The sequence below is a fragment of the Emys orbicularis genome, chromosome 7 (assembly GCF_028017835.1).
Source record: "Emys orbicularis isolate rEmyOrb1 chromosome 7, rEmyOrb1.hap1, whole genome shotgun sequence".
Lineage (NCBI taxonomy): Eukaryota > Metazoa > Chordata > Testudines > Emydidae > Emys > Emys orbicularis.
In genome coordinates this window covers 75,161,185-75,232,477 of record NC_088689.1, presented here as the reverse complement: position 1 = coordinate 75,232,477, position 71,293 = coordinate 75,161,185, and the positions used below count along the sequence as shown (strand labels likewise).

The window sequence follows — 71,293 nt, the reverse complement described above, 5'->3', positions numbered from 1 at the left end:
AACCAGCACCACAAATATCTTCTTTAGAGATTTCACTTGCTTTTGGCAGTTACTAAAAGCTCAATCTTGCAAGGAGCTAAGTGCCCTTAGCTACCAGGAGTTGACACTACTCAACTCAGCACCTCCCAGGATAAAGCCCCAAGTGTCTGTATGCACGTGGCTGAATCTCCAAAACAAATAGTCCGTTTTGGTTGGTTCTAGTGGTGTGAGAAGGCAAAGGCTCCCTCTTCTGGAAGAGACGTGCCACTGGCTGCTCTAGCACTTCAGGAAAATTGAAATTAAACTCAGTGCCTGAAGCCAGTCAGTTTCAGCTGGTTTTTATTCTTCTTCCATTCAACTTCTGGTTCTTTTCCTGCCAGGGGCTTGCACCCAGAGTCCATTCATGCTGGACACAGAAACCCAGTCTTGGTCCTTTGCCAAGCAAGTGATCACATAGCAGGAGTCCTCTTTCTAGCTGACATGTTAGTTTAGGTGGGCTTTTAAAAACGCATTTGTATTGATTTTTACTTAACTAATAAAATATGGCACTGAAAAGGGTATTACAGCTCATGAGTCAGAACTTGGACAGAATATACTGCGGGCATGCATGCTGCTCCTGATGGCTGCTCCATTTCTCTCACCACAAGATGGGCAAGTGATGCTTAGATTGTATCTATAGATGCATCCCCATATTTGTGTCAAACACTCCTGGAGTTCCCCAAGCCATAGAGGTGATAATTTCTTCAGGCTGTCTCTTAAATCTGTTATTCAGAAGGTGTTTTCCCTGGTTCCAATGAGTTATGCACCTCTTAGCAGCTGAAAGGGCTTGTTTAGCTTTTTCTTTTTAATATCTATTTGTCAAGATCCAAACTAGACAGGCTACTGAACACAGTTTGTGGGGCATGCACACTCTAAGCATTCATCCAATTTTACTGTCAGCTACACTACTCCATGAGATTTGGATCTTTCTGTATTCCCATTTTACATGGTAGAAAGGGCTGTTTTGCACAGGCGCTGGCATGGGGCTCATGTATTCTGTGCCTCCTCTTAGGTGCTGTGTACATTCTGTACATAAAACTTAACCATATTTGTTTGCATCTGGTCTAGCTGCTGCTGCTGGGTCAAACTGTAGACAGGCAGAATTCCCAGAGAAGTCAATGGAAGTTTTGTCAGCAGTGGGTTTGGCACTTGCTTGTGTTTGTTGATGCAGCTCCCCGTAGCAAACATTTTGTTAATTAAAAGTTTTCACAGAATCCAGTAGCAGATAAACTGCAGCTGGATTTTTCTGCTCACTTGAAACGGCTTCTGATTTCACCGTGGCTTAAAGCTAAAGGCCGAGGAGTTGATTATTCAAACCCCTGCATCTTACTACATTTGTATAATTACACACTCAAGGCTACGTTAATGCAATGCTGAGACTTTGTACAAAAATCAGAACAATCACAGTTAACTTTCCCAGAGTAGCTTTTCTGCATTTGTGTCAGAAGGCAATCAGCAGCATCCCGCATCTGCGGGAACCCTGAGGGATGGGATGGGTCATGAAGGAAGGTGTTGGCACTCAACTTCTTTCTAGTGCATCCTCTTTCTCTTGCAATAGATTAGCAGATTAGCACCCCCCCCCCCATTATGTCCCCTCCCACCATGTGGGGGACAGATACTACCTCCCCCCATCTGCTTTCTCTCATTCGGTCTTTTTTTCTCTTCTTTTTTTGTCCCTGTCAGGTTTTGTGGCTGCCCTTCTCTGTTCCCCACAGGCTAGAAGGCTACATGCTGCTGGGGGTGGCTGCATCCTTTGGTGGCTCCGTGGAGCCAGGTCACGCCTGCTCCTGCAGTTTAGCTCTGTAGCATAGGAATTGAGGAGAGAAGCTGGAGTCTTACCCTGCAACACTGTATATATGGGCTGCTTCTGTGGTCAGCTAGAATAGGGACTATTGGGATATTGAGGATAGAGGGCTGGTGATTTTTCAAGGACCACTGACTGCTTTAGACACAGTCTCAGCTGCAGAGCTGCACTGGGGAGGGACAGCTGGGGTGGGGTGGGGGGGGGAGGGAGAGGTCAAGCAACTGTCTCCATCCCCATTATTCTTCTATGACCCCTAATCCCCGACATAGGCTGAGGCCCTCCAGGTGCCTGCCCCATTTGGAGAGCAGTGGTGAACGGGGCTGCAGCCTGCAGTAGTCCGAGTGAAAGGAGAGAATGCCAGCGCGGAGGACGGAAGCAGAGGTGGAGGCATGCCAGGGGTGTGCACGAGAAATGCTGCAGCAGGGTTGACAGGGAGTTTGCAGGCATAGAAAACACTGGAGGAGATGCCAAGGTTACAGTTAAGGCAAATGGGAAGTAGGAATGGAGGAAGGAGAGAAAGTCCCTGAGCACAGGCTCAATCCTGCTCCCACAGGTGACAGTAGGAGCAAGCGTAGGCCCTGAGGCTTTAAGGAGAGGTCATGAGGGAAGAGGGTTAGAACTGCCGGTTGTACCAATGCAAATCAGGGTTTACAAACCGAGGGCTGGTCCTGACAGCTACCGAGCATCTCCTGCCCCCAAGTCCCCGCAAGTCCTGCAGCGGGACCAGAAGGCCTGCAGCCCCATCACAAGAACAGCTAAGCACCGTGTGAGATCTGGTCCCAAATCAAATCAGCTGATATTCTGTGTCCTTAACAACGTAGGTCATCATAAAGCAGGGTTGCAATGGCTAGGCTGGTGGTGGCGGCTAAAATTGGATACTACAAGTTTGGTGTCACCAGCCAGGCTACTTAAGATACCTAGCACAGAGTCATCTAGTGGAGAGAAGTGATCATTACATGGAAGAGCCACTACAGAACTGAAAGTGGGTGAAAACTATCAATGAATATTAACAGCAAAAGTTAACTGTCATGCAATGTGCAATGTTAAGGTTGAGCCATTTGGCTCGGCAGTCTTCCCCCAGAAACATTTTAAAGCAATATGAGCTTTTGTTCCATCTAGAAAGTACAGATTTAGACGACAAACCATCGGGACACCTCTGTAGGGACAACTTTGTCCTGCAGGGATGGACAGAGCTCTAGTGTCCAGCCACCAATGAGGAGGCTCAGAGATCTCAGCCATGATATGCTGGCATGTTAAATGGACACCCCTGCTATATGTAAGAGGATATTAAGCAAACCTTCCCCTCCAGTCTGCAGCGGAATTAAGGCCACATCCAGTTATTTACAGTCTTTAATCCTAAAGGGCTTAATTACAGAGCTAATGGAGACAATGTGCTTTCCTCTTAAGGAGCAACCAATCTAAATTACCCTCACCTCACCTCCTGGAGACAGCTTTGTTTTCAGCCAAGGTGTTTGAGAGGTATATTAAATAAGCTACACTCCTCCCAGCTCATGTCTCCTCCCGCTCTGGGCATTGTGCCTCCTGTCACACTTTTCTCTATGCCTGCAACACTCTCCCTGTGATAATCTGGCAAATGCCCTCCCTCTTCTGATCCCTCCCTCTAACTCACCTCCTTCACAGAGTGTCCCAGAACCATCCCCTCTGTGGAACTGTCCCTGGATCCTGTCTTGTGCAGGCTGAGCTCCTTGGGGAAGGGATTGAGACTGTGCACGCTAATATACATTTCATAGCAATGAAATAGTAGTAGTGTTACTAATCTTCAGGTCCCCAACAGGCAAGACTCCCAAGTCAATGGAGATCTGCTCAAGAAAGGACAGAGTAAAAGCTGGGTTCTCCATATTCTCCTGCATTTCCACGAGTTGAAGGTAGTCACAAAGCAAACTTTAGATTGAATACCTAAACAGTCTGAGTCTCAAGGACATTTATCAGAATGTGGACTTATCTCAAAGTACAATGGTGAAAGCCCCGCTACTGAATCATTTAAGAGTGAACTGGAAAAATCTCCCTGAACAGACTGAGGAAAATCCTTCACTGAACAAGATAACAGATAACGCCTTTTCCAACTCTAATTTCTATGAGCCCAGTGAAGACATTCCTAATGTCACACACACATACAAAGACCCTGCAGAGGGCAAAAGAGGAAGATAAAGTGTAAGTACCCCCAGGCTCTTAATGTAATCTAACATAATCCAATGACTCTGGGCTGTGTTAGACAGGTCAGACTAGATGATCACCGTGGTGCCTCCTGACCTTGGAATCTAGGATCAATCTCACCTGGTGCCACAGGCAGAGAGTGGGAACCAGAACAGGACAAAGGTGTTGTTCTGCCCCACAGGGACACAGCCAGCACAGTGCCCATTGGCCAGACGCACTGAGTCCAGGATCGGGGTGGCAGAGTCACAGCCCGAGAGACTGCGAGGGAGAACTGGCTGTCTGGAGTGCACTGCGCTGGCACTGGAAGGCAGGTGACAGCACTTAAGTCTGGAAATGAGGGGTCCACAGCTGGCGTGAGGTGTATATGGTGTACAGAGCCGTTGCCAGTCTCGCCATCCAGGGTCATACCAAACTCAGTGCAGAAAGGGAGCAGGACCATAGGCTATATGGGGACTGGAATATCTCCAAGGGCACTGGGAGTCACCATTTGGTAGGTGCCGTGCCAGGATGAGGTAGGGTGTTTTACAGCAATGGAGCTTTTGCCCAGAAGAGTTAATATTCTAGATAAGACCAACGTGTGAAGCGACAATTAATGCCCGAAGAGGCAGGGACAAAGCGACAGGTACTGTCACAATGGTCACGTGAATTGTATTAGCACCTGAACTTCACACGGTATGTGTGTGTGTGTGATGTAGCGTTTTCAAACTGGGAAGTGAGTAGATGCCTGGGGAAGCCAGGTAGAAAGAAGTATGGCAGCCAGGCAGAGGGAGGTCAGGGGAGGATGCGAGGCACCCAAGCCTCAGGTATGCAGTGGGGAACATGTTGGAGTTTGAGCTTCCACAAGGTGCTAGAGGGTGGGAAGAGGAGGAGATGTTGACATGGTGGGGTGGAGTAATGTTAACAGCAAGGTCAGGACATGTGCGGAACAGTGCTAATGGTGTGGCTCTGCCCCCTCTAGAGCCTATAGGCAGGTCTGTAAGTCCATCACTGCCTCTGAGCTCACAGATCTGGCTCTTTAGTTCCAGTAGTAGACGTACATGGTTTTAGATAGAAACCAATGCTGTCCACAGTCAATGCCCTTGGACGGGGCTGTCTGGGGACTGAATTTGGGGTCCCTAGCTGCTCCCACAATAGGCAAAGACCTATCTGAAGTCCAGCTGGCCAGAGGCTGCAAGGGATGTGGTTATTAGAGTCACTGGCTTTAGCATGCTCAGACTCACCAGTGTTGCCATAGTAACCAAGATTCACCCTGTCACTGGGGGTGTAGCAACAGCTTGGCCCTTCCCACTCCTCTCGGGAAACACAGGGCAGCCTGTCCTGGCTCTGGTGGCCGCACAGATACTGAGGCTTTTGGAGCATCCAGGACTGGCATGAGAGCAGAGATGAAGAGGAACTGGCCTGGCCCCCCTTGGGTCAGTGGCCTCCTAGGTCCCATCTGTGGAAGGGGAAGGCATCCCAGTGTCTGTGGCAGGCGATTCTTTGGTTTAGGATCTTAAACCAGCTTGATCAGCCAAGACACCCTCATCAGCCCCGACTAGCCAGAGCGGGGTGTGAAGCTGTTAAGCACTCCCCCCACTCAGACAAGGCTGAGAGCTAACAGGCTGTGGAGGGACAAGGATGTCTCTGAAGATCTCTGTTTGCTGTCAGCAGGGAGGGGTGAGGGGGACTGCTGTGACACAAGGGCCACTCCCTCCCTCCATGCCGGCAGCCCCAGAGGGGAAGTTAGCCTCAGGGTAGGGTGACCAGATGTCCTGTTTTTAAAGGGACAGTCCCATTTTGGGGGACTTTTTCTTATATAGGCGCCTATTACCCCCCACCCCCGTCCTGTTTTTTCCACAGTTGCTATCTGGTAACCCTACCCCAGAAGCATGCTTGCCCAGGGGCCTGCTTTATTCTAGCTAGGGGTGAAGTGTCCTCATCACAGAGCAATGGGAAAGGGGCTACTTTCCCGGGAGCAGGGGCAATACCTAGCCAGCTAACTTGGCCAGGTACTGAGCACCATCTGATGAGAGCCCTGCACCCAGCAGCATCTGTCCCTTCAATCCCAACCCCCAGCAGCTAAGAACTGTTCTGGGTCTGAGAGACCCGTAAACAGTGAGACCATTACACGAGTGTGGTAAGGGCTTTGGGCTCTCCCGCAACCCTCACTCACCCATTCAAAGCCACAACAGCCAGTACAGGAGGCCCCAGGCACTCCCAAGCCACCTGGGTGGTGTGTGACGGATGCTCCACAGGGAGTGCAACAGCCCTTTGGCCCCTGGGAGGGGAGCAAGGAGAGCTTAACCACGAGATCTTGCATGATCTAAAAAATAAAAAGGAGTCATATTAAAAAAAATGGAAACTAGGACAGATTACAAAGGATTAATATAGGCAAACAACACAGGGGCAAGATTAGAAAGGCAGAGGCACAAAATGAGCTCAAACTGGCTACGGGAATAAAGGGAAACAAGGACTTTTTATCAATACTTTAGAAGCAAGAGGAAGACCAAGGAGAGGGTAGGCCCACTGCTCAGTGAGGAGGGAGATACAGTAACAGGAAACTTGGAAATGGCAGAGATGCTTAATGACTTCTTTGTTTCAGTCTTCACCGAGAAGTATGAAGGAATGACTAACTAAGGGCTGGTCTACACTGGGGGGGCGGGATCGATCTAAGATACGCAACTTCAGCTGAAGTCGAAGTATCTAAGATCGAATTACCTGGGGTCCACACGGCGTGGGATCGACAGCCGCGGCTCCCCCATCGACTGCGCTACCGCCGCTCGCTCTGGTGGAGTTCCGGAGTCGATGGTGAGCGCGTTCGGGGATCGATATATCGTGTCTTAACGAGACGTGATATATCAATCCCGGATAAATCGATTGCTACCCGCTGTGACAAAGTTCCTCCTCTATCTTGGGGGGTCCTGCGCTTATTGGCAGATTTTCTTCCTTCAGAGATTCACCATGTGGGTTGGGGAACAGCCCAGAGACCTTCCCCTCTGTGGGAAGAACCCACAGTCCAGGTCAATTGGGAGGTTTGGGGGGGAACCCAGGCCCGCCCTCTACTCCGGGTTCCAGCCCAGGGCCCTGTGGACTGCAGCTGTCTATAGTGCCTCCTGTAACAGCTGCATGACAGCTACAACTCCCTGGGCTACTTCCCCATGGCCTCCTCCAAACACCTTCCTTATTCTCACCACAGGACCTTCCTTCTGGTGTCTGATAATGCTTGTGCTCCTCAGTCCTCCAGCAGCACACCCTCTCACTCTCTGCTCCTTGCGCCTCTTGCTCCCAGCTCCTCACACTCGCACCACAAACTGAAGTGAGCTCCTTTTAAAACCCAGGTGCCCTGATTAGCCTGCCTGCCTGCCTTAACTGGTTCTAGCAGGTTCCTGATTACTCTAGTGCAGCCCCTGCTCTGGTCACCCAGGGAACAGAAAACTACTCATCCAGTGACCAGTATATTTGCCCTCTACCAGACTCCTGTACCCCACTGGTCTGGGTCTGTCACATATCCCTCCCCCCTGCTCAACGCCAAGGGGTTGGGCAGCTTGGGACGCCAGACAGTGCACACGTGACAAGCCATCGGCGTTGCCATGACGGCTCCCTGCTCTGTGTTGCACACGGAACTGGAAAGGTTGGAGGGATAAGAACCATCTGGTCACCCTTGTGTTCTTCTCCTTGTTCCGCTGCATCCATTGAAGAGGGGCATGGTCGGTCACGAGGACAAATCTGCGCCCGAGCAGGTAGTAGCGCAATGTTTCCATGGCCCATTTTACAGTGAGGCATTCTCTCTCCACCACTGCATATTTTTGTTCCCTTGGAAGGAGTTTCCGACTGAGGTATAGAATTGGGTGTTCCTCCTCCCCGACCATCTGTGATAGAACGGCCCCCAACCCTACTTCCGATGCATCCATCTGCAGGATAAACTCCTTGGTGAAATCAGGGGCTATCAGTACAGGGTTACTGCAGAAGGCAGTCCGTAGGTCTGTGAATGCTTCCTCTGCTGCGTCAGACCATCTCACCAGATCAGGTCCACGGGCTTTCACTAGGTCTGTCAGGGGGCTTGCCCTTGTGGCAAAGTGGGGGATAAATCGTCGGTAATACCCCACCACACCTAGGAACGCCCGGACTTGTTTCTTGCGACTTGGTCGGGGCCAATTTTGGATGGCCTGTAACTTGTTCACTTGGGGTTTTACCAGACCTTTTCCCACAATGTAGCCAAGATATTTGGCCTCCATAAACCCTACAGCGCACTTGGCAGGGTTTGCTGTAAGGCCAGCTCGCCTGAAGGTATCGAGGACTGCCTCCACCTTCTCCAGGTGGGTTTCCCAGTCTGGGGTATGAATGACCACATCGTCCAAGTAGGCAGCAGCATAACTGTTATGCGGGCGTAATAGTTTGTCCATGAGGCGCTGGAAGGTAGCTGGGGCCCCATGTAGTCCAAAAGGGAGAACAGTATATTGAAAAAGACCCTCTGGTGTAGAGAACGCAGTCTTTTCCTTTGCGTCTTCTGCAAGGGGAATCTGCCAGTAGCCCTTTGTCAAGTCTAGGGTAGTCAAGTACCGGGCATTACCCAGACGGTCCACTAGCTCATCTATGCGAGGTATGGGGTACGCGTCGAACTGGGATACTTCGTTTAGTTGCTGGAAGTCGTTGCAAAATCTTGTGGTGCCATCAGGTTTGGGCACCAGCACGATTGGGCTGGACCACTGACTGTGGGATTCTTTGATGATCCCCAACTCCAGCTTTTTTTTTTTACTTCTGCTTTTATTTCCTCCCTTTTTGCCGCTGGCACCCGATAGGGCCTCATTGTTACTCTGGCCTCAGGCTTCGTGACGATGTGGTGATATGTCTCGGTTGTTCGACCCGGTTTTGTTGAGAACCCATCTTGGTTCCGGAAGATCATCTCAGACACCTCATTCTTCTGGTCTGGTGTTAAATCGGGAGACACACTCACCTGTTTGGAAGGCTTGTTTTCCTGCGTTAGGTCTTTTTGGACCGTTGTGCATGTCTCTTGTGCATGCCAGGGTTTCAGAAGGTTAATGTGATAAATCTGTTCTTGTTTTCTGCGTCCTGGCTGCCGCACCTTGTAGGTTACTTCCCCCATGGGTTCAACCACCTCATAGGCCCCTGCCATTGGGCCAGAAGCTTGCTTTCTGCCGTGGGTACCAACACCATAACCCGATCCCCTGGTTGGAACTGTTGCACTTTTGCCTGGCGATTGTAATGGGTTCGCTGGGCCTCCTGTGCCTTCTCCAAATGTTCCCGTACAATAGGGGTAACCCGGGCTATCCAGTCTCGCATCTGCATTACATGCTCTATTATATTTCTCCCCTCATTGGGTTCCTCTTCCCAGATCTCTTTGAGGATATCTAGTATGCCCCGGGGGTGACGCCCGTATAATAACTCGAAGGGGGAAAACCCAGTTGAGGCCTGAGGTACCTCCCGGATAGCGAACATAAGGTAGGGTAGTAGGGTGTCCCAATCCTTCCCGTTCCGACTTACCACCTTCCTTATCATAGCCTTGAGGGTTCGGTTAAACCTTTCTACCAACCCATCAGTCTGTGGATGGTAGACCGAAGTTCTCAGGGTATGTATATGGAGCAACGTACAGAGGTCCTTCATTAGCTTCGACATAAATGGGGTTCCTTGATCGGTTAATATCTCCTTCGGTAGCCCCATTCGGGCAAAGATCCCCACCAGCTCTTTGGCTATAGTTTTAGAGGCCGTGTTCCGCAGGGGGACGGCTTCTGGGTAGCGAGTAGCATAGTCCAAAACAACAAGTATATATTGGTGGCCCCGAGCTATCTTCTCCAGGGGTCCCACTAGGTCCATGGCTATTCGCTCGAAGGGGACCTCTATGATGGGAAGGGGTACTAAAGGTGCCCTCAAGTGGGGATGGGGACTGTGCAGCTGACACTCCGGGCAGGAGGCACAGTACCTCCGCACTTCATGTACTCCGGGCCAGAAGAACCGTCGTAGGACTCGTGCCAGGGTCTTCTCTACCCCCAAATGCCCCCCAAAAAGATGACTATGAGCAAGACTTAATACAGCGTTCTGGTGTTTTTGAGGTACTAGGATCTGCTGTACCTTCTGCCCCTGTACTGGTGCAACCCGTTATAAGAGATCCTTTTTCATTATGAAGTAGGGTCCTGGTCCCTGGGTTTTCCCTTCCACGGGGACCCCATCTATTTCAGTCACCTCCTTCCTAATGTTGTCATACCTTGGGTCTTCTGCCTGGTCCCGTCCAAAATTTCCTCTCCCAGGGCTAATCTGCCCAAGATCTAGGGGCCCAGTCTCTGTTGCCTCTACTGGTTCAGAAGCATTAGGGTGAGGGTCAGACCCAGGTGCTTCTCCCTCCTGCGTGGCCTCCTTTTCAGCTGCGCGGGTCCGCCTACCTACAAAAGCGACCCTCTGGCTTTGGGTCAGTATTCGGGTTCCCAAGGCCTTAGCTGCCCTTCTTTCCCTTTTTGTCTTTGTACCCTGTCTGGGAGTGGAGAACAAATCTGGGGATATTTCAGAGAAGATTGGGGGTTGACAGTCTGCTGTGGATGCCTCACCAATTTTAGGGTCCCCATCTTTCTCCAATCCCCCTACTGGGAGTAAGTTTCCAAACCCTGGGAAGTCCCTCCCTATGAGCACCGGGTATGGGAGTTTAGGGACTACACCTGCTGCTACCTCAGTAGTGTTCCCTTGGATCTCGATTTTTACTGGGATGGTGGGGTAGTAACTAACTGTCCCATGGACACATGTTATCCCCGTACGTTTAGCCTGCAGCAGCTGACTACGCTTCACGAGCTTCCCTGAGATAAGCGTGATAGCACTCCCCGAATCAACCAGTGCCGTGGTCGCTACCCCATTTAGTTTCACTGGTCTGGTATACATATGTGGGGTTAGTGAGACCCCCACAAGGTGGATTAGGGAGCATGGATCTGCCCAGTTCCCCAGGTTGCACTGCATAGGCTCCTCAGCATTGGGACACTGTGCAGCTATGTGTCCCCACTCCCCGCAGGCATAACATCTGTATGGAGCCCTAGGCGTTCCCCGGTCTCTTAGTTTGGGCAGTCTAACATCACGATCCTCTTCTCCCTCTGTGCTCCGACTCTTTGTGGCCTCTGATGGGCCTTCAGCCTCTCTCTTTTTCCACCTGGGCCCTCCTGGTAGCCCAGTCACCCGAACTTTAGGGCTTGGTGCTGCTAGTTTAACCCGGGGTGCCTCTTCCTTAACTGGTCGGGTCAGCTCCCTCGCTGTCCTTCGCCTCTCTACCACGGTGACAACCTCGTCATAGGTGGAGGGTTCGTTCTGGCTTACCCAAACACGAAGGTCTTGTGGTAGTCCCCTCATGTATCGGTCGATGACCAGAACCGCTAGCATCTTTTCTGGACTCCGGGACTCTGTTTGCAACCACTTTCGTGCGAGATGGATGAGGTCATACAATTGGGACCGCAGGGTTTTGTCTTCCTGATACCTCCAACCGTGATACTGCTGGGCCCGCACTGCTGTCGTTACCCCAGATCTGGCCAGGATCTCTGCTTTCAGCTGGGGGTAGTCTGCCGCAGCCTCTTCAAGCAGATCATGGTAGGCCTTCTGGGCCTCCCCACACAGGAATGGGGCAAGGATGCCAGACCACTGATCTCGAGGCCAGGCCTCCCGTAGGGCTGTCCTCTCAAAGGCCAGAAGGTATGCCTCTACATCATCCTCCCGTGTCATTTTCTGCAGCCAATAGCTGGCCCGTATGAGCCGTGTCCCATCATGGCCGCGATTCAGCTCTGTAAGGGACTTTACCTGGTTTACCAGTTCCCGCAACATAGCTTGGTCTTGAGCAGCCTGGTCCATCAGCAGGCGATTAGTCTCTTGCTGCAGCCGCACTGCTTCCTGTTGGGCAGCTGCCTGGACACGGGTAGCCTCCTGCTGGGCCGCCGTAGCTTGTATCAGTGCCCGCACTACGTCATCCATTGTGGTGAAAAAAAAAAAATAAACCCTCTTTTTTTTTTTTTTTTTTTTTTTTAAAATCACCCTCCTTCTTCCGCTGTGCTGTGCGCCCCAAGATCCCACTCTGACACCAGTGTGACAAAGTTCCTCCTCTATCTTGGTAGGTCCTGCGCTTATTGGCGGATTTTCTTGTTTCAGAGATTCACCATGTGGGTTGGGGAACAGCCCAGAGACCTTCCCCTCTGGAAGAACCCACAGTCCAGGTCAATTGGGAGGTTTGGGGGGAACCCGGGCCCGCCCTCTACTCCGGGTTCCAGCCCAGGGCCCTGTGGACTGCAGCTGTCTATAGTGCCTCCTGTAACAGCTGCATGATAGCTATAACTCCCTGGGCTATTTCCCCATGGCCTCCTCCAAACACCTTCCTTTTTCTCACCACAGGACCTTCCTTCTGGTGTCTGATAACACTTGTGCTCCTCAGTCCTCCAGCAGCACACCCTCTCACTCTCTGCTCCTTGCGCCTCTTGCTCCCAGCTCCTCACACTCGCACCACAAACTGAAGTGAGCTCCTTTTAAAACCCAGGTGCCCTGATTAGCCTGCCTTAATTGATTCTAGCAGCTTCTTCTTAATTGGCTCCAGGTGTCCTAATTAGCCTGCCTGCCTTAACTGGTTCTAGCAGGTTCCTGATTACTCTAGTGCAGCTCCTGCTCTGGTCACTCAGGGAACAGAAAACTACTCATCCAGTGACCAGTATATTTGCCCTCTACCAGACTCCTGTACCCCACTGGTCTGGGTCTGTCACACCGCCGATATGGCAGGTAGTGAAGACGTACCCTCAGTGAATGCTAATGGGAAGGGGGTAGGTTTAGAAGATAAAACAAAAAAAGAACAAGTTAAAAATCACTTAGAAAAGTTAGATGCCTGCAAGTCACCAGGGCCTCATGAAATGCATCCTAGAATACTCAAGGAGCTAATAGAGGAGGTATCTGAGCCTCTAGCTATTATCTTTGGAAAATCATGGGAGACGGGAGAGATTCCAGAAGACTGGAAAAGGGCAAATATAGTGCCCATCTATAAAAAGGGAAATAAAAACGACCCAGGAAATTACAGACCAGTTAGTTTAACTTCTGTGCCAGGGAAGATAAAGGAGCAAGTAATTAAGGAAATCATCTGCAAACACTTGGAAGGTGGTAAGGTGATAGGGAATAGCCAGCATGGATTTGTAAAGAACAAATCATGTCAAACCAATCTGATAGCTTTCTTTGATAGGATAATGAGTCTTGTGGATAAGGGAGAAGCGGTGGATGTGGTATACTTAGACTTTAGTAAGGCATTTGATACAGTCTCGCATGATACTTATCGATAAACTAGGCAAATACAACTTAGATGGGGCTACTATAAGGTGGGTGCATAACTGGCTGGATAACCGTACTCAGAGAGTAGTTATTAATGGTTCCCAATCCTGCTGGAAAGGTATAACAAGTGGGGTTCCGCAGGGGTCTGTTTTGGGACTGGCTCTGCTCAATATCTTCATCAACGACTTAGATATTGGCATAGAAAGTACGCTTATTAAGTTTGCAGATGATACCAAGCTGGGAGGGATTGCAACTGCTTTAGAGGATAGGGTCATAATTCAAAATGATCTGGACAAATTGAAGAAATGGTCTGAGGTAAACAGGATGAAGTTTAACAAAGACAAATGCAAAGTGCTCCACTTAGGAAGGAACAATCAGTTTCACACATACAGAATGGGAAGAGACTGTCTAGGAAGGCATATGGCAGAAAGGGATCTAGGGGTTATAGTGGACCACAAGCTAAATATGAGTCAACAGTGTGATGCTGTTGCAAAAAAAGCAAACATGATTCTGGGATGCATTAACAGGAGTTTTGTGAGCAAGACACGAGAAGTCATTCTTCCGCTCTCCTCTGCGCTGGTTAGGTCTCAACTGGAGTATTGTGTCCAGTTCTGGGCACCGCATTTCAAGAAAGATGTGGAGAAATTGGAGAGGGTCCAGAGAAGAGCAACAAGAATGATTAAAGGTCTTGAGAACATGACCTATGAAGGAAGGCTGAAAGAATTGGGTTTGTTTAGTTTGGAAAAGAGAAGACTGAGAGGGGACATGATAGCAGTTTTCAGGTATCTAAAAGGGTGTCATAAGGAGGAGGGAGAAAACTTGTTCACCTTAGCCTCTAAGGATAGAACAAGAAGCAATGGGCTTAAACTGCAGCAAGGGAGGGAGGTTTAGGTTGGACATTAGGAAAAAGTTCCTAACTGTCAGGGTGGTTAAACACTGGAATAAATTGCCTAGGGAGGTTGTGGAATCTCCATCTCTTGAGATATTTAAGAGTAGGTTAGATAAATGTCTATCTGGGATGGTCTAGACAGTATTTGGTCCTGCCATGAGGGCAGGGGACTAGTCTCGATGACCTCTCGAGGTCCCTTCCAGCCCTAGAATCTATGAATCTACGAATCTATAACAATGCTGCCTCTGTTAAGTGTTGCATTTTGCCTTTACAGATGCAACCTTGAGATCTCAGCCGTCCGTGTTATCACTGGCCAAGAGGCTGCAAAGAATCAGGAAGAGGCCACGTAGAAGCAAAGAGGACATGCTGCATGAAGTCATGCAACAGTACCTTAATGAAAATCAAAAAGTGCAGGAGTGGCGGGAGAGTGAAAGGAGGGTCCGCCAGCAGAATGCGGATCGCCGGCACCAAAGCACAGAGCATGGAGCGGCTGATAAGCATCACGGAGTGCCAAACGGACTCGATCCAGGCGCTCGTAGCCATGCAGGCGGAGCACTATCGCGCCCGCACCCCCCTGCAGCCCTTGTCCCAAAACTCTTTTCCTTGTGCCCCCATGTCACCTCCAACCCACTTTCCCCAACATCCAGGTTCTTATCGCCACCCGCTGCCACCTGTAGCTTCACCAACCAGTCCTGAAAACTATGACCCTTACCCACTGCACTCAATCCCCATCACCATGCAGTATAGCCAGCCTGAAGTGCAGCATTCATTGCACAGCACTCCAAACAGGAAGGCTGAGTATGATAACAGGACATACGCAAATCTGTGATTGTACCATTCCCTACCCCACCCCCTTGCCCTGTTTCCCAAGCAGTTGTGTTTCTTTTCAATAAATGCATTTTCTTTTCAATAAATGGATTTTTTTGCTTTGAAAACATTCTTTATTATTGCATAACATAAAAGATACCTTAGTCCATGAAAGCAACAGGCACTGCAAGTCAGTTTATCATACGTAGCAAACACAGATTACTACTCACATTGGAACCACTAAACTTCACTCCCATGCAGGGCACCAAACATTACTGGTGGCTTTCAGCCTCAAATTGCTCCCTCAAGGCATCCCTAATCCTTGCAGCCCCGCGCTGGACCCCTCTAATAGCCCTGCTCTCTGGCTGTTCAAATTCAGCCTCCAGGTGTTGAACCTCCGAGTTCCATGCCTGAGTGAATCTTTCACCCTTCCCTTCACAAATGTTATGGAGGGTACAGCACGCAGATATAAACGCGGGGATGCTGTTATCGGCCAGGTCCAGCTTCCCATACAGAGAGCGCCAGCGGCCCTTTAAACGGCCAAAAGCACACTCCACAGTCATTCTGCACCGACTCAGTCTGTTGAACCGCTCCTTGCTGCTGTCAAGGCTCCCTGTGTAGGGTTTCATGAGCCATGGCATTAAAGGGTAAGCGGGGTCTCCAAAGATCACAATGGGCATTTCGACTTCCCCTATGGTGATCTTCTGGTCTGGGAAAAAAGTCCCGGCTTGCAGCTTCCCAAACAGGCCAGTGTTCCGAAAGATGCGTGCATCGTGCACCTTTCTGGGCCAGCCAGTTAAGGTCAATGAAACGCCCACGGTGATCCAGAAGCACCTGGAGAACCATAGAGAAATAGCCCTTCTGATTAACGTACTCGGAGGCTAGGTGGGCTGGTGCGAGAATTGGAATATGCGTCCCATCTATTGCCCCTCTGCAGTTAGGGAAACCCATTTGTGCAAAGCCAGTCACAAAGCGGGGGAAGGATAGCTCAGTGGTTTGAGCATTGGCCTGCTAAACCCAGGGTTGTAAGTTCAATCCTTGAGGGGGCCAGTTAGGGATCTGGGGTAAAAATCCTTCTGGGGATTGGTCCTGCTTTGAGCAGGGGGTTGGACTAGATGACCTCCTGAGGTCCCTTCCAACCCTCATGTTCTATGATTCATGTTACCCAGAGTCACGGTTCTTCTGAGTAGGATGCAATTAATGGCCTTGCAAACTTGCATCAATACGATTCCAATGGTCGATTTCCCAACTCCAAACTGGTTAGCGACCGATTGGTAGCTGTCTGGAGTTTCCAGATTGCAATAGCCACCCGCTTCTCCACTGTCAGGGCAGCTTTCAATCTCGTGTCCTTGCGCCGTAGGGTGGGGGCGAGCCCCTCACACAGTCCCATGAAAGTGGCTTTTCTCATGCAAAAGTTCTGCAGCCACTGCTCGTCATCCCAGACTTGCATGACGATGTGATCCCACCACTCAGTGTTTGTTTCCTGAGCCCAAAAGTGCCGTTCCATGGTTGTGAGCATGTCCGTGAATGCCACAAGCAATCTCATATCGTATGCGTTACTCGGAGTCCTCGCTGTCACTTTGGATCTTAAGGAATAACTCGACTGCCAAACGTGATGTGCTGGTGAGACTCGTCAGCATATTCCTCAGCAGTTCGGTCTCCATTCCCACAGACCAAAAGGAAAGACAGAGCGCGCAGTACAAAAAAAACACGTTGAAAGATTGCACCAATTGTGGACGGAAGCAGAGGGATTGCTGGGATGCGAATCGATGCATCACGGGGCGTTGGGACAGGACCCAGAATGCCCCACACTCCCTGCCCCCTTCCCACAAGCCACAGCACCAGAATGGGAAGAGGTGCTCTGTGGGATAGCTGCCCACAATGCGCTGCTCCCAATGCCGCTGCAAGTGCCACAAATGTGGACATGCCAGTGCACTTGCAGCTGTCAGTGTGGACAGACTGCAGCGCTTTCCCTACTGTGCTCTACGAAGGCTGGTTTAACTCAAAGCGCTCTATATTTGCAAGTGTAGCCATGCCCTAAGAGGTCCAGTCTCAGGAGGTGATGAAGCCATGTGGCTTACCCCGGAGGAAGTGTGAAAGCCCTTGGGGGTCTGGCACACAGCAGAGGTTCCTCCTAGAGACTGTTCCAAGGGTGGGGCTGTAGCACTGACCCTGTGGATCTGTGACGGAGGGCAATAACCTGGATTAGACTGAAGCATCTCGGTCTCTTGAGGGCTGAGCTATTGTGTGCCACAGGCAGGAAATAGGTAGGACCAAAGGGCACCCATTCCCAACACCCCTGCAATGGAGCACTTCATCCCACATTGTGCCACCTGCCTGCAAGGAAGGCACTCTGGGCAGCAACATCCCCTCCACTAACTCATTGAAGCTCCATCGGCACACACATATTAGGTCTCTGGTCCCTTTAGGGGGAAGCAAGCTGCTGGAAGGGAGGAGTAGGACAATCCTTTTTGGCTCACCCCTCTGGTAGCCTACTGCTAGACGCACACGCACACTCACTCTGCTGTCCTCACTTACCCCATGCAATCAGCTCAACGGAACCCCCCAGGCCAGCTCTGAGGCAGGGCGAACTACAGGTGTCTCTGGCCACACGCCAGCAGGCATGGGGCCTCTAAGAAATCTGCTGCCTCAGCTCCCAAGGGGCACCCACACTGCTACACCCATGAGCTGCTTAGCTGCAAGTGACTCCCTAGAGCAACACACCTTTATGCGCTGAAAACCACCAGGATTGGGCCAAACCCAGGTGCAGACACTTGATGGAGTGAAGTGAGTCCCCTCCCCTGCATTCCATTATTCCCCTCGTCACCCCACCCCCCAACGCTCAGCTGGCGACTGGGGAAGTTAAGCCGATTGCGCCGTCCCATCCCTTTCACTACAGCTGGCATCGGGGGAGAGAGACCCTTCACTCTGATGAACACAGGAGGCTCCTATGATTCATGCCCCCCCTCCAATTCCATTCATTTCCCTAGGTCCCATCTGAGTTTGGGGACTTTGGCTCAGCTCCTCCAAGGTACTGAGGGGCCCAGCTCCCATTGGCACCAATGGTTAGCTGCCTGAATACCTTGGAGGGTCTGGGCCTTTTCTCCTTCCACAATGAGGCCTGTGCAGTGTCGTTGTCCCCGTCCCCCCCACCCTTGTACCGGCTGTTGGTTGCCATCCTGTCATGGAGTCCTCCCCCACCATGTTCCTTCCTCGGCCCTGCGCCTTGGCCGTACGGTGTGTCTGGGCTGACAAGCTGCCCTGCTGCAGCCCGTGCTGGAACTTGTTCTGCAGGGCATTAAATCCTGCCTGTTTCACCAGGACTAAACTCAGACACAAAATTAGGAATGGCAAAGGGCTGGAACCTGCCCTGAGCTCCAGGCAGGCAGACCCCGGCACAGGATCAGGGTCTAAAACTAGTCACTTGTCAGTGAACATGCTGAGCTGGCAGCCTCTATCTGTGGTAATTATAGCTAGGGGTCCCCCCTTTACGATAGTACCTCAATCCCTCACACATTAACAGATTATCCTCACAACGCCAGTGCTATTACCCCATTGTACAAAGGAGGCACTGCAGCACAGAGAGACTCAGTGACTTCTCAGGGTCAGACAAGAAGTTTGTAGTGAAGCAAGAACTGAACCCAGATCTCTGGTTAGTGTTTCACCTACTGGCCCGTCCTTTCTCTGGTCTCAGACTGATTTACCTGGCTAAGACAAACACACGGGAGACAGATGGACAGAACCGGGGGCGGGTATTGCATTTCTGTCTCACCCACATAACCCAGCCCTTGGGGCCCTCCTCTTTAGCCTGTTGTTATGCAGATTAGTCATTAAATGTTCGGAGCTGCCACTGTGAATCACTGAGAATACAGACTGAGTTTGACCCAAAGAAGGAAAGACAAACAGGACACTCAGGGAAAAGGAGCCTGTGATAAATGAAGGGGGTGTGGGTAGCACCCTTTTGTGGACACCCAGCCAGCCAGTTAGCTATAGAATCCCTCTTGGTAGTTGTTCTCTACTTGCTTTACCTGTCAAGGGTTAATAAGTCCACAGGTAAAAGGAAAAGAGTGGGCACCTGACCAAAAGAGCCAATGGGAGGGCTAGAACTGTTTAAAATTGGGGAAAAAAACTTTCCCTTTGTCTGTTGTTGTTCTCGGAGAACGAGGACAGAACTGAGACGGGGCTGAGGCTATGCTGTAAAAAGCTTTTTCTCAGGTATGGAAATCATCAGATCATACCTAAAACTCCTCATTTGAAATCCCAGATATGTAAGTAGATCAGAAAATGTCTAGAAAGATGCGATTAGGTTTATCGCTGTTTATTTCTTATTGGCTTGTGGACTTTTGTTTTGCTTGTAACCTTTAAGCTGAACCTCAAGAGAGCTATCTTGATGCTTAATTGTTGTAATTTTTTTTTAAAAGATCTAGCAAAAAGCCTAAATTCCAGATGTATTTTCTTTCTTTTTGTTTTTACTAAAATTTACCTTTTTTAAGAACAGGATTGGTTTTTTTGTGTCCTAAGAGGTTTGTGCACATGTTGTTTAATTAGCTGGTGGCAACAGCTGATTTCCTTTGTTTTCTTTCTCAGCTCTTCCCCGGGGGGGATGGGGGGGGGTGAAAGGGCTTGAGGGTACCCCACAGGAAGGAATTCCCAAGTGCTCCTTCCTGGGTTAAGAATCATAGAATATGAGGGTTGGAAGGGACCTCAGGAGGTCATCTAGTCCAACCCCCTGCTCAAAGCAGGACCAATCCCCAGACAGATTTTTACCCCAGTTCCCTAAATGGCCCCCTCAAGGATTGACTCACAACCCTGGGTTTAGCAGGCCAATGCTCAAACCACTGAGCTATCCCTCAAAAGGTTTTTGTTTCTTTACTTGAGTGGTGGCATCATCTACCCATCCAAGGTCCAAGAGAAGCTATGACGTTGGGAGTTTAATACCAGCCTGGAGTGACCAGTATTAATTTTTAGAATCCTTGTGGGCCCCACCTTCTGCACTCAAAGTGCCAGAGTGGGGAATCAGCCTTGACAGAGCCCCTGATCCTCTTCTGTGCAAGTGGAAACCTGCACAGTATGCCTGGCTGACTACAAGGACAGCTCCTGCCTGGAGCAGAAGTCCTTTTGCTAAGTGAGGAAAGAGCACTCACAGCCATCCTGTGGGGTGAGAGGGCCCCAAGTCAAACCCTAGAGAAAGCCTGGCACCCGAGAAGCGTCCGTCTCTAAACCCTTCCTGCTGTGCTTGCTGGTGGACCTGGGGCCCAGGGAGGGAAGGGTGAAGGGTCTGGAGGTGTTAGGCAGCCAGGCCCAGCTGCTTAGGCCCCAGGCAGGAAGGGGCAGCTGGGGCCACAGGGCTGGAGGAGCGGGAGCTGCAGTGCAGAGTGAAGAGAGCTGTTCGGCTTGGGGCTGGGTTTGTACCACAGAAGGACAGAACTTCATCTGGGGCCGGGTTTGCTGCCGACAGGAGTGGCGAGGAGGAGCCCTGCTTGTGTCTGGGGATTTCTGTTGTGAATGTTCATATTTCTACAGCTGTGACTCTCCACCTTTCCAGATTGCTGTCCCCCTTTCAGGAGGCTGATTTGTCTTGCGTACCCCAAGTTTCACCTCATTTAAAAACTGCTTGCTTACAAAATCAGACATAACAATACAGAAGTGTCACAGCATGCTATTGCCGACACACTGTTGACTTTCTTGTTTTTACCATATAATTATAAAATAAATCAACTGGAATATAAATATTGTCCTTACATGTCAGTGTATAGTATATAGAGCAGCATAAACAAGTCATTGTCTGTATGGAATTTCAGTTTGTACTGACTTGGCTAGTGCTTTTCCTGTAGCCTGTTGTAAAACTAGGCAAATATCTAGATGAGCTGATGTACTCCCTGGAAGACCTCTGCAGACCCCCTGGCGTACGCACACCCCTGGTTGAGAATCACTGTTCTACAGGAACTGGCCTTTACAGGGTTGTTAATATTTACCATCACGCCGATTGCTATTGCAGCCACCAGAGGGCGCGCCAGGCCTGTGCTGCTCCGAGCTGCCACCATGCTCTCTGGCCAAAACTTTCTGACGCGCCCGCTGACTTTTGCCTGTTGCTCTAGTTGAGGAATCCTGGGCGTGACTTTCAGGGGTGCTATACCCCCGTTCCAGCTGAAGGCCCTGGGTTTTGCAGCTGCTCAGGGCTCCTGATATCCTGGCTTGTATCCAGGTGGGCACCCACCAAAGGCACTCGGAATTAGCAGGTGTAATCCGCACTCGCACAGGATGGCACTCAGTCCCATCTGGGGTGGTGGGGCCACAGGGGGGCTGATGAGCCTCCGACAGCCTTGGCTAACAGAGGTGGGCCCTTTAGCTCAGGCAGTAGAGGTCCATGCTGTTAGACCCAGAGGACCCAGCTTTGATTCTGCTGATGGTGACCAACCCTAGGGCACATTGTAACACAGGTACTCTTGAAAACGTGTCTCTCCAAGGTGGGAGACTCCTGAGGGCAGAAGAGATGGTCCTAAACCCACAGGCTTTAGTGGGTGAGAGAACTGGGAACACAATCACTCACTGGCCTTTCAAGATCACGTTTCCTGCATGGATTCGTTTCCCAGACATGCAGCACAAGGTCCAGCCCCAGGTTCAAATCCCAGCAGGTTTGACACAGTCCTTCATCCCCACACAGTTGATACACTCAGATCTCATTTGCCACTTGCACTGGTGCAACATCAGTGCAGTTCTTCCTGCATCACTGCTCCCAGGGCCGAGCAGTAGGGCCAGCCCCTTCATCAAACATCACGATTTAAGCCCCCCCAAATCATGAGATTATAAAAATAATAAACACTGGGTTCGTCTTATGCCTTTTGGTTTCTGAGCCTCTCGGATGCGTTCGGTTCCTTTTCTCTGCAACCAGCGAGACTAGAATCTTATTTTTTATATGAAAACCGAGATTCCCACCTAATTGCAGGATTTGAGAAGCTGGAACTTTAAGAGAAACACCAAATGTCACGAGACTTGCGATAACATTGCAAGAGTTGGCAACAATGGGAAGAGAATTGGAGCCCACTGAGCAGGGATCCTGGCTGCTCTGCATCCATATGAAAGATCCCATGACACTTCCTGAAAGACTAGGCCTTTGCCCTGCAGTCATTGGTTAAGATCTTCCCTTCTGCCTGAATGTGCTTTTTGACTGCTGCTCTTCATTGAGGGAGTGGCTGCATTCAGTGGTGTGCAACAGACTGTAGCCTGGGAAGGGCTTTGGGATTCACTGGAATGCAGCGAGTGCTATATAACTACCCTAATAAAATCCATAGTCACTGTAACGGGGTTGGGACTCACCACCGCGGCACCTCCTACTGGTTGTTCCGGGAATTAGCTCAGTCCAGTGGAGCGCCCCCTCCTGGTGGTGTCCCAACCGTCATCTCGCCCTCGGTTGGCATGTCTGAGCCCACGTCGCGGCGTCCTCTTCGGGACCACTGCCCTCCGGCAGTGCCCCTCTGTCTTTCCACACCCCCTTCCGGGGGGTGTGTGTCAATCAGCACCAGCTACCGTAGTCAACCACACACCTCAAAGTCTAATCCCTCCCATCAGGGATCTGGCGTGGTCTGTACTGGCCGCTCCCTACGGCCAATGGCTAGATGTACTGCAAGGGGGTAGGGGGGACCCAGGCCCGCCCTCTACTCTGGGTCCCGACCCAGGGACCCTCTGGCGGCAGCCTCGCTGTCCTCCTACTCTCCCCTTGTCTGTCCGCTTCTCTGGACCGCTTCCCCTACGGCCCCTTGCACCTGCTAGGCCCTTCCACTCAGGGCCTGCAGCCTGGCAAGCCTCAGGCTAGAGCTCCCCTCTGCTCCCTGAGCCTGGCCAGCACTGCGCTGTCCGCAGTGCTAGTCTCCCAGTTTGGAGATAGACCTTCCCCTCTCGAAGGCCTGGGATAGACTGACTGCTCTCTCCCTGTGCAGTCTTTTATAGGGCTGAGCCTGGCCCTGATTGGCTGTCTCCAACCTGGGCCCTGATTGGCTCCCACTAAGCCCTTCTCTCATTGGCTATGCGTCTGCGCAGGCCCACTGGCCTGCCGCAGCCCATACTCTCAGGGAGTGGGGCAGCCGCCCCACTACAGTCACCCAGACAACCACTGAGTGTCACCACTTGGCCTCTCGAACTTCATGACAACAATGGGAAAAGAGCTCAGATCCTCCTGTTCCAAGAGCACTGGCCTCAAATACTTGAGCTAAAGGAGAATCTCCAGTAATTGCAAGCAGTATAGGTCATTTGACACATGGCTGAGCAGCCTGTATTCTGTCCAGCAAAAGGCAGCAGTGACACATGCACAATAACCTGTTCAGCAGAACACACTAGCATATATACAGAGTTAATATTGTGCTTTTAACTCCATGTGATGGAGCTTTTGTTAATATGGGAGTCTCGTGATACCGTGAACGAAAGTTTAAGGGCTAACTGCTGTCATTCACACCAGCCGGGATTGATGAGTCAGTCGGTCTTTTCTGCCAAATATTCAGTCCAGTAATCTCCAACAAACCCAGCTGGTGAGGACTTTGACTGGTGTCTGGGTCACAGGGTGAAAGGAAGACACCAAAGTTAACGTTGATTATGAAATACACTCTACAAATAGCACTGCTGGCAAAGCCAGAGCCAGTTCCCCTCCGAAATCTTGAGCAAGAGCCATAAATGACGTCTGCTGTGGAACATTCTGTCTTTGAATCCTTGACTTCCTGTTGAGCTGTACAGAGAGCCCAGGGAAGCCGTTGTTCTATGAATAATAAGCAAGATTGGCCAAGACCTGTTGTTGGGTACCGGCTAGTGCTGCCTGATGCCAGCCTGATGCAAGTTTACCACAGCTCCGGGTTTGGTCATGCCAGGAAAGGCCTTACTGAGGTCTAACGCTCTCAGACAGGGTGTTTTCCAGCCCAGCAAGAACTGCCCTGTCAGTCAGAGAGGTGTGCAAACAGGTGGGAGAGGGTCTGCTCCAAACCTCAGTGTAATCAACTGAGTTTACTTATTGCTTAAGCCCCAATCGCCTTTGCGAGGGTGACTCTGCCGCCCTGCAGAAGGCCAGCAGAAGCTCTAAATGCCATTGACGCCCTCAGAATAGAACGTAAGCTTTGCGTGCTCTCTGCACAGAGGGAAATTCACCCAGGCTGCTAAATTCCGTTCCTGTACAGTGATGCTCTGATGGCATTTCTTACAGCTGTGTGAAAGTGGTATCACCTGGAAAGAGTCCTCATTTAATTCCAGGCCATTTTACAGACCAGAAATTGTCATGTGTGGTGAAACTTGTGGCTATTTTCACGGTGAGAACGTTTGGAATGTTGAACTATGCGTGTCTTTTCTGTGCAAGCTGAGTTTTTTTTCTCCACAGGCTTAAGAAGTGTTGACAAGTTCACGTATTTCAAAAAATGCAGTAGGGCTCAATTCTGGGTAGAAATTGACTCATTTGCACCTCAGAGCCAACCTGGTGTTTGAGCAAAGAGCCACAACCTGGCTTGTGTTGGGGTTTTTTTTGTGGGGTGTAATTAGGCTATTTTCAGAAGTGTGAAAAAAGAATGAATTTGTTTTTGAGGTTTTTCTGATTTCATTTACTTTCTTTGCAATCTGTTCTGGCTAGTCCATTTCCCTGTCCCTTCTGAACATCTCTGCTTGTAGGTACTATCCCTTCTGCTCCCATTCTCATATTCTAGCCTTCAGGACAGTAGCATTATAGCTGCCTTGCTTTGTCTTCATTGTGTTATTATTTACTATTTGTATTGCTGTAGCATGACCCAGGACTGGGACTCAGGAGACCTCAGGACTATTCCCAGCTCTGCTACTGGTCTGCTGGGTGACCTCAGGTAAACCACTTTCCCCACTCTGTGCCTCAGTTTCCCCATCTGTAAAATGAGGGTGCTGATACTGACCTCCTTTGTAAAGCACTTTGAGATCTACTGAGAGCCAGGTATTATTATTGGGCTAGGTGCTGTACAAAACCAGACCAAAGGCAGTCCCTGTACCTGTTCTTAGAGCCACCATGACTCAGGTATAAGGAACCAGAGAGGCCCCTCTAACCTTTGTGTATTTGTTGTGCAGTAATAGGGAACAGAATTGGATTAATTGCTCAGTGATCTGCCACTGTGAGTGGCTCCTATCTAAAGCCCGGTCCCGTGACCTGCTGAGCAGCCCATACACTGCCTCAGCAGCACCTTGCAGAATCCTGGTAGCCTGGGAGCAGGGCTTCCACCGTGAGAGAGGGAGCCTAGGGGCTGGGAAAGGCCAATGGGTGGAATCTCAGGAGGGGCCCAGCGTCTGGCGGAAGACTCAGGGTGGCTGAGAAAAGACATCTAGTAGGGCACTTGAGGGGATCCTGAGGGGCCCCAGGGTCCTGGCGGCCTGGGGAAGAAGCTCTCCCTGCCAGCCAGAGGGAAAGTCCTGGCCGGAGCTACCTGCAGGGAGGGGCAGGAGCAAGGCCTATAGAGGGGCTGCTCAGCCTGCAGGGGATAGGGCTGGAGGTGGGGCATAATGCAAAGCTGAGCTGGGAGGTTCTAGCTCGAAGCTGAACGGCTGGTTGAGATTAATAATTTAGCCTGCAGAAGGGGAGAATAATTCGAAGGCAGTTTGTGGCAGTGTCTTTGGTGGAGGAAGAGGGGAAACAGAGGCATCAGGGTCTGACGCTAGAGGGGAGCCCCAGGACCAGTGCCTTTGTAATTGTTGGGAGGGGGGTTATTTTTGGAGGGGGTGTTGATGCTTTTATTCCACGCTGGCTCTGTGTGGTTATTTGGCTGTGTGATGCTATAATGAGGAGCCTAAAGTTAGGGTCCTAAAACCATGCTTAGGCCTGGATCCTGCAAACCCATAGCCACATGTTTACGTGCTTTGCTGGCTCATGGCCCAAGAGGCTGTATTGTCAGAGTTTCCATCGGATACTCCACGCTCGGAAGTCTGGCCACTTCCCGGTGCCTGAGGATGGCTCTAGCCCCTGTTTCTGAGAATATGAGTCCCAAGCAAGGAGCAGCTCACTAGCTGGGGCAGCAAATAAAGCTCCCAATGGCAGCAGAATTTCAGTCCTCAAAAATCCAAACAGTCCAGCCAGGGCCCTCCCTAGCTATTTTGGTGCCCTACACAGCCCCCCAGGCCTCCGCGGGAGGGAGTGGGGCTGGGGGGAGGATGGCCCTAGGCCTCCGCGGGCGGGCTGTGTGTGGGTCCTGCCCCAGGCCTCCATGGGGGAGGGGGAGGGGGAGGGGCTGGTCCCAGGCCTCCGTGGGGGGGAGGGGGGTTGGCCACTTCCTGCGGGAAGTGGAGTAACCCGGCCCCAGACTACTCTGCTCCCCTGGCTCCCAAGCTTGTGGGGAGGGGGGAACCGCCCCCCAGCACTTGCTGGCGGCGCGGCTGGAAGCCAGGGGAGCGGAGCAGGCTGGGGCCGGGTTGCTCCACTTACCATGTGTTGAGTGCAGGCCTGACCGCTTCTGGAGTCTTCAGGGGAGTGGGGGTGGGGCGGGGAAGGGGCAGAGGCGGAGCAGGGGCGGGGGCCCTGGGGAAGAGCAGGAGCAGGGGCTGGTGCAGCACGTAGCTGTGCAGGGCACCAGGAAATGTGGTGCCCCAAATTTCCTGGTGCCCTACGCAGCTGCGTACTTTGCGTATGGGTAAGGACAGCCCTGAGTCCAGCCTCAAACAGATAAACCCAATCCCTTCGCCTAAGCAGAGGCCTCCCCACCGGGCTGCCTCCTGCTGGCCTTTCATCTGAGGACCAGCTGATCTGCAGGCTAGCACCTGATCCCTACCCCCACACCCATTACCTGGGAGGCAACTAATCAGTCACAGTGAGGGAGGGCTAAGCCCCCTCCCTTAGAGGGCCAGTCCGCCCTATGACAAGGCCCATCAAAGAGACGTTCCTGGTGATGATCTCAGGCGGGGGGGGACCCATTCACTTGCAGTGCCTTGCAAATAATTCCATTAACTTTAATAACCCCCTTGGGACAGCGAACTCCTCCCCCGTGAACCCGAGTACACGCCGCAGGCCGGTGCTTGCAGCCCACGAGATCATGGGATGCTCCAGCTGGGCAGTCCTCCCATCACTTGGCACAGATCCTATCGCCCATGAAGTTCATTGAACGTCTGTTTCCAAGGCAGGCTACAGTTCAGCAACTTCCTGCCCTTGGCACCCACACGTCCAGGCAGACAGAGCCTCTGCTCTGTTGTCATCACCAGCTGGGTCCCAAGCGCATTGGTGGTGAGAGGTTTGATCAGCAAACAGTGATCAGAGCCACAACAGCGAGTCCAGGGTTTCTAACTGTGTGGGCCTCTTGTCCCTTCGTCAGGCGGGAGTCCGAGCGGCTTTTTTTTTCCTTTTTTTCTTTGCTTCGGCACGGCAGGGGGTGCGTGCTCAAAATTTTTTTACTGATAGGGATGCGCGATCAAAAAAGTTTGGAGACCACTATCCTAGGGAAAGGGGGCTCAGGAGCCCTGCGTCATTGTAGCTGCTGCAAGCTAGACAGGGGAGGCCCTCCTCTCCCTTCCCCCACACTCACCGCCCCCTGAAACAAGCATCTGAAGAAGTGAGGTTCTTACCCACGAAAGCTTATGCTCCCAATACTTCTGTTAGTCTTAAAGGTGCCACAGGACCCTCTGTTGCTTTTTACAGATTCAGACTAACACGGCTACCCCTCTGATACTTGAAACAAGTCAGCCACCCGGCCTGGGTGAAAACGAACTCCCTGCCTCAGTCAAAGGATCCCTCAACTCATCTTCCCCTGCTCTGCCCTGCAATCTCAGCAATCTCCCTGGACACACAATAGCAGATTTAAAGGTAGCCATCCTGCAGCAAAAAACGTCAGGACCAGACTTCAAAGAGAAACTGCTGAGCTTCAGTTCATTTGCAAATTTGACACCATCAGCTCAGGATCAGGATTAAACAAAGACTGTGAATGGCTAGCCAACTATAAAAGCAGTTTCTCCTCCCTTGGTGTTCACACCTCAACTGCTAGAAGAGGGCCTCATCCTCCCTGATTGAACTAACCTCGTTATCTCCAGACTGATTCTTGCCTGCATATTTATACCTGCCTCTGGAAATTTCCACTACATGCATCTGACGAAGTGGGTATTCATCTAGTGAACCACACTTGGTAATGCTTCTCCCCTGCCTGGGGATGTACAGGTACAGAGCAAACACTTATGTGTTACCTTATAACATGGGATACAGATATTAAAAGTGAGAATAAGGCCTGGTCTACACTGCCAAGGTTTTTTTTGCCAAAAGGCAGGGGTGGATGTATGTGTGAGAGAGAGACTCTGTGCTGTGCAGAGCCAGGGAGGGAGGTGCGGGCTGATGTCAGTGTTTCCCCCTCCCCGTGGCCCCTGCCTCAGGACAGGTTGCTTTCCGCAGCTGTCTGAACTTAGGAGACAGCATGCGGACACACTCACTGTCCCCCAAGACACACTGTCTGTCTCTCCCCCTCCATACACACACACACCCTGTCACACACACTCCCCCCCCACTTCAGTTGAAAAGCTTCTGGCAAACTAGTAGGGTGCCCATGGAACGATGGGATTGAGAAACCTGTATCATGTGATGCTGTACCTGCCCCATGAGGCATTGCAAACCCTTCCCAAAGCACCCTGCAGCACAGTTGCATAATGGGATAGCTATGCACAGTGCACTGCTCTCTGTGTCAATGCAAGAGCTGCTAGTGTGGCTGCACTCTGCTGACACAAGGAGCTCATGTGGACACACAACAACAGTTTAATTAAAGCGGCATAACTTTTGGCAAAAAAACTTGTCAGTGTAGACATAGCCTAATACAGGCAGCAACTTACAAGCATCCCATAAAGTCTAAATACATTTATATAATCCTGCTACCTATTTTAACAATACTAACACACAGGTGTTTGTCAGTGTTCATTCGAGGCCGAGGGGGCTTGGGATGAGCTGGCACCTGGTCCGCCCTTCTCTTGTAGTGACCAACAACACCAGATGCTTCACAGGACTGTAAACCAGCCTCTGAAAGCTCCTGCTCAATTATGCAATGCTGGGGTGGAGAGGAAAGTAATTACTTCCTGATCCAGGAAGTGATCAGCTTTTGCCCTGAAGCACAGGGGCTGGATAACAGTTTTGGCACTACACTCTAGAAGATTATAAAGGGTGTGACGCTTCTCAGGACACCCAGGGCTGTAATCACCTTGTTGCCACCTTCCTTCACCATGAGGGAGTCTTGCCTGTGCTAGCTGGTTGTTAGCTCCCCAGCACAGCCAGCCTGTCAGCCACTCAAGTACTCTCCTCTGTCAGATGACAGATGCATCCCAAGTCCCTTTAAAGTGTCCTCCCTGATCATTGGATACCCATAGAAATCCCAGATCCTCTGTGCCAAAGGAAGTGTGCCCCAGTTCACGAGTTTCACCGTAGCCCGCTGCTCCTGTGTCACTCACAGCCCGTGAGTTCAGTTATAGTAAAACAAAAGGAAATGTATTTTACAAAAGAAGTGTTTCAAATAGAAACAAGTGTGAATGATGGAAACAAATGGTGACACACAGACCAAAATCAGAGAACGTGAACTAAGGCCTGCACTTGTCAATAGTTACCTTTCCTCGCTAATAAAGTTCATCCTCACCCCAAAGTTCAGTCTTTTGCAGCACTTGCTAGCCTCCAGGAGCCAGTCTGTCATGAAGCACCCCCCACTGTTTTAAGGCACTGCCTCAGTGAATGGATGCAGAGCGTCTTTGCACCCTGTAATATAGTGAATCAATCTTTTGTCATTATTCACAGACAGGGCAATCCCCTCGCTGTCTGTTGTTCCTTTTCACTTCCAAGTGGTTTCGATGTTTACTGTTTGTCTTTGATGGTTTTCCATTGACTCTTCTGGGTTGTTGCTGTGACAAAGGGGGGATTTTCTGTAATCTTTTTATGAATCCCAGGCTTGGCTCTGCTTCCCTCTCTAGGTTGCATTGCTACCTAGCAGGTGCAAAAGAGTGAAGCCTTCTTTTGGAACAGCACGAGAGAGAGAGAGAGAGAGAGAGAGAGAGAGAGTGTGTGTGTGTGTGTGTGTGTGTGTGTGTGTGTGTGTGGGTGCGTGCGTGCGCTAGGGTGACCAGACAGCAAATATGAAAAATCGGGACAGACTGTGGGGGGTAATAGGTGCCCATATAAGAAAAAGCCCCGAATATCAGGACTGTCCCTATAAAATCGGGACATCTGGTCACCCTAGTGTGTGCGTGCGCTCTTGCTGGGGTGGAATGAATAGAATCAGGTGACCATATTTTTCTGAGCCCCTCCCTGCCTCCCACCCACATGAGCCGGCCTGAGGTCCCCCTGCCACCTGCCTGCGCGGGACCGGCCCAGCCCGAGCTGCTCGCCCAAGCCCTCCCTCCCATGCGGGGCTGGTGTTGACCCCCCCGCAATTTCCACCACACTCTGCTAGGGGTTGCACCCCACTTTTCTGGCAAAACTCGGCATTTGTCCCATTTGCTCTTGCCAACAAAAGCCCAGTTTTGCCAAAAAAGTCGGGACACCTGGGACAGGGCTTAAAAAAGGGACTGTCCTGGCCAAAACGGGACATATGGTCACCCTAAGAATCATTAAAGAACTGGCTCAAACTGACCCAAATCAACAGCAAGACAAAGAGATGCCCCAACCACTGATCAATCAACACCTAACAGCAGGTGGGACTTGGGAGCTGAGCTGGAGAACTAGGTGTCAGGAGCCTGGAAGATGGGCTGCCCTTTTGGAGCCTAATTTCAAACCCACTTGGGTTCTAAGTTAACCTACCCCTGCCTCCATTTATCTAGCCCTCATGACAGCAGTAGGTAGGCCCAGGGCCGGCTCTAGGCACCAGCAAAACAAGCTGGTGCTTGGGGCGGCACATTTTTAGGGGCGGCATGGCCGGCACCAGAATGCCGCCCCTAAAAATGTGCCCCGGCCGCCCTAGCTCACCTCCACTGCTGCTGCCGCTCGCGCGCCATTCGCGCTCCGCTACTCGCCCTCCCTCCCAGGCTTGAGAGCCTGGGGGGAGGAGGCAGGGCTGGGGATTTGGGGAAGGGGCGGAGTTGAGGCGGGGCCGGGGGTGGGGTAATGAAAAAACGGGGGGGAGGGGGCGGCCAAAATTGTTTTTGCTTTGGGCGGCAAAAATCCTAGAGCCGGCCCTGGGTAGGCCCCTTCACAGCCATCCACTGGATTTATCTACACAGCTCCCCTAGAAGGCAGGGACGTATTGGCCCTGATTTACAAAGGGGAAACTGAGGCATAGGGTAGATTAAGTGACATGCCCAAGGTCACATAGAGAGTCTGTGCCTGAGCCAGGAATTGAACTTGGGTCTCCAGAGACTCCATCTAGTGAACCACTAGCCCGTCCTTCTACCCTGGCACTTGTCCCCTCGCTCTTGGCCACCACCCAACCCACTATGTAGTTACACTGGGATTATATAGTCATTGGCGGGCCCGATCCTTCAGTCCTTCCTGGGCTGAGAGGGCCCATTGAAGTCAAGGGAACTAGTCACCTGACTATGGGCTGCAGGATCAGGCCTGGATGCCTTGATATAAATAGCACAACATTAGACATTAAAGGCATCAGCTACAGTACATTGCAGCTACAACATACATGGAAAGGAACCTCAGTGCAGTTACAGGGCAAAAGACAAGCTAAGCATATACCTGTTTGGTACTTTGCACTGCATGCACTTTGCTCTGTAGCACAGCCTGAGTCCCTCCATGCGACATCCCCAATGCTGGTGCAGGAGCCTTCTCCCCTGCAGTGCCTGCCATTTGGAACCATCCTGCATCTCCCCACCTCCTACATTTAATCTGAAAGCATCCCTTTGCCCATGCCTCTGAATTTCTCTCGCCTTCTTGAGTTATTTGCATTTGATCTCTGCAATGCTAGTATTTAACTCTGTAAAGCATGGCGACATAGGGGCTGCTGGGGAAATGCTGTGCCTGACTCTGTAGATATGCACTACTAGGATATACGATGAGCAGTCCCCACACAGCTTGTTAGTATCTTCAGGATCAGGCCCTCACTTTGTATTGTTTCATATATTGTCTGTCTGTATTAATTTGGGAAGGAAACCACTCACAGGGATATAGCTAACAGTATGGCCAAGCCAAAGCCATTAAAACTCCTGAATCTGGCCCCCAGCAATCATGAGGTTGGCTTAAAACTTGTGAGTGTAACAAATAACAACTGCTGGATTCGTTGTCTTTGCCTTGGGGAGTTTGGGTGTTTACGGGTCACGTTTTCAAGCTTTTCTCTGCAATCACAAGGGCCAGAGACTTTGTTAAAAAACTGCAAAGTCAAGATTCTCTCCTGTTCACCATCAGACTCATGATAAAACCCTGAGAGTTGGAAATGCTGATCCAAAGGGGCAGAGGAAAGTCAGGTGAGTCAAAATGGCTGGTCCAGACACAGGAGGCAATGGGCAATCCCTATGCAGTGCAACGGGAGGTGGAGGAGGGAGCAGCAATACGCCTGCTAGCACAATAAAGCAGGCACAAAAATCTCCTATAACTCAGCCCATCAATGATTCAAATGCATTAAATATTTATACTTGTAATTGGAACTGGTTTGAGTCCCTCAAGGGAGAACGGGCAAAGCCCCGCTGTGAGGGAGGCGTCTCAAGGGAAAGGGCGATTCGGTTTCACTGTTCCCATCTCGTTGGCTGGGGAATCTGGTTCCACCAGGGTTGCTCCAGGGCTATGGGTGGATGGTGTAGGGACCCATGAGCACAAGCGCTCCCAGCATGCTCTGCTCCTAAGCAAGTGCTGAAGGGATGGATGGACATGCCCTCTTTCTTCATTGCTCAGGGAGCAGGCACAATTGGGCCTCAGGGCAGAGCAGATAATGCAAAAGGTTCCCACCACAATTATTTGTATTACAGCAGTGCATGGAGACCTCAACCAAGTCCTCACTGTGCTAGGTGTGACGCTGGCAGGCCAGGTGCCAGCTCTTGCCAAGGCTGTAGGCATCAGCTGAGCCCTGACAAATTCATAGCTGGAAACCAGACCAGCTCACCTGTATGCTACTATTGTTCAAGATGGAATGTGTTTAGTCTCGATAAAATACTTGTAAGTTGCTGCATGCATTACTCTTACTTGTAACATCTGTATTGCGTGCTATAAGGAGATATGAAAGTTTTGTTTTATAACTGTAAAAATGCCTGCCCTGAACCTGTGACCTCAGGCAGGAGGCATGGACTATCCCACCCACCAAGAAGGACTATCAAAATTAAATGGGCCATTGTGGAACATCATGATACAAAGACTTTGCTAATTTCCCCTGCACAGGCTATGTGCAGAAGGTCTCGTCCCATCAGTTTGAATTCTGGAAGAAGGAAATAAAGGTAGCTGACATGAAGATTTATCATCTCTTCACTGTTTGGACTCTCTCAGGGTTGGAGCTAGGGAACAGAAGCAGAGATCCCCAGGGTCAACCTGGATTAGCCCTAAAAGACATCCATTACTGACATTACTACAACTCTGTCACATTTGGGAACCATAGACTGTAACTCATTTGTGTATATGTGTTACCTGCTGTAACCTGTAAATAACTCATTCCTTTTTCCTAGTTAATAAACCTGTAGTTAATTACAGGATTGGCTACAAGCAGTTGTCTTTGTTGAGAGATCTGAGGTACAAGTTGACCTGGGGTGAGTAACTGGACTCTTGGGACTGGGAACAAACTTGCATCTTTTGTGATCTTTGGTGCATAGCAACCAACTACTGTATCAATCAGTCCATCTTGTGTGGGTGGCAATATAGACTGGAGTGCCTAAGTGGACGGACTGACTCAGGGTAAGACTGTTACAGTGCTTCAGGAGTTCACATTTGTTACAGGGTTGGTGAAATCTAATTATAGAACATACCACAAGCTCAGAGTATCTGCCCTGTTTTTTGACAGTCTGTTCTATCCAGAGGTTGGCACACTGAGTCATGAACAGCTCCTGGCAGTGTGACACTAGGTGCTGAACATACATGTCGAGAGAGGCAGTCCCTGCCCTAACAAGCTGATAAGCCAACTAGGCAAAAGCATGGGAGAAGGGAAGCATTATCCTCGTGTTACAGCAGGGGGACTGAGGCACAGATTCAGTGACTTGCCTGAAGTCATGCAGTCAGTCTGTGGCAGAGCCAGGAATTGAGCAGATCTCGGAGATGCAGGCTGGCACCTCAGCCACAAACCCACCTCTTCTCTTCACAGGAATCCCCCCACCTGCACACAGATTAGCCTCCCCCATTCCGATCCGGCAGGAGGGAAAGAAGAATCTCATAAATATATAAAATAAGATGGGCTCAGTAGGCATGAGTGGCCGCAGGGCCGGCTCCAGGCACCAGCCTGGCAAGCAGGTGCTTGGGGCGGCCGCTCCAGAGAGGGGCGGCACGTCCAGGTATTCGGCGGCAATTAGGCGGACGGTCCCTCACTCCCGCTCGGTGCGAAGGACCTCCCGCCAAATTGCCGCCGCAGATCGCGATCGCGGCTTTTTTTTTTTTTTTTTGGCTGCTTGGGGTGGCCAAAACCCTGGAGCCGGCCCTGGTGGCCAGGGGTGACTTACATAGAGCACTCCACAGGAGGGCTGATCAAATCTTTATTCCACACTACACCAAATAGCTTGATTACTTGGTGTCTGGAGCTGCTCAGTGGCTTGGAGTTTTAGAATGAACGAGGAGAGATGGTGTGACTATGCACTCCCCATGGCATGGTGCAGATTGGCAGTGGCTCTGCCTCAGTTTCCCTTCAGTGATTTGCCCAGCCTCCAATGTGTTCTAGGTTGAGGTAACATAGCCTTCTGCTCAGTCATGTAACAATTCCACCTCTCCCAGGCTATATCCTCCAGAGACTCTCCCTCCAGGTAACCCCAGGCTGAGCAGAGTACTAAGAAAACAAATGCTTCTGCCCAGGCTGTGTTCCTACAGGCCTGGGTCTGTCACTGGCAGCCACACAAGCATCTGCCAGCCTACCTTTCTGCAGGGAGGCTCTTCTAGGCAGCAGCCTCTCCCACTTCTCGGCCCAGCCATGCCCCAACTGAGCTGGGCTCTCCCTTTTTAGCTCCTTCCTCTAACCCTGATACCTGCTTCATGTGTCACAGGATGGGGCTGATTGGCCCCGCCCCAGGAACCCTTTCTTGACTGGTGTGGGCTCTGTACACCCCCTCACAGATTACCCCTTCACATAACACAAGAACCAGGGGTCAGCCAATGAGATTAATAGGCAGCAGGTTTAAAAGAAACATAAGGAAGTACTTCTTCCCACAATGCACAGTAAACCTGTGGAACTCGTTGCCTGGGGACGTTACGAAGGCCCAAAGTATAATTGGGTTCAAAAAGGAACTAGATAAGTTCCTGGAGGCTAGGTCTGTCAATGGCTATTAGCCAGGATGGTCAAAGACACAGCCCCATGCTCTGGGTGTCCCTAAACCTCTGACTGCCAGGAGTGGATGACAATAGTTGCCCTGTTCACTCCCTCCGAAGCATCTGACACTGGCCGCCATCAGAAGACAGGACACTGGGCTAGATGGGCCATGGGTCTGACCCAGTTTGGCTGTTCTGATGTTCAAAGGGAGCTTAGAGGGGGCAGCTGTCAGCAGAGATCATTAATAATTCTCCACTGGAAGGTTATTAGTCCATCTTTGCTGATGTCCCAGTTCTGTTTTGCTCTAGTTCAGCACGTTGGCAGTGGGGGATTACTGTATGGGCCAATGGGGCCTGGGCCCAGGGGTCCCAGCCAATTTGGGGGCCCCCCCAGAAGCACTGGCACGTTGTCCCACTCCCTGCTCCTCCTCTCCCCTCCACCCTGCTCTCCTGTTCCTCCTGCCCCCCATCCCGGCCCACCAGGATGAAGGAGCCTGTGGTAGGGTGAGAATCTTCCCTCCGCCCACTGCCCAGAGCTAGCCGACCCACTTGCCTGAGCCCCACGCAGAAGTGGCCTGAGGGACTTTCCCTCTCCCGCCCCTTGCACAGGGCTGGCCTGAGCCCCTCCCCCCCAGTCCCACCACTCACACCCCCCCAAGCTCCTTTTTGGCAAAACTGGGCATTTGTCCTGTTTGCTCTTGCCAACTGATCATCAGTTTTTCCAAAAAAGTCAGGACATCTAGGGCCAAAATAGGACATATTGCCAGCCTAGGCCAAGGGTCCCCAAACTTTTTCTGTCACCTCCCTCCCCCTTACCTAGTCTACACCCCACTGGGGCCAGGAGCAGGGGCTGCAGTCAGGAGCGAGGCCAGAGCTGCAGCTGGGAGTGGAGCCACAGCTAGGGGTGGGGTGGGACCCCGCCATTCCTCCCCAAACATTCCTGCATGCTCTCCTAGGGGGGCATGCCCCAGAGTTTGGGGACCACTGTCCTAGGCTGTGATAAGGGCTGCCCAAGGAGCCTGGGCAGCTGAGGGGAGCCCTGACCTCTGCACCTGCTTAGGGCAGGGGCTAGTGTGCCTGAGAGCAGCCCCTGCCCCATGTCCCTTCCCCCAGGGTGTACTGCCCATAGCAGATGGAGGGTTCAGGGCTCCTGGCCAGTCCAGGGCCTTGGGGGGGGGGGCGGGAGGGAGAGAGAGAGAAAGAGCAGGGCCCTTCGGCACAGGGGGTTGTGGGCCCAGGGCCCCAATAAATCTTAATCCACATCTGTATATCAGCACCCTCATAAGGAAGCTGCCCATCCATTTTGCCCGATTCAGGTGTTTAACTAAGGGACCCCCATCTGTGATTTTGAGGGGTGGGTAATATTTGGGGGCTTGAGAATTGACCCCTCCCAGACCCCACTATGGGAAATCTGGCCCATCATGCATATGTAGGAGCCACATCTGGTGGTCAACAGTGGCTGTGAGAATGACAGCAGAGATCCCTTCTAGAGAAGCCGGACAGTGCTGGCTAACCATGGTCCAGCCCTACTACAGCTTCTGAAACAACTGCTCAGTGATGGGGGGGAAGTGGCTTTCTGCCCCGTTTAATAGAGTTTCTGTCCAGCTGCGGGAGGAGAGGGGACAGGACTCTATTACAGAAGGAAAATTCCTCCCCTGCCGTGCAGCATGAGGTTACTGAAGTCCTGTGCCACGCTCAGCTGTGCCCAGAGCCAAGCCACTGGCATTTCGTGTTTTGCTGAGGTACTGTGTATTACGTGTATATCCATCAGCTGTTGCTATGTTTTGGTGAGAGGCCCTGGGGGGAATTTAAACTGAAGTAACCCCTGGTAGAAGGGATGGCTAGCATCCCACATCCAGGGGTGTGACTGCACAGCGCTGTAGGAGGAAGAAAGCCCGAGAGATAAGCCCTTGTATCAGAGGCCTGAGGTAAAGTAGTGGGCCAGCTTTGCAGATATAAAGCAAAATTAGCAAAAGTCAGGCTGTGAACAAATGTCAGTCTCTGCCTGCTTGCAAGTTCACAGAATCTGGCAAGAACAGGGCTGATAGCACTTCTTAGGAATGTGTGTTTCTGCACTAGGCACAGAGTACACCCACAAACACATTCCCGAAGAGTGGTACCAAAACATCCCGATATCAAGGATGGTACAAAAACATTCCCCAAGGATAACAGAAACACACTGACCCCTTCTAAAAGATAAGGTCAGGATGACAGTATGATACTTAGTCCTGGCATGAGTGCAGGGGACTGGACTACATGACCTCTCAAGGTCCCTTCCAGTCCTATGATTCTATGAATAGAAATGTTTTAATCAAGCCAACATGTACAAGGAGATGGCTGATAATTAGCCACATCAGGGGGCAGTAATTAACTATGTCAGAGGCAGTACGTAACTCGTTTGTATCAGTGTATGAAGATGTATCTCAGAGTGTCTTGGTCCGACCGAGGGGGGGGGAATGGAAAGACCCGCCATTCACTGAGCTGCGTCCATTGTCACAAGCATACGTCTTAGTAACCTCGTAGAGTCTGCCAGGTGCTATTACTGTGCTTCATCGACAATAAACCTGGCCGGGTGCCTTCGTACCTTAATGGATCTTGTGGTCATTGGGTGGTTTGCTTGAGGTCTGCTGAGCCAAATGTCTGCACGGAGCTGGGGCAGCGCACACGGAGAACACACACACGCAGCCGAACATCTAACAACACTGGTGACCCACGACCGCTGATCAGCTAAGTAAGTGAGCTGTCCTCTGTAGGAATCGCGATCTAACATGATGAAAACCATGAGCTAGGGAATCCCCTTATCCTCTCCCTGCAAATGCCCACAGAATTTGATGAAATTTGGACCCGCTGGGTTGCCAGCAAGGGGGGCCCATATGAATTTAAAAAGAAAGTGGGGGAATATGGACTGGAATATGTAAAGCAATGGCAGAAACTGAAACTTTGAAAAATAACAAGAGTACATAACGTAGAATCTTGCAATTAATGGACATAGCAGTAAGAGGTCTTAAACAACATGCCACAATACTGGCCAAGCAAGTAATAAAAAAACCCAGGGAAGTAGAAGCAGCATCCCAGGCTGTCGAGCACTAGAAAGCCCAAGCTCTTTTAGCAGGGCACATGATATGCTCGAACAGATAAGGCAGGAGAATAAAAAATAGGAAACCGCTGTGGAAAAACTGCAAAAGAGGTGTCGTCCCCTGTTACCCAATACCAGACTTCAAGTGGTTTTATAGTGCCTGAAGGATGGGGACAAAAATGGAAACAGGTGGCCCTAGCCAAATTAAAAGATGGAACATGGAATAATTGGAATGGATGCTGCATTGGGGCCACGTGGAATGACCCATGTCTGCCACCATCCAATTGCCCATGGGCAGGGGCTATCGTACTGCAACCAGCACCTTATAAGAAGAACCAAATTTAGAAAAAAAACAAAAACAAAAAAAGCCTTCACCAAAACCTAAATCAATTCCTGTTAAAAACGGGAACACTGGGTAAAGAGGGGGAGCCCAGAATTGGAAATTGAGCACAGCACCTCACCAATACCTCGATTCACCCTGAATGTCACTCCACAAATAACTCAAAGCGGATTGGAACTATTAAAAACAAAAACTAAACTCAAAAAATTAGAAAACAACTTGAAAGGGCCATGGCCCCATAGTGATCGTGAAAAAAGGGAAAATATTGTGCCTCAGTACGGTCACTACACACACACACACCCCCACCCACACCCCTCACCCACTTGCTATAGTACGCAATAGGTCTTTCCCCAGCATCAGTATCCTGAGTGATCATACTAACAATACAGACATTTTTAACACTAGGATACAACACAAAGGGGAACTCATTGTTGGGGGCAGCCAAAGTAGGCACTGCCATTAACCCCCTTTTCAAGCTTTCCCCATGTACTAGCTGCTGCTTCTGTTCAGGTTCATTGCAGTCTTTTAAGCACCTCATACAAGGTCACTGCTTTTTCTCCATATCCCACCATAAATTCTTGGCAAAAGTTAGTGAGCCCCCAAAAAGACTAAGGATTCAGTATCCACTGGTATTGGAAGGATCTGAAATTAAACAGAATCCTTTGGCAGCAGATAGAAAAATTGGTAGTAGAATTTAGCAAGGTCAGGATGGTCAAAATAAAAGTGCATAAAGGGAAAGGCCCATTACAAATGGGAAATGAACAGGCAGATAAACTTGCCAAAGCAGCAGCACTTACTGGAACATTATGGGAATTTATGGAATTATGGGAATTTAATAACCAGGCACAAGTAAAACTAGAAAAAACATTTGATAAAAATAACCAGGAAGGATTGCAAGTATTACAGAACATGCAGGCAAGAAATGTCCCTCAAAATGGAAGGCTGTGCCTCTGATAAAGGAAGGGAATTTAATTCTGGCAAAGCCAGAATGAGCACCACTCAAACCAGCTCAAATCACCACATTTAAAAAGACAGGTTCCCTTTCTCCCGAACCCCTATAGGAGGAAATATCTGCAGGAACAGCAGCCTCTGATGGCTCCAACCCGCCCAGCCCTTTGTAGTCAGGCAGTCGAGTTTTAAAGTAAAATTTTATTATGAACAAATACCAGTTCAGATCAGCACAACCAGCCGCCTGATTCCAAATTAGTAGAAATTATTTCCAAAAGTTTTTCAGTAGACAAAACATGGAGATCTTAGAATGCAGAAACCAACCCCGGGAAAATTGTATCCCATTCACATTTCAATAGCAACAGAGCTTAGACAATGCACAGATTCAACCTTCCAATCCTTCACTACTTATCCAACACTTGCACGTCCCGTCTCCAGGATACCAGAGGGGCTGAGAACACTGTTTGCAATCCAGTCATTTACCACCACCGCCGCCACTACTAGCATGTATACTGGACCTTCCACACCCTGATCTCACTTTACAAGTATTAATTACGCCTCACAACACCCCTGTGAGGTAGGGTGCTATCTCTATTTTACAGAGAGGGAAACTGAGGCATGGAGCAGTTAACTGACTGGCCCTAGATCTCTCAGTGAGTCAGTGGCAAAGCTTGGAATAGAGCTCAGGAGGCCTGCTGCTCTAGCCACTAGACACGCTGGTGCTTTGTCTACGTCCACCTCTCACTCTGACTCACTTTAGCTAAACTCACAGAGAACACACTTAGGATACAAACATGCCACCAAAGAAAAATACAAAGCAAACAAGGTTCTATTTAAAATGATGCATCTGTTCCTTAATCTAACAAATTCTAACTCAATACATTCAAAATCACCTGCACCCACAATTTGATAGTGGTAAATAAATAAATAATAATCAAATTTCCATAATTCATCATAGAAAGAAAAACATCCTGCAAATAGCTGTCAATACTCCTATGTGTATTAAAGAAAGACTTAAGGCACCCAGAGATGTATGCCAATTTACTGACAAAGTGACTGGGCAAACACCGGCGCTGTTTGGTTACTTCCACTCCGCTTCCCCACTGTGTCAGGATTTTTGGATGTGATCAATACTCTTGGGATTTAGAGGCAACGTCCAGATCAACCCCTTGCTTTTCTCCTGAGAGGATGGTGGATGCCGTAGCATGTTGTGTCATGTATCTGAACTGTAGGTTGCATCACACAACATGTCCGGATGATGAGGTGACGGAAGAACTATTGGGGGAGGCCAAATTCACCCAGGGTGTAGACTCCAGTCAGTGGGGTTTGGACCAGGGATGGATCTGGCCCAGGATTATGACATGCAGGTTTCTTTGTATCCGGTTGGATAAAACTATCCACAGCCACCCTCTGAGCAGTTGTAAATCTCAGCTGTGGGGAATCCCACCCAGCCATCCATCTCCCGGGTTTAGAGCCCAGGAATTAAAAGCTTCCCGATTGGCTTATCTGCTGGTGGCCCACTCCTGAGCCTGTTCATCTCGCTAGCTTAGTCAGAGGGCAGGCTGCTCTGCAAAGCTGGACAGTTCTGGTCATAGCAATGCACAGGAACAAGGCCAGGGACGACTTCTTGGCTGACAGCAAGAGCTTTGCGACCGCAGCAAGACATCAGCAGTGCTGTGCTCACCTTGGCCTACGTGGGAAGGCTGGAGCCTGCCCTTGAGGATACGCAGCACGGCTGGGAAGGGGGAAGGAGCATCTCAGCATCATTCCTCCACCCCAGCCCAGCCTTTCCCAGCTCTGCCCCAGGATCCAGCAGCCTGGGCACCTCGCTAGCTTTCATCCAGCGCCACAGCACTATCTGGCGAGTGGCTGATGGGAATGTGGCCTCACCCCGCCACGCCTGTCCGCGGCATCTGCAAGTGCTATGGGGTGAAACGCACAAGGGTTTTAACCCTTCCCCCCCAATGTCTTGAGGCCTCAGACAGCGCAGTCAGCCTGGCATTAGCCTCCGCTGTCAGTGCTGCCAAGGAGTGAAACAGGCCCCTTCCGTGCCCAGGCCACGGCGCTGTGCAGCGGACCCCCCTCGCCGGAGCAAAGGCCCTGTCTCCAGGGGACGAATTACACACGGCCCAGCAGCCAGCACCCTGCTCTAGCACCATGTGTCTAGGGGAGTTACAGGAACGGCCGCCATCAGCAACGGCTGCACCAGCACTTCCCACCGCAGTGTGTGCAACAGGCAGTCACTGGCCCCAGGGCATCTCTGATTTGCTCTGGAAGGGGCTGGGAGCGGATCACGGGCCACCTGACATGCTTTCCTACCCCTGGCAGTGGGGCAATTCAGTCCCATCTCCAGCCTGGATCTGCCCAGTAGCCGTGGCTCCACCTCCTGGCTTCAGAGAGGCTGTGCTGGGAAGAGGTCACACAGAGCACTGGGCTGGGATCCTGTAACTTTCTCATGCTTTAACCCTCTCAGTGTCCCCTGCTTTGGTGTCGGTTTCTATCAGGTACTTGTTAATTGGCTGCAGGAAGCCCATCTGCACAGACACGAGGCTCCCCTGGGTCTCTGACATAGCATCATCCCCGCTTTCTAGCTGGTCACGCACAGGATCAATTCACTTGGATGTGGCCATATCAGCTGCCACTTTGTCTGCCCTGAATCAGCAGCCCTGGGAGGGCAGGAGAGCCAGAGGCAGGAAAGGGGAATTTCTAGGGAAAGAGTCCCTGACTTTGGCTCAACTCTTCAGCCAGCGGCATGATCTGCCCTGGACAGGCTTTCAACCAGCTCCCTGCCAAGGAGAGAATGAAGCATGGAGGGTTTAGAGGGAAAGAGAGAGATCTTGCCAGAGAGAGACAAAAGAACAAAAAGAAGAAAGAGGAGAGGGAGGGCTGAGCGTTAGAGAGACAAAAGTTATAGGTCTTAAATACATCATTTAAAATACATTGTGCAGGAGGGGGTTAAAATCATCATCATCTGAAGCAACCTGGTAGCATTATTCAATGGTTAGTAAATAGAACATAAAACCCTGTGCCCAGCTCGCTTGGGGGGAAAATAAAACATGGGGGAGAAATGGGCCCTCAGCCATTGTGGCTCCCATCACCAGTCCGAATTTTCCGAGCCAGGATGGTCTCCTTGGAGACCTTCTTGCGGTCGCTGGCCAGCCCCAGGAGGCACATGAGATCAATGAAGGCTGTGGTGAAGTTGTAGTGCCAGCCGAACTCGCTGGTGGAGTAATCGTAGGGGAAGGTGTGGTGGTAATTGTGGAAGCCTTCGCCTGGAACGGAAGAGCAGGGACAAGACACTGTATATGCACCTGAAGCTGGGTTTTAAACGGTCACGCTCTAGAAGCCCCTTCCCCAGGCTTGGGCACCATGTCCCCAGAATGGGCCATCTGTGCCGAATGCAGACTGTGCTCCCCTTGGGGCAGGGACAGCCCCGTGATCCTCCTCCCCTTGCAGCCCATTGACTTCGCTGGGAGCTGGCCCAGGCCCTGTGCTTAGCCCGGGCTCTGTGTGCCGAGGCTGTGTCTACACAGAGGGTTTCTAGAAAGTCTCCCAGCGTTGGTCTATCCCTGGCACAGCTCCATCAGTGGAAGCGCCAGCGTGGGGTGAGCCCGAGCACTGCTACCACTGGGCCATCGACCCTGCTCTGAGCAGGGTGTGACAAGGCAGTGGCGGAAGCGCTGGCTACGTGCGCACTCCCCCATCGACAGGCTGGTGACAATGCACCGGAGAGAGGCCAAGATGGGGAGAATGTCAGAAAATACCAGCCCTGTCAATGGGACCTGCCTGCAAACGGCCAGTCACAAAGGGACAGCGCTTGGAGCCAGGCACGCAGCACCCTGACTGGGCGGGGAAAGGCCGGGGGGAGTAGGGGCTGAGCAGCCCCTGGTGGCTGGGCAGCCCCTGGTGGCTGGCTGTCCTGCTGCTCTCCCCGCTTCCAACACCAGCTCAGACTCCTCAGCCCCAATTGCCCATGTGTAACATCACCCACCAGCCCCGCCTCCTCTGCACCGAGTCCAACACCGGAGGAGGACCAGGATGGTGCTAAGGGCGTGTGAGGAGGCCAGGGCAGGCTGGAGGGGAGAACAAGTGAGGGCTGGTTAATCTCAGCACAGGTCCGGCCAGACCTCGGTTGGCTGTTTACCTGACCCTCTTGAAGCTGTCAAATTGGGTGAGAAAACTCAAGATATTTCCGGCACTTTTGCTTGTGCCTGGGCCTCCCCTTATTAAAGCCCTTAAAATGGGCCCCCTCAGAGAGCCTAGTGAAGCTTGTGGGGATTTCGGATTCCTCCTCCGTCTCCCAGAGAGAAGCCATCTAGCTTTGGCTGAGCTCCTGGCGAGATCTGAAGTGAGTCCTGGCCCTTCTTGGAGGCTCCATCCATCCATCTTCCATCCCCCGAGTCTGAGAAGCTCAAATCCAGATGGGAACTATGCAGCTCCGACTCTCGCTAGTGAAAGTCTGGGGCCAGATCCCCAGCTCATGTAAATCAGTGGAGTGCTGCCGAAGTCCACAGAGCTACGATACACACGAGCTGAGAATCTGGCCCAGGAAAGCAGTACAAAGCTAATGGTGATTCTGGGCTCATTTTCCCCAGGTCCTCAGCACCTCTGAAAATCAGGACTTGGCTGTCTCAATTCAGAAACCACTGGGCACTTCTGGCTGGGTGTGTTCAGCTATTTCAGAAGCATCATTTCCCAGAGGTGAAAAGAGAGAGCGGGGGGCAATTGTCATCATAACAAACAGGCGGTGAGACCTTCAGGCAGGGCAAATAAATCTCATTGTGAGATAAAGAGGTGCTATATACAGGACACTGGAGAAGATAACCCCACTGCCCTATGTACCCACTGACTAGAGCATGAGACACTCCAGTGAATGCGCAGGTCTGCAGGTGCGTGGGCGAAATCACCCAGATGGAGTCTATGCGCTTCTGGCTTTCCCGTATGTGAGTGCAGGAACATTGGGGTTCCTAGGGTCAGATCCTGATGTAAATCAGGATAGCTGTATGGACTTCAAAGCAATGCAGATTTACACCAGCTGAGGATCTGGTCCATTTTATGTAATTATGCACCTAAAATTTCCTGTCCCACAGTTTTATAAATGGATGTTATTCCTCTTCCCTTCTCTCCCAGACTCTCCTGCACTGTTGCTATGCACTACTGAACAGCTGCTGTGTTCCTCCCCAGACACAGCTGCATTTCAGTGGCGGGTGCAGTGATCTCTGCCTGTCTCATTCACAGTCAGTTTGTGGTTTGGAATTAAAAGACGCCACCAACGTACCTAAGGCTCCAAACGTGACCAAGCGGTTCTCCCGGGGGTTGATGTTTCGATCATAGGGCCGGTTGCCAAACATATGTGCAGCACTGTTCACAAGCCAGGTGGCGTTGAGCACCAGAACATAGCGCAGGATGGCGGGGAGGAAGAAGCTGTTGCGGAGAGATTCCCCCCAGAAGCACCAGGGCACTAGGGTGGGGAACAGGAAGCACATGGCCACCACAGAAAGCTTGTAAAACCTGCCAGGAAACAGAATGGGGAGAGAGTTAGTGGGCGGGTGCATCCCATGGAGGAGCACAGGCAGTTCATCTACCAGGGCTGAGTCTCCGGGGCGGGGGAAAGGTGCTAATTTTAACTATACAAAGAAAACAGCACAGAACCAGCCCATCTCTGCCCTGGTTTGACCCCTGGAGAAAAAGGAAAACAAGGGCATTGACAGTGTGGGCACAGAAGAATAAAGGGGATAGGCTGGGCACACAATGAGAGCCACACACCCGCTGGCAGGGGTAAGAAGGACCCAGCAGATGAGCTGGGAACGGAGTACAGGTGCCGTGAAGCAGAGCTGCCAAGCTTCCTGGGGCTCCATTTATCATTACTGCTGCCAGGTCACATTTGTACGGGGGGGGTGGGGGTGGGTGGGAGTGCGACAGCTGCCATCTTGGCTGACGCACCTGGGATTAAACAAGGGACTTCCAGATCTCAGGGCATGTGCTGCTGCAGCTCAAGCTCTGGCTCCTTACCTGTGGGCTGCAGCAGACTCCTCTCCTCCGTCTGTCAGGGAACCTGTCACTCACACTGGGGGAGACCTGGTGCTCGGCTGCCCTGGGGAACCGGGCCGTGTGTGCGCGGTGGGGGAGGGGATAGAAGGAGGGAAACCCAATCCCAGCAAGTGAGAGATTGCAAGGGGGAGACACCAGATGGTGGAGTCTAAGTGCAGCTGGGGTGTGTGTGTGTGTGCGGGAAGGGAATCTTGTGCCTCTTCCATTTCCACAGGAGTACGGGGGTTGGGCAAGAGGCAGGCCCTGAGATACGAGCAGAAGCCTCTCCTCTCACTCACCTACCTAGGAACTGTTGTTCCCCACAGGCTGCCCAGGGCTTTACCCCTGCTAAGGCTGCAGCAGCAGTGGGACATGTTCTATACAAGAGGGATTCAGTTGGTTGGCACTGGGCCCTCTGTGCCAGCGACATTCCCAGCGAGGCTGGAGCCCTGCCTTTTCTGACCCCATTTCCTCCTGTCCCACAAACAAAGGAAAACATGTAATATATCCCACTGCTGTGCTGGATGGAACTTGTTTCTCATGGATTTCTGCCCAGGTTTGCAAACAATGGCCCCGATGCTCCAAACACACCTGAAGTGTCCCACTGACTTCATTTGGGGCTGGTCACCTGCAGAAAGGATCCGGGGTGACTCACAAGAGGGTTAGTTTTGCTCTGGAGCAGGGGTAGTCAATTATTTTTTGTCAAGGTCCAAATGTCTTGGTCAAGGTCTAGTCAGGTCCAGACTCCAGAGAAAATACAAAAATAATGATAAGTAAATAAAAGATTTTGAGGTCCATTCAAACGGGTCTGGCGGTCTGGATTTGGCCCGTGGTTCGCCTACTTACTACCCCTGTGAGAGATTCCTGTAGCCGGATGCCATGCCTCAGAGCCCCTTTGGTGCCCCAGTGATGCATTGGTCAACACCTGCCCTTCACCTTGTACCACAATCACCCTATTTTCTTCCCCTACCTCGGCCGCACCCGGCTCACCTCCTCTGGAACATCACCACTTTGTCGGCCTTCAGGTCAGCCATGTCCAGCTTCTGGCCCTTCTCAATGACATCGGGGTGTTTGCGCACCAGCAGCCAGCCAACATGGGAGAAGAAGAAGCCCCGCGTGGCGTTATGAGGGTCCGCGTCGGTCTCGGAGAACTTGTGGTGGACGCGGTGATCTCGGGCCCACTCGTAGATGTCATTCTGGAATGAACATGGCTGGATGACTCACCAGATCAGCAAGGATAAGAGCTAGGCCACATTTCTCAACTGAAATTTGTTTTTGTTTTAACAGTATTTGGCCAAGTTTAAAAAAAAAAATTTTTTTTCACCAAAACATCTCAATTTTCCTCAGAACCTTCCACTTCTATTGAATTTTTTTTAAAAATTGATCATTTTTAGGATTTGGTTTGCCCCTTCTCAGCTGCATTGCTAACTGATTGGAGAGACAATTGGGTGAAGTCATATTTATTGGACCAACTTCTGCTGGTGAAAGACACCCAGAGCTCTTCTTCAGACATTCAGCTTTGCGTAGCTCGAAAGCTTCTCTCTCACCAGCAGAAGTTGGTCCAATAAAAGATATTACCTCACCAACCTTGTCTCTCTAATATCCTGGGACTAACATGGCTACACCACTGCAAATTACTCCTATTCGTCAGCTTAGCACCAGGGTGGGATTTTTTTTTTTTAAAGTCGAACAGTTTCAAAAAAGCATTTTTTCCTTTTGAAATGGAAAAATTTCAGTTTTGAAAATGTTCAAAAACAAAAAAAGAAACTTTTGGTTTAAACAATCTCTAGAGAAAGGTTTATAAATAAAGATTGGTCCATTTCAAAACCAGCTTTGAAAATGGTGAAATGTTCATAATTTCATTAAAAATGTTTATTCTGACAAGCACTACTAGTAAAAACGGTTCCCATGTACATTGCCTCTCTCACACAGGAATCCCAAAGCACTTTTGAAAAGCTAGTTAAATCTCATCCCATCCTACAGCAGGGAAATGGAGGCATTATCCAGGCACATTTATGGCACCCGTCACTGCAGAGTCTGAGCACCAACTTAATCTCAATAATATGGAGGATTTCTCCTGACCATCACTCTGCAGGCAGGCAAGTAACGTTATCATCCGTTTTACAGATGGGAAGAGTGAGGCCCATAGAGACTTGCCAAGGTCACACAGAGAATCTGTGGCAGAGACAAAAATTGAACCCAGGTCTCCTGCATCCCCGTCTAGCGCCTTAACCACAAGACCATCCTTCTTGCAGTGAGAGGAAGTGATTTACCTGCAGGACACACAACATGTTAGTGGTAAAGAAGGATACGGGTGCCAGGCCTCAGTTCCAACCACTGGGGTATCCGGACTCCTTTACAGCCCACCACTGGGAGGTGCCAAGTATCCTCAGCGTCTCCTGAAGTCAGCATACAGAGGGCGGCATGCAGAGTTGCATGGGTGCACTCCCAATACCCCTCCCCCATCCCAGCAGCACCGAGTCACCCCCTCCCGTGGAAGATGTAGACTCAAGCACAGCTGAGGAGATGCAGCTCTCAGAGGGAAATGTTTCTATAGGAGACATGGTAGAATAATGGAACGTGACTGTCCCCTGCTTCTCTGTTGCATGTGTGGCTGCAGCTGGGGTCTCACTGCTTCCCTCCAAGGCTGAGAACCTGGGAAGAGGCAAAAGGGGTTCCTACCTGAAAAGCCATGGAGTTGGCTATGGCCAGAAAGATCCTGAGGGGCAAGCTGGCTTTGTAGGACCGATGGCTCCAGATGCGATGCGCTCCTGCTGTTATCCCCAGAGCACTCAGCAGGAAACACAGGAACCCTGGACGCAAGAAGAGGGGGTGTCACAACTGCACCTCAGATAGAGGTCAGAATTCACCCCCTTGGACACTAGGCCTCGTGCCCTTACCTTTTCTGGGATGGAATCCTGGGATTCCCCCACCCTCAGACCAGGCTCTGGGCTACAGTACTCTATGGATTAACCAGGATTAACCATGCTTACCCAGCAGGTCTGACCGGGCAGACCTGCGATTCTTTCCTTCGGGAGCTGTGTCCAGTGGTGAACACAGTGACCAGACAGCCTTCTTAAACCAAAGTGTTGTTTAGCCTTTGTATAGTTTAATGGTAGCAGCAGGAACAAAGCACAACATGAGAGAAAAAGGACTTAAAGCAACAAGAAGTTGATGCACGTCTTCATGGCTTCTGATCCCTAAGCACATTCTAAGGTCACGGGGACACAGATCATAAAACCATTCCAACCTACGTCTCTCATACAGCTCTTCTAAGGCAGCAAGGCCCCCAACCTTTGCCCACTTGCAGAGGTTCCCCCAGCTAGCTGCCACCTCCATATATGTCATCCCCTTTTTCCTTCTAAAATATTTCCCCATAAGTAGGGCCCTACCAAATTCACAGCCTATTTTGGTCAATTTCATGGTCATAGGATTTTAAAAATAGTACATTTCATGATTTCAGAAATGTAAATTTGAAATTTCACGGTGTTGTAATTGTAGGGGTCCTGACCCAAAGAGGAGTTGTGGGGGGGTATGTGTGTCATAAGGTTATTTTGGGGGGGGGGGGTGTTGTGGTACTGCTAGCCTTACTTCTGCTCTGCTGCTGGCGATGGCGCTGCCTGCAGAGATGGGCAGCTGGAGAGCAGCAGCTGCTGGCTGGGAGCCCAGTTCTGAAGGCAAAGGTGCTGCCAGCAGCAGCGCAGAAGTAAGGGTAGAATGGTATGGCATTGCCACCCTTATGTCTGTGCTGCTGCTGGCAGGGCACTGCCTTCAGAACTTGGCACCTGGCTAGCAGTTGCCGCTCTTCAGCCACCCAGCTCTGAAGGCAGTGCAGAAATAAGAGTGGCAATACCATGACCCCCCTAAAATAACCTTGCAAATCCCCCTCCAAAACAACCCTCTCTTGGGTCAGGATCCCCAGTTTGAGAAACGCTGGTGTCCCACCATGAAATCTGTATAGTAGAGTAAAAGCACACAAAAGACCAGATTTCACAGTCTATGACACATTTTTTATGGCCGTGAATTTGGTAGGGCCCTACCCATAAGCCTGCGAGCCAGCTGAAATGTAAGGAGGAAGGCGCCTATAATTTGACCATGATCCCCAGAGACTGCAGCATCCCTTTTGCTGGAGGCCTCTATGCCAATCTTCAGGGGGGCCTAGATTCAAATCACAAGAGACAGGCATTGATATCCCCACCCCCTTAAACCGGGGAAGCATTTCAGCAGCTATGCCCCCTGCAGAGCTGGCATTCCTGATACTAGCCCCACTTACTGGATCCCTCGGTCCCTGGCTCCTCACTTGTGCAAGATCCAGTTCGTGCTCTCTCTGTGGTTCTCGTTCCGCCTGCTCATGCTGGTGCTGCTTCTCCTGCTCTGCTCTGGCCTGATACCAGTCAGCAAGCTGCTTGGCCTCCAAGGGCAGCTTTTCTCTCTCAAGCTGCAGCTTCTCCTCCTCCAGCTGCACCTCCTCCACCCCCGCCGCTGTTGATTTGAGAGTTGGGCCATTCTGGGCTGCAAGAGAACAGGAACCCTCGTCTAGGTCCTGGGCTGGTGCTGGTGCCCCATTCTGCCTCCAGTCATCATCATACAGCAAAGACACCAGCTCTGACCTTTCTAGCTCTTTTGAGTTTAGCTTCCTCTCTTTGCGCAACTTAATTAACTGATCTGTCCCGAGCCGTTCAGAACTCATGCTTCCCTTCTGCCCTTCCCTACTCTCTTCCCAACCCGAACACAAGCCCCTTTTTCTCTTGCTTTTTCCTTCTACAATACTTGTTTTTACTGCTGTTGTCACTTATTGGAAATTCACCACTGTCACAATCATCCCACCAGGCTTCCCCCAATAAGTCACATTTACCGGGCTGGCTGCACGCTCTGACCTCTTCCTGGCCTGAGAGCACCACCTCAGGCCTTCACCTTTCCTGGGGTGGAATCATACAATTCCCCCTTTCTTAGACTGGGCCTGGGGTTACAGCACCCTGTCCATCGGCCGTGCAACAGATCCGACTTGGTTCTGCACCAGTAGTTCTGTCCTTCGGGAGCTTGTGACCAGTGGAAAAGAGAGGAAGAATACTAAGAGGCCAATATGGCTGCATCGGGAGCTCTTCAGTGACCTGAAAAATCAAAATAGAATCCTACAAAAAGTAGAAACACTGACAAATTGCTCAGGAGGGGCACAAAAGGACAGCACCAGCACGTTGGGACAAAAATCCGAAAGGCTAAGACACCGCTACAGCTAGCATGGGACATAAAAGGCAATAAGAAGAGGTTTCTACAAACAAGAGAAAGAGGAAGGAAAGTGTAGGTCCACTATTAATATGGACGGACAGTTAAAATGGACAGCACCAGGAAGGCCAAGGTGTTTAATACCTGTTCTGCCTCAGTGTTCAGTAAAGAGGTTAACTGTGACCAGATGCTTAACACAATTAATATTAATAATGAAGAAAAAGGAACACAAGCCAGAATAGGGAAAGAACAGGTTAAAGAATATTTGGATAAGCTAGATGTAGTCATGTTGGCAGGGCCTGATGAAATTCATCCTAGGGCACTTAAGGAACTAGTTGAACCAATCTCAGAGCCATTAAGAACTCCTGGAGGATGGGTGAGGTCCCAGAGGAATGGAGAAGGGCACACAGAGTACCCAACTATAAAAAAAGGGAACAAAGAGGACCCAGGGAATTATAGACCAGTCAGCCTAACTTGGATATCTGGAAAGATAATGGAATAAATTATTCAACATGCAAGCACCCACAGGATAACAGCGTGATAAGTAATAACCAACATGGATTTTTCAAGAACAAATCATGCCAAACCAACCTAATTTCCTTCTTTGACAGGGTTGTTGGCCTAATGGATGGGGGAAGCAATAGATGCGATATCTTTATTTTAGTAAGGCTTCTGACACAGTCCCACATGACATTTTCATAAGCAAACTACAGAAACGTGGTCTAGATGAACATACTGCATGGTGGGTGCATAACTGGTTCAAAAACTGTACTCTAAGAGCAGCTATCAATGATTTACTGTCAAACTAGAAGTCACATCTAATGGGGTCCAACAGGGGTTAGTCCTGGGTCTGGTAACATTCAATATTTTCATTAATGACTTGGATAACGGAGTGGAGAGTCTGTTTATAAAATCTGCAGATGACCCAAAGCTTGGAGGAGTTGCAGCACTTTGGAGGACAGAATTAGAATTCAAAATGGCCTTGATAAATTGGTCTGAAATCAACAAGATGAAATTCAATAAAGGCACGTGCAAAGTATTACACTTAGGATGGAAAAATCAACTACAACATGGGGAATAACTGGTGTGGTGGTCATACTGCTGATACGGATCTGGGGCTTATTGTGCATCACAAATTGAATGTAAGTCAACAATGCGATGCTGTTACGAAAAAGGTAAATGTCTTTCTGGGGCGTGTTAACAGGAGTGTGGTATGTAGGACCCAGGAGGTAATTGTCTCGCTCTACCTGGCTCTGGTGAGGCCTCAGCTGAAGTATTGTGACCAGTTTTTGGTGCCACACTTTAGAAAAGATGTAGACAAATTGCAGAGTCCAGAGAAGAGCAACAAAAATAATAAAAGTTTTAGAAAAAGTGATCTATAAGGAAAGGTTAAAAAAAACTGGGCATGTTTAGTCTTAAAAAAACAAAGACTCAAGGGGACCTGATAACAGTCTTCCAATATGTTAAAGACTTGTATAAAAGAGGATGGTGATCAGTTTTCTCCATGTCCACTGAAGGCAGGACAAGAAGTAATGGGCTTAATCTGCAGCAAGGGAGATTTAGGTTAGATGTTAGGAAAAACTGTAAAGATAGTTAAATACTGGAATAAATTATCAATGGAGATCATGGAATCCCAGTCATGCAGGTTTTTAAGAGCAGGCTTGACAAACACTTGTCAGGGCTGGTCTAGGTTTACTCGCTCCTGCCTCAGCGGAGTAGGGTGGGGGGGTGGGGGGGGCTGTACTAGATGACATCTCAGGATTCCTTCCAGCCCTACATTTTATGATTCTATAATCAAATCCACAGTGATGGTTACAATTACACACAAATGGAATTCATACTTAACACAGACATATTCCCTAATCTGTCACAGCCTCTGCTTACCCCATACCAAGGTGACAGGCTTTGCTGCAGGTATCAGCCACAACCCATACAAGGCCCCTAAATGCAGCAGGCTCATGAGGATGATGTTCCTCCAGACGTATCTCCTGGCAGGCTTGGGGCCCTCCTTCTCACAGTAGCTCTCGTCAAAGATATCGTCTGTCATGCCCCGGTCTCCTCCCAAATCCTCTTGGTTGGACAGGGCCTTCTCCATGCCTGCTCCCCCATTCCTCGTCACCCTGGTGGTAGCAGTGGTGGTGAAGGAGGGGAGATCCTTGGAGAGCTAGAGTTGGGAGGGGACATTAAAAACAAACAACATTGTGATGGTTACAATCCGGTCCCCACCACAAGGATCAAGAGGGGCTGGCTCTGGGCTGCTGATCCACCATCACACCCATCTCCTAGGAAGGAGGGGCATTAGGAGCAGGTCTCCCCCAGCCAGGGCTGGCTGTCTCACTCAGACAGTGCCTCTCCATCAGAGCCCCTCCCCCCCATCATCTCCTGAGAAGGAGTGTGGGGGCTGGCGGGGAAAAGAGGTGGTCATTAAAGCAGCCTCTGAATGGTAGCAGGACTCAGTCTCGGGTTCTCCAGCCAGGCCCAGCAGCACCCATCCAATGGCATGTTGTTCTCCTGTGGTGCAATTAACCCCTTACCCCGGGGTCAGTGTGAGGTCTAGACACCACTTCATCCCTAGGCACCACTCAGAATCTGTGGTGCCCTGCACAGGGGTGGATCTCAGCCCTGGGGCTTTGGGGGGCATGGAGAGTGGGAGCGAAGGTGTTTAAAGACACACACTAGCAGAGATCCCCTTGAGGGCGCAGGGAATCGCTCTCATTTGGCTTTGTCAATGGGTGTTTTACATTGATCACTCAAAGGTCCCTAAGAACTTGGGCTAGGCTCATTTCTTTCAGCCACCGATAAATTACATCATGCAAACCAGCAACAGGGGGAATGAGATTCATAATTTGTTCCTGGGGCTGCTCCTAATACCAATCCTTTGCCTTTCTACAGCCCCTTCCAATGGAGAATCTCACGGCAGTTCAGACATTACTGGGTTAAGCCTCACAACCCCTTTGTGGTGTCTTTTCACCTCTCTCTGCCTTACTTTCCTTGTCTGTTGAGTGGGTAGAGTGATACTGGCTGACATCAGTAAACCAACTTGGTTTAGAGGGAAAGTAAAAGCAACTATAAAACAATATTTTACACACACACACACACACAGTAACTCCTCGCTTAATATTGTAGTTATCTTCCTGAAAATTGCTACTTTAAGCGAAAAGATGTTAAGCGAATCCAATTTCCCCATACCAATTAATGTAAATGGGGGGGTTAGGTTATAAACAAAGAGTTTAATACTGTACACAGCAATGATGACTGTGAAGCTTGTTTGAAGTGGTAAAGTCAGAGGGTGGGGTATTTCCCAGGGAATGCCTTACTGCTAAATGATGAACTAGCACTCGGTTGAGCCCTCAAGGGTTAACACATTGTTGTTAGTGTAGCCTCACACTCTACAAGGCAGCACAAATGGAGGGAAGAGACACGGCATGGCAGAGAGAGACAGAGACACACCGTGTGTGTGTGTGTGTGTGAGATGCACATTACCCCTTTAAGTATGCAGACCCCACTCTATATACACTGCCTCTTTACGTAGATCAGCAAGTTGAGACAGCAGCTGCTGCCAGCAAGCTCCCTCCGTCCTGAGCCCTGTCCTGTCCCTGCCCTCGCTCTGTAGAGGTGGGGTACAGGAGCAGGGGAAGGGGGACACTCTGACATTAGCACCCCTCTTCTGCACAGCAAGCAGGAGGCTCCCGGGAGGAGCTCCGAGGCAGAGGGCAGAAGCAGCACTCTGAAGTGGGGGGAGGGACAGCTGAACTGCCCGGCAATTGATAGCCTGCTGGGTGGCTGCCACAATTTAGGGGAGCTGATGGGGGGGCTGCCGGTCCACCCTGGTTTCAAGCCCCCACCAGCTAGCTACAACGGACTGCTCTTCCTGCAAGCAGTGGACAAAGCAGGCGGCTGCAAAACAACATAAGGGAGCATCGCACAACTTTAAACGAGCATGTTCTCTAATTGATCAGTGACGTAACAACGTTAACCGGGACAACGTTAAGTGAGGAGTTAGTGTGTGTGTGTGTATAGTGGAAGTTGGTACTAAAGAATTGTAGAAAATTGATAAGGGAAGCAAAAGGACACAAGGAGACATCTATGGCTAACATAGTGAGGACAATAAGAAGGAGTTTTTAAAATATAGTGGGAACAAAAAGAATCCTGAGAATAGTATTGGTCCATTACTAGATGGAAATGGTAGAATTATCAATAATCATGCCAAAAAGGCAGAAGTCTTCAATAAATATTTCTGTTCTGTATTTGAGGAAAAAACAGATGATATAGTCTCATCATATGGTGATAACATTCTTTCCATTCCTCTAGTATCCCTGGAAGATGTTAAATGGCGGGTACTAAAGTTACACATTTTTAAATCAGCAAGTCCAGATGACTTGCATCCAAGAATTTTATGAACAGCTGGCTGAAGAACTCGCTGAACCATTATTATTGATTTTTAATAAGTCTTGGAACACTGGTGAAGTTCCAGAAGACTGGAAGAAAGCTAATGTGCCAATTTTTAAAAAGGGTAAACAGGATGACCCAGGTGATTAGAGGTCTGTCAGCCTGACATCAATCCTGGGAAAGATAATGGAGCAGCTGATACGGAACTTGATTAATAAAGAATTAAAGGAGGGTAATGTAATTAATGCAAAACAACATGGGTTTATGGAAAACAGTGTCAATGATACTAACTTGATATCTTTTTTGATGAGATTAAAAATTTAGTTAATAAAGTTAATAGTTTGATGTAATATACTTAGACTTCTGTAAGGCGTTTGATTTGGTACGGCACAACATTTTGATTAAAAAACAATATAAAATGAACATAGCACGTATTAAATGGATTAAAAACTGGCTAACTGATGATTCCCCATTTACAGCTACATTTTGAGATCTATCACTGAGCCTGCCTGTTTTCAGTGGAGTCCTGCAGGGATCAGTTCTTGACCCTATGCTATTTAACATTTTTATCGATCACCTGGAAGAAAACATAAAATCATCACCGATAAAGTCTGCAGATGACACAAAAATTAGGGGAGTGGTAAATAACGAAGAGAAAAGGTCACTGACTCAGAGTGATCTGGGCGTAAGCAAACAATATGCATTTTAATATGGCTAAATGTAAATGTATACATCTGGGAACAAAGAATAGAGGCCATAATTACAGGATGGGAGACTCTATCCTGGGAAGTAATGACTCTGAAAAAGATTTTGGGGCGTGGTGGAGAGTCAACTGAACATGAGCTCCCAGTGGGACGCTGTGGCCAAAAGAGCTAATATAATCCTGGGATGCATAAACAGGGGAATCTTGAGTAGGAGCAGAGACGTTATTTTACCTTTGTATTTGGCCCTGGTGGGACTACTGCTGGAATCCCGTGTCCAGTTCTGGTGCCAACAATTCAAAAAGGATGTTGATAAATTGGAGAGGTTCAGAGAAGAGCCACGAAAATGAGTAAAGGATTAAAAAACATTCCTTATAGTGATAGACTCAAGAAGCTCAATCTATTTAGCTTACCTACATGGGGAATAAATATTTGATAATGGGCTCTTCAGTCTAGCAAAGAAAGGAAGAACATGATCCAATGGCTGGAAATTGAAGCTAGACAAATTCAGATTGGAAATAAGGCGTAACTATTTAACAGTGAGGGTAATTAACCACTAAAACAATTTACCAATGGTTGTGGTGGATTCTCCATCACTGACAATTTTTAAATCAAGATTGGCTGTTTTTCTAAAAGCTTTGCTCTAGGAACTATTTTGGGGAAATTCTCTGGCCTGTGTTATACATGAGGTCAGACTAGACGATCACAATCACAAACTCATAGAATCACAGGACTGGAAGGGACCTTGAGAGATCATCTAGTCCAGTCCCCTGCACTCATGGCAGAACTAAGTATTATCTCTAGACCATCCCTGACAGGTGTTTGTCTATCCTGCTCTTAAAAATCGCCAATGATGGAGATTCCACAACCTCCCTAGGCAATTTGTTCCAGTGTTTAACCACCCTGACAGTTAGAAAGTTTTTCCTAATGTCCAACCTAAACCTTCTGGACTTGGAATCTTTGAATAAGTGCTTTGAGATCTCTGGGTGAGGAGTGCGGAGGATAAGGATAGTGTTGGATGCTCCCACTTAGAACTTGGAGTTCACACTTCTTGGCTGCTGGTCAGTATCATTATCCGCCACATTCAGAGAAGAGAAATCAAGGCACAGAGAGGCAAAGCGATTTGCCAGAGGTCACACAGTGAGTCAGTGGCACAGTTAATAATAGACCTTAGGAATCCTGGCTCCCAGTTCCCCTGATGCAACCATGACACAACATTCATTCTTCACATGCCCTACCCCTCTGTACTAGCAGAAATGCCAGATCACATGTGCATGATGAAAGGATCACGCCCAAGTGACCTCACTCCAGATTTAATGAAAAGATCCTGCCTAGTAACTTCTCCTCCTCTCAGCCAGGCGTGATCACTGCCAACGTAAGTTGTGGGTGCTCAACACTCCTGAGAATCAGCCCCAATGGGCCTCCGCTGCCCTTCACCAAGCGCAATCATTTCTACCCATGCAAACTGGGTGTAAGGCCACTACCCAATTACAATGGCAGGTTCCAGCCCAATATCTTTGGAGATACCAAGGACGCCTGAGTGCTGTAGCTGTGAAGGCTATTTTGTATCTTTGGTGGCAGGGCAATAGAAGCTGGCCCCACTGTGATGCAACTTCTTGAGGGAGGCATTAAAATCAGACCATGCAACTTACATGACCACCAACTCCTCCCTCCTGGGGCAGAATCCAGAGGCTAAGGAATACCTTCCTGCAGTGACTGTAGCAGCTGAGAGCCTCACTCGGACATACCCTACATGCCCTGCCTACTCCCACGGCCATTTGGAATTAAACACATTCCCCTGCACAAGGAAGAGCCTGGCCAAAAAATATCCTGTCGCTTTAAGTGGATCCAGACAGCTGTGGGGTTGGAAATCTGTCTTCTTTGCATCCAAGCGAGGGGCTCTGTCTCTTCCCTCCATCCTCTCTTCTAGTTGCACAGGGAACCTTCGTCCTGATATTTCCTAACTTTTGCATGCTTGAATTTACACACAACTACTACATTAAAAGAACAGCATTAAGGTTGCAATTTCACAGGTTTTTAAAAACAGCAAACTGAAAAAAATAATAATCAGAATTTCCATCATGTGGCATCCTATTGACACCCACATCAGCAACATTGGAACCTTTAGATCCACCACACAGACCTGTCACCTGAGCTAATGAGCCGATAGTAGTAGTAGGTTGTCATCCTCTACATGGACCAGCACTAGAGGGGAGAATGGGACACATCCATTGCCAGTGGCTTCCAGAGATATTTGCTGACTGCAGAAGAATGGTGAGACTCAGGGACCCTGGGTTCCATTCCAGGCTCGGGGAAAGGGTGTGCTCTAGCGAGCACAGACCCCTCTGCCTCTTTCCTCCATACTCGACCCCTTCTGTCCCATACCCTCCAATTTATCCCTGTCCCAGTTTTGTGCCCCGCCCCGCTCCTCAACCCTTTTCTCCACTCCACTGGCTTCTCATCCCAGTCTACTTGTCCATGCAGTCCTAGACTCTCTGTCCCAGTCTCTTTACCGAGCCAGTTCCAATTCCCCCCTCCCAGATCCTTGTCTGATCGGTCTCTCCCAGCCCTACCTAGGGCTCCAGTCACCCCATACCCATGTTCCTGTCCCCTCGGTCTCACAGTCTCCTTCCCTGGGCTCCACGTCCAATCTCAGTGCACCCCTTTCCCTCCCCACATCAGCTCCTTGGTCAGTCCCAGTTCGCCTTGTGCACCCTGGCTCCTTATCAGGTCTGTCTCCCTCCCTCGTTCTCCTAACCCCACTGGCTCCCAGTTCCAGCCTCCTTGCCCAGCCAGCCCCGGTCTCCCCCAGTCCTTCCTCTGATCTCAGTCTCCCCCCTCCCTTCCCCGGCCGGCTGGCCCCCAGTCTCTGTCTTTTTGCTGAAACAGTCCCAATAGCCTCTGCTTCCAGCTCCCAACTCCTAGCCCAGCCAGTTCCAGCCCGGGACCCATCCCCATCCCCATCCTCTTGTGCGCTCTGCTTTGGAATCAGGCAGCTGCCTGCGTCCTCCACACTGCCTGGGGCTGGGTCCAGCAGAAGGGTCCCCGAGAGCACAGGAGAGCCAGGGTCTCTGCTCCTGGCCCCGGCCCCGGCCCAGAGCAGCCGAGCCGGAAACTGCAATAGCAAAAGCCCGACTCTGCCCCCGCCCCGCCTGGAGCATGCCCAGTGCAGGCATCTCCTGGAAATAGAGCTGCGTAGTCTCTCCCCAGTATGTGCTAACTGCAATTTTTTCAGCGGCTCCTTCTAACCGGGTCAGATTTGGGGGGGATTTTCAGGGAGCTGGAGGAAAGGCCCGTCCCCGACACAGAGGCGCCCCCATTCCAATCGCTGCTCCCGGCCCGGGGGGGGGGGGGGGGGGCTAGGGCACCTGGCTCAGAACGGGAGCTATTACCTGGGCAAACAGCCTGGCTTGCCCATGGCTCGGTCTCACAAACAGCTGGGCCATTTGGGCGGAAATTTTCCCGAAAAGTTCAGCCCGAGCCAGCCCCCTGGCACGGGAGATTTAAGCCGGAGCGGTCACCGCCTGGCAAAGTTCAAAGCAATTGAAAATAGGGTGAGCAGCACCCGCAGTGCCAAGCGGCGCTACCAGCCCATCACGCCCCCTTCATACACACCTCGGTTACTGAGGTAGCCTGCCCGGGGCTGCGGAAAGACGCCACAGCCGAGCTTACCTTCTCCTCCCGAAGCAAACGCGCAGCCATCCGAAGGGAAACCTGTCTGGGTTTGCTCGCAGCACGCTCTGATCGCCTCTGCAGTAGCCGCGCTGATAGATGCGTTCTGCGGATCAGGCGCTGCGCTGCACCGCCTCCGGGGCTGACACGGGGGGCGTGATCCGGGCCCCTCCCAGGGAGATGAACAGAGCTGTGTCTCCCTGCCTTCGCTTGGCTGGCTCCGGCTCCCCAGCCTGAGAATTTTCAGCTCTCTGTGCCCTGGGCTTGCAACCACCCCCGCAGCGTGTATTAGGGCCGTTGTTTTCCTACGACATTAACAGATCAGAGTCCAGCCCTGCAACTTGCTCCTAAGGAGGCGGCTGGAGAATTGCTCGTGATGCCTTCGCACCTGCAGAGTCGCTCCTTGCCTTAGGCTGGGGGAGGGGTCTTCAGCTGCCCGCCCACCTCCCGGATCTCAATAGGTGGAATAGCTCACTCCTGACAATTACCATGGTCTTGTCTAAAAATGTGATGTAATTAATGTCTAAGTAAAGGGTGTTCACCAGATAATTGTGTAGGGAATTGCAAAGGGTCACCCCTGTGTCAGTACTATGGCTAATGCTATGTTGTCTACCTTTTAGGACCCAACTTGATGCTCACTGAAGTTAATGGGTTTCTTTCCATTGACTTGAATGGTCATTGGATCAGGTCCATAATGCAGTATTCCTTCTCTCTCTGTACATATTATCTGAAAAAGAAGAACTCTGTCATTGAATTGTCTAGGTTTTCGGGTCTATGAATCATTCAGAAGGTGATATGTTTTAGGAATGTTGTTTCAGCACTGATAGCTTATGATGAGGTATCAAGGTTACATTAGTAAAAGTATATGACCTCTCCAAAAGAAAGCTGTTAGTACAAATATTTTAATTGACTTCAGTGAGCATTGAAGAGATTTACAATGAAATTTTGAGTCTGGTTTGTTTTCCCGAGCCAAGAAACAACACTGCAGATCATAGGCCAAATCCATATAAACTGATGTGGCTCCATTGACTTCAACTGAGCTATGTTGATTACACCAGTTCAGAATCTGGTCCCATAATCATCTTTATTTTAAACAAACCAGATTAGTCTACTGCAGAGGTTCTCAAACTGTGGTCCACAGACCACCAGTGGTCCGTGTGCTCCATTCAGGTGGTCCTCAGATAGTTCCCCCTAAGGTGCATGCCTGGGCGGCCGCACACAAGAAAATGAAGGGCCACCCTCCTAATTAGTGGAGCCACGCAGATGTGGCTCCACTAATTAGGTGTCTGGACCCTGGAGAAGATGCACATGTAAGGTGAGGTGGTGGCCTTGGGGGGAATAGGAGGTAGGTGGGAGGGGGCACTGGGGTGAGAAGAGGGGGTGGGGGGAATTAGGGATGTGCAGGGCTGCAGCGGCCAGAGAAAGAGGTGACTTTCCTCAGTTCCAGGGACGGCCCTCCTTCCCAGCCTCAGCTCTCTGGCTGTTGTGGTGGGGAAGAGACCGCCCCCCCCCCCCGCCCGCGTCCTTCCCAGCCCCAGCAGGGGAGAGAGGGCACATCCATTGCATTAGAAAGGTAAGACTACTGATATTAAAATATGAGTTGTGTGCTTTTACTTTTTTATATAGCGCTTTTATCCAAAGCGCTTTACAATAGTTAGCTAATGGTACAAACAACATTTGGAAAGATCATTAACTGGTCTGCCGAGACTCCCAGCAATTTTCAAGTGGTCCGTGGGAAAAAAAAAGTTTGAGAACCACTGGTCTGCTGTATATAAGAGGGATTTTCAGAACAGTATGTAAGAGCAGGATCATGATAATTATTGTGAGGCTGCAGGTGATTGAGCAAACTGTAAATCAGTACCACAGCCCTATTGATTTTGTCATAGCTGAGGTGAATTTGGGGTCAGGAGTTCCATATGAGTTCATGATAAATGGTTGAGCAATAAGATATTAAATCTGGAATTAATTAATTAAATATTTGCTTAACATGGACAAAAGTTGAAATTCTTTCTCTTATTCACATGAAATTATAAAAAGTGCAGAGGCATCCTTCTGGCTGGAGGACATGTGGTGCCACTTAAGCCCCTCTGTGCCACTGATTCTTGGCTTGTCCTAGGTTCAGCTGCGCCGGTCTGGCTGCAGCTTCCATCTCAGCCATGTCACCAACACAGGCTGGGGGGGGGGGGGGGCGCTCTCCCTACCCGGTGTGATCTCCTGGTGTTATGTGGCGGAAACAGCGGTCACTGAAATGTGATAACATTCCTGCTAACCCTTCCAGGGTGCTGGGGCTCACAGTTCCAGATTTTCAAACGTGCTCAGCACCCAGCAGCTACCTCTCTTCTGGGGGGGGCTCTCCCTTCCTGGGGGGCGGGGGGGAGATATTGGGTGTAGAATCGGAAAACTTGGGGGGAGGGGGCTTCTACTGAAAAATGTCAACTTTTTGTCAACCCCTGCCCCCCGCAAAACAAAACTTTTGAAATTTTTTGGCTGAAAATTTCATATTTTTTTTTCAAAGAAATCTCATACTTGTCCTCAGAAAGCAGATACTTTTTTGCTCCTCTGGTTTTACATTGAAAGGTGACCAGCAAAAGGGGAAAGAATTGGACCTGTGTCCTTTTTCCTTTCATTGTGATGGGGGACAAGACCTGAGAGAAGAGTGTGTTGGTTTTTTAATGAGAATTTCTGATCTCATCTAGCCTGGAACACTCTGTGGTGCACGGAGAACTAGTGAAATTGTGACATCCCAGGAGGCAAGAGAGTGAAAGCTGAGCTGGGGGGAGGGGAAGAGACTTTTAATCAGGGTCTTTAAAACTCTTTGTTAATTTTTTGTTAACAACTTTGATGGCTAATGAACACTGGGAAGAAAAGAAGTCTTTGTTAAAGGTTCAACAGCCTCACCCCTTGTGAGGTGTCAGCGCTCACAACAAACATCTAAAAACTCTCATAAGTCCTTGTGGAAAAGCAAGGAGATCTGACTTGACCTTTGTGGTATTTTTAAGGTAAAAATAAGAAGGAAATGCCTTCTGTTCTATCCTATCTATCCATGCTATGCCCAGCTATTTCCACGGCATTTTCATGCCCTTTGTGTCTCTCACCCTTGCTACCTACAGGCAGTTTAGAGTTTATTGGCTATCTGCTTTTTAGGGGTTGATTTCTTTGCACAGTTATGCACTGTATATAGCCTACTCCTAGTGCCTTGTTACATAGGTGGGGAAACTGAGTCACAGAGAGGTGAAGTGATTTGCCCAAGGCTGCACAGTGAGTCAGTGGCAGAACTGGCCTCAGACCCCAGAAGTTCCTGGCTTCCTGTCTGATGTTTCATGCACTACTCAATACTGTCACTCAATAAACTGTCCCTTCCACGAGCAATAGATACCTATGCACACACTATGAATGTATCTCCATGGACATAGATGCACATCCACTAGTATGGCCAACTCACCCATTCACACATCATGAGCCAGGTCCCACAAAATCATGAGCTTATTAAACACAATACAATGCTGGGGGCTTTTCATGGGCTTTCTGGGTTTTGAGTCTTTGGGGTGGACTCGGGTCCCATTTTCCAGATTTTATCTGCAGCCACGAGGGTTAGAAACTGACTTTTTAATGAGAGCTGAGATTCTCCAGGATCTCCTGACTCCAGGGGCTGGGGCTTTAAGAGAAACACCAAATATCATGAGACTTCCTATCAAATCGCAGGAGTTGGCAACACAGCACTTGCCGCTCTCTCCCATACCACATGTGTGCTTCCCCACTAGACAGAACACAAAGCTGCCCTATTAATGCCGTGGGTCCCATAGATCCATTGGGCTCCCATGAGCCAACTTCTCTCTGGCAGCATGGCTGCACTGGAGTTGTGTTACTAGGGCTTCCCCAGTGGACACTGTCCCCAGGGACCACCCTTAACGGAAGCTCCCCGAGCAGAGGCTGCCTGTGAGGGGCTTTGCAGGGCTGGTGCGGGGGCAGGAGCTGGTTCCCGTCTCCCCCAGCCTGCCCACTCCTCTGCAGGATCCCAAGGCTGCAGACTGGCTTGGGATGCAGCCCAAGGCTCTACAGTTCTCTGGCAGAGAGCTGCCAGGTTTGCAGCTAGATAAGGGATGACTTAGAGCGGATGAAACCATCAGTCCCACATTGCAGGGCCCTGGGGGAGTAGCTCTGACCCAGGTGCCAGGCTGTCCCTAGCCAATGTGCCCGATGTGGCTAAAGTCCCCACGATCCACCCTGTTATCTTAACAGCACCTATAATGTGCAGCGCTAACAGACGGGTTATCAGAAAGGACCTTTATCTCTCTGCTTTCTCCTGGCTCATTCCAGTCCCCGCTGCCTGACTCCCTTCCAAGCCTCCCGCCCCCACTGGCCCCGCTCCCAGCCCCGTTCTGGGAGCAGAAATAACCCAGCCATGGTGGACAAGCACAGCTCTACAATGGGTGGCATTGTTGACACTGCATTTCTGCTCTCATTAAGGATGACCTCACAACCCACCCTTGGCCGCTTCGCCCAGCCCTGCAGAGCAACGAGGCTGTCTTTTGACTTGGGCACATGAATCCAAGGGGGAACAGTGCGCTCATTGTAGAGCCTGGCTCTGTCCCTCTGTCCGGTGTCTTTCTACCCCCAGCACGCACATCAGGATGCTGCCAAGGGCCCAGCGTGCTGGGCAACCACCAGCAGCCCCCTTCGGCCTTCGCTGGGAACCAGCATTGCATTGACTGCTCCAGGCAGGGTCCTGGAGCTCCGGGAAGATGCTCACAGGGTGGAGAGCGGCCCCCCAGCCGGGGGCCAGGCAGGGCAGGGCAGGGAGCAGCCCAACACATGCCAAACTCTCTCTTAAAGCGGCATCTGCCCCTGTTGTCTGGCTGAGCAGCACATCCCTCCATGTGGGCCCATAGATTTCAAGGGGGCAAAACACAACTCCAGGAAGGAGTAGGCAGAAGGGGGCTCCAAGCGACTAGGAGCACAGGAGCTGCCCGGGTGGATCGGAGCCGGGGGTCCAGCTCATCCAGTATCCTGCCACCCCGAGTGGCCAGTGCCAGCTGCTCTAGAGGAAGGGGCAAGACCCCCTGTAGAGCCCGGTTATGGGGCAATCTGCTCCCAGGGACAGCGCCTGAGCACATTTCCACCAGCCCTGTCCCAGCCCCCGGTTCTCTGTCCACTCTGAGATTGGAGCGGCCTTTCCCCTGACAGCCCGGTGATGGTGCGCAGGGCTGCGGGGGAGCGTTGGCTGAAGCTCTTTGGGATGGGTTGGGTCTCACAGGGGGTCAACTTGCAAAGGCGCTTTTGGTCACTGTTGCATTTGCACCTGCAGCACCAGCACGTCCTCCCCACAGTGAGTCACAGTCCCCAGGACATCCGGATTGCCTGCTAACTGCCAGGGCGGTGCCTATGAAGCTGCCTCCTGCACCAGTTGGGCGCAGGAGAGGGGAGCATGAAATTAATCTGACAGGTCTATTTCACAGGTTATGCTCTTATGAAATTGTACTTGGATTCTCTCTTCTGCTCTGGTAAAGCAATACCCTATACCTGTCCCAACTGGAGTCGGGGGGAGAGGCGGAAGTGAGGGATCTGCCATGGTGGGGAAGAGAGAAAGAGGCTGGTAGAGAAGAAGAGAGAGGGGCCTTCCCCAGCCCTAGAGATGCTCCACTGAGCGCTCACTGAAGCAGCAGCCCTGGCTGACACCAAGCCACACAACCTGCTATGCCATCCCAACCCAAGGCTGCAGGGCCGACATGGGGGAATTGAGGTGTTTCTAACTCCAGCCTGACCAGATATGTTCTAGTGGGTTCCTGCTCAGTGTCAGGCATCCACACCTCCTTCCAGAGCCCTTGAGAGGAGCTCCGTGGAAGAATAAGTCCCAGCACATCATGGGTGGCAAGTGGGAAGGGAAGAAGTGAGCTCAGAGGGAATAACACAGTTTACAAAGTATAATTTATCCAGAGTCACCTATTGGAGCTGTTCCAGAGGGGTTTACAAATTCTGCTGGACTGGGTGTGTAGGCAGTTAGATCTTGGAGAAATGCTGGGTTCATTGTAGTTCTTTAGGGAAGCCATTCTGCAGACACTAAGTTTTTTCAGCCCCTGAGAGTCTCTGTGCAGATCATTACTTAGCTAGAGAGCTGTTGGCTATGGGATCTCCCTGTAACCCAACACAATCCCATGGTGTCAGCAGCATCCTGCATCATGTTTTATAGCTCTCCACCCATTCCCTCATGAATCATCCCCAGTACCTGGAAGTGAGCTCAGGATTATCCTCCCCATTTGGTACAGTGTTCAAATGAGGTAGAAAGCAGCAAAGTGACTTGCCCAGGGCTGTAGGGAAAATCACTATCAGAGCCACCATTACGCTGTAGGGGTTCCTGGCTACCAGGCCTATGCTTAGGTACCTGCACCACACCTCAGGTGCAGGCCTTTAAAGGGATACTTGAAATGACTGAGAAAGAGTCAGTGTCCCAAGAACTGGTAATAGAAGGACAGATTAGAGTAAACTTGCACATGGGTAGCACCTTTCAGCCAGCGTGCCCCAGCACTTCACAAACTGTACCCCACAGATTTGCACAGGGAAGCTACACCCGACTTTACAGCAGTGCTACTGATTCTGGATGCCCACCCCTGCTGGATTTTCAGCAGTGAACATGTTGGTGTCAGTAGGAGCTCAGCCCTTTCTGAAATGAGCAAGGGTAGGGTAGCAGAGGGACAGTCGGGGAGGGCACTAGCAGGGATGCTTACAGGGGAGCAGGAACACAGCTAGATATTCAGCAAAAATGAAGAGGCCTTGTGGCACCTTAGAGACTAAAATTTATTTGGGCATAAGCTTTCGTGGGCTAAAACCCACTTCATCAGATGCATGGAGTGAAAAATACAGTAAGCAGTATATATGCATTACAGCACATGATAAGATGGAAGTTGCCTTACCAAACTCCAATTCTGTAGTTTCTCATTGAAGTCTGTTTTTGAAGCTAGCTCTTCAGTTATTCCCCTCTTTCTGTGTAACCCAGCCTCTGTTTAGCAATCCCCATAGCTGGGGGCACACAAGATAAGCAGAGCATGCAGATAGAGGAATGCCCCTGCTAGGAACTCACGTGGGCATCCCTTGAGGACAGCTGTCCCTTGGCTGCTGAAGGACTGCTGCAGCACAGAACTGTCCCTGTACTTCTGCCAGGGGTGGCCTTGGCCCTATGCTTTGTGTATGTGCCTCTGCCCTTCACTGCAGGGCTGATCCTACTTTCACCCCCCCCCCCCCCCACGGAGCTGCTGTGAATAGCTTCCTCTAGCACCTCTCAGCTGTAGAGCTAGACAAAGCTCCCCCGCAACCCCCCCCCCCCAGGTTGACTGAAATATCTTGCAAGTTCAAGCTGAATTCCTTGAGTGGGGGTGGCCATAAAAAAGCAATTCCAAGTAGTACAAGGGTTGGGTTACAGCATTTTAAAATGACGTTTCACTTTGAATTGACTACTCTCCCCCCAAAAAACGGTAAGAAGCCTCAACAGCTAAATAAAGGGATTCCATTTCCAGTCAAACAAAACACTGTTGAACGTGAAACAGAATTTTACTTTGTTTTGCTGAAAAAATTCTCATTTTGGGTCAGCCCACCATGACGCCCTGCCCCACTTTTTCCGTTCAGCCACTGAACCAAAATACCCCAAACCTAATTTGCACAGCTCTGCCTTGAAGTGTGCAACAAGTTTCATGGGTGCTGCTAAAGGAGAAGCTATGCTACCTAGTCTTGAGTGCCACCTGCTGGCACTTTAAGTATATATACACACAGACAGCACGGGTAGCAGGACCCATATAAAGGGGATTTTAAAAACACTGGCACTGGGCTATCAAAACAATGACAGAATTAGGGAGGGGATTTATTTTGCTCCCAGTGAATGAGGAGCTGCATCCCCCTAATTCCCCAAAGTGAGAGCTAAAAAAGGGGTGGTGAAATGAAGCCAAAGGATTGCCTAAGAAGAGATCTACTTAAAGATTTCCCCAAGTCCTTCAGCCAGTCAGGACAAGTGCCAGAGAGAGATTTTGCTGATCAACAGAACACCCAAGCTTCCTGGAAGACAAATACACCATGAAAGGGATAAGGAGGAGGAAAATAAAGAGAGAGAGAGAGAGAGAGAGAGACAGAGACAAAGCAAATCCCTCAAAATAATCACTGGATGTAATCTCCACCAGCACCACCCTACCTCTCCATCCTCCCGCCCTCCAAAGGCAACTGGGAAGGGCTTGTATTGCACACCTTGATCGCCTCCTGCCTTAGGGACTTCATTTGCAACAGGTGTTCTGTAGATGTGGGGGGAGAAAGAGAGAGAGATAATGCATGTGCCCTGTGGGGTTGTCCTGCCCACCTGCTCTAGAAGCCCATGGTGGGAAGCTGCTGCGCGTGGACCTTTCCCCACCTCCCTGCAGCCCTCCTCTGCTCAAGGTGCTGGGAAAGGAGACCAAAGCTTGGCTCAAGGGCTGAATTTCAAGAGATGTCAGTGAGGTAGCTGCTGCTACCTACAAAGCCCTGGCCCAGAACCACAACGCCTGAGAGTGATTTAGCACTGGGTTCCCCCATGAACACGTGCTGTACTACAGGAGAGAGGCGGCTCCTTTCTGTCTATGCCTCCGTCCTGACATGGGCCACTCTTTGCACTGGGCTCTACTCCCTGGAGCACGCAGTTGGTTATCCAGGGGCATCCAAGGCCCTGCTGCTATAGTGTTATATTTAAGGGGGAATTCTGATTTAGAGGCCTTTGGTCATAATCCCACAGATAGTAGCATCGCCCCTTGACTCGCCTGCCAAGCACATATACCAAGTGTCTGAGTTTGCAGTGCCCTTCACATAGAGCAGGATTACTATTGAGACACTACATCAGTAGGGTCAAACTAACCGGTCTCAGTCTAAACCTAGCTCACATTCCCTAGTGGGGGTGAACGATCCACTGCTTCATGACAACAGGAAGAGCTAACAAAGGATCAGAAAGTGATGTCACAATGAACGCTTGGCTGTCGCAAGCCAGATATCCCTGTGGTAACTTTTCTGCCACTTCCTGCTTAAACCCTCCAAATGCCCACTCTGATGGTCTGAATTTTGCCCTTCTCCTCCACAGGAGATTTCAGTTCTCCCTGAGCTTCCCTCAGGGCACTTGCGTTATGGTTTGACAGGTGTACTGCCCCCATCAGACTCCCCCCCTGAATGTCCCCTCGTTTGGGGGAAGGGAAGAAGGAGGCAAAAGAGGAGAGGTTTTTTCCTCCACCCCTCATGTCTCTTCACTGGGCCACAGTAGAGCCATGCTCAACTGAGTTTCCTTTCCCCATTGATTCTGCCAAGCCTGTTCCCTGGGCTGTGGTTTTGCCACACAGAAGCTGGTGAGTGTGGGAGTCTCATTCATCCATTCACACACATAGCTAATTAGATGAGCCATTTGGCTAGTTTGCAAATACTTTAAAGGGATGAACTAGCTCATCTTACCCACTGGTGAGTGGCCCAGCAGTGTTTGTTCCAGCCCACTCTGCGAAGTGTAGTGATGAGATCTCAGCTCCTGCAATTGAAGGATGGCTGCCTGGCATTGTAAGCTGGAGTAGGCTTTTCAAGAGTCTTGTGACATAGGAGCACAAGTGCTCAAATCATTTTGAAAATGCAAGTTCATGATGCAGCAGGCAGATGAGATGGGTCCCATTAGAGACAGTGGCTCACAGCACAAGTTGGCATTAGCCCACCCAGCTACATTTGGCACAGTGCCACTGCAGTCACTTACACCAGCTGATACCTGGCCTACTGCACCCACTCCTGCTTTTCCATAGCACTTCCCCAGGTCAGCAGGCACAAGGCACAGGAAACTTCCCCTTGTTAAGAGCTCACTCTTTTCCAGAGTACTTTGACAGGACGTGTTATTTTCTAGGAAGAAATGAGGGGGGAAAAAAAAAAAACAAAACAAAACACGCAACTCTGCTACTGCCAAGCAGCTCTGTGGCTCTCTCCCCCAAGATTGCCTGGCCACCCTGTAACTGGATCCCTCTGCCTGTTCTCTGTTGGCACTGCTACCCAGGCCCTATGTGTGGGCTGTGTAAGTAGCTCGCATTCTGAGATAAGCAGGGAGAAGCCCCCATGGAGCCCACCTTTCGTTACTCCTTCACTGGGGAAGATTAACTCTGGTTGGTTAATCAATTTGTTCCAAAACCTTCTCTGATGACACCTCAACCTGGGACAGTTCCTCAGGTTTGTCACCTAAAAAGAATGGCTCAGGTTTAGGAATCTCCCTCACATCCTCAGCCATGAAAACCAACGCAAAGAATTCATTTAGTTTCTCTGCAATGGCCTTATCATCCTTGAGTGCTCCTTTAGTATCTCGATTGTCTAGTGGCCCCACTGATTGTGTACCAGGCTTCCTGCTTCTGATGTAGGACTAAACGGTCTGCTTTCAGAATGGAGTCATTGTGGATAAGTCTCTAAAAACATCCACTCAATGTACAGCGGCAGTCAAAAAATGCCAACAATGTTGGGAATCATTAAGAAAGGGCTAGATAAGGAAAATATCATTGCCTCTATATAAATCCATGGTACACTCACATCTTGGTACACTCATTAATGATCTGGATGATGGGATGGATTGCACCCTCAGCAAGTTCACGGTGACACTAAGCTGGGGGGGAGAGGTAGATATGCTGGAGGGTAGGGATAGGGTCCAGAGTGACCTAGACAAATTGGAGGATTGGGCCAAAAGAAATCTGATGAGGTTCAACAAGGACAAGTGCAGAGTCCTGCACTTAGGAAGGAAGAATCCCATGCACCGCTACAGGCTGGGGACCGACTGGCTAAGCAGCAGTTCTTCAGAAAAGGACCTGGGGATTACAGTGGACAAGAAGCTGGATATGAGTCAGCAGTGTGTCCTTGTTGCCAAGAAGGCCAACGGCATATTGGGCTGTATTAGTAGGAGCATTGCCAGCAGATCAAGGGAAGTGATTATTCCCCTCTATTTGGCACTGGTGAGGCCACACCTGGAGTATTGTGTCCAGTTTTGGTCCCCCCATTACAGAAGGGATGTGGGCAAATTGGAGAGAGTCCAGCAGAGGGCAACAAAAATAATCAGGGGGCTGGGGCACATGACTTATGCGGAGAGGCTGAGGGAACTGGGCTTATTTAGTCTGCAGAAGAGAAAAAAGAGTGAGGGGGGATTTGATAGCAGCCGTCAACTACCTAAGTGGGGGGGGGGGGTTTCCAAAGAGGATGGAGCTCAGCTGGTACCACTGAGAACAGATGACAGAACAAGGAATAATGGTCTCAAGTTGCATTGGGGGAGGTTTAGGTTGGATATTAGAAAAAACAACTATTTCACTGGGGTGGTGGAGAAGCACTGGAATGGGTTACTTAGTGAGGTGGTGGAATCTCTATCCTTAGAGGTTTTTAAGGTGTGGCTTGACAAAGCCCTGGCTGGGATGATTTAATTGGGGTTGGTCCTACTTTGAGCAGGGGGTTGGACTAGATGACCTCCTGAGGTCTATTCCAACCCTAATCTTCTGTGAATAATGTGCATAGATGTGGTTGCCCTAGCTCAAAAAAGATTAGAATTGGAAAAGGTGCAGAGAAGGGCAACAAAACGATTAGGGGTATGGAACAGCTGCCATGTGAGGAGAGAATAATAAGACTGGGCTTTTACAGCTTGGAAAAAAGACAACTAAGGGTGGAGAGGGTGAG

General features: G+C 50.3%; 1 protein-coding gene across 1 annotated transcript; it reads right to left on the bottom strand.

Moving 5' to 3' along the window:
* Positions 1-41,552: 41,552 nt before the first annotated feature.
* Positions 41,553-59,734, bottom strand: LOC135881655 (acyl-CoA desaturase-like). Its single transcript, XM_065408321.1, has 6 exons — positions 59,627-59,734; positions 52,749-53,028; positions 48,324-48,454; positions 46,632-46,837; positions 44,890-45,122; positions 41,553-42,883 (listed from the first exon to the last, which is right to left on the bottom strand). Exons 1-6 carry the CDS (start codon positions 59,654-59,656, stop codon positions 42,687-42,689), a joined length of 1,077 nt encoding a protein of 358 aa, XP_065264393.1. The 5' UTR covers positions 59,657-59,734; the 3' UTR covers positions 41,553-42,686.
* Positions 59,735-71,293: the final 11,559 nt, after the last annotated feature.

Bases quoted from the DNA above. Each gene is read 5' to 3' on its own strand.
- LOC135881655 (XM_065408321.1), bottom strand. From the start codon at position 59,656: ATGGCTGCGCGTTTGCTTCGGGAGGAGAAG. The intron at 45,123-46,631 runs GTGAGCCGGGTG...GTTTCCTGGCAG, and splicing joins GTGGTGATGTTCCAGAGGAG to GTTTTACAAGCTTTCTGTGG. The intron at 42,884-44,889 runs GTACGTTGGTGG...CTTCCGTTCCAG, and splicing joins GGTCACGTTTGGAGCCTTAG to GCGAAGGCTTCCACAATTAC.